The sequence below is a fragment of the Oncorhynchus mykiss genome, chromosome 9 (assembly GCF_057628025.1).
Source record: "Oncorhynchus mykiss isolate SJ-2025 chromosome 9, ASM5762802v1, whole genome shotgun sequence".
Taxonomy (NCBI): domain Eukaryota; kingdom Metazoa; phylum Chordata; class Actinopteri; order Salmoniformes; family Salmonidae; genus Oncorhynchus; species Oncorhynchus mykiss.
In genome coordinates this window covers 57,373,373-57,444,886 of record NC_143030.1, presented here as the reverse complement: position 1 = coordinate 57,444,886, position 71,514 = coordinate 57,373,373, and the positions used below count along the sequence as shown (strand labels likewise).

At 41.3% G+C, this 71,514-nt stretch overlaps 4 protein-coding genes across 14 annotated transcripts in view; all 4 read left to right on the top strand.

Annotated features, from left to right (window-relative positions):
- Window positions 1-14,111, top strand: part of dennd2c (DENN domain containing 2C) — a 34,322-nt gene extending 20,211 nt beyond the window's left edge. Inside the window, exons 12-19 of the mRNA XM_021616174.3 lie at window positions 1-39; window positions 246-394; window positions 675-852; window positions 1,233-1,274; window positions 10,253-10,355; window positions 10,555-10,791; window positions 10,928-11,014; window positions 11,103-14,111. The exon at window positions 1-39 is cut by the window's left edge and continues 102 nt beyond it. Of these exons, the coding sequence (XP_021471849.2) occupies window positions 1-39; window positions 246-394; window positions 675-852; window positions 1,233-1,274; window positions 10,253-10,355; window positions 10,555-10,791; window positions 10,928-11,014; window positions 11,103-11,128 (861 nt within the window). The 3' untranslated portion in view covers window positions 11,129-14,111. The remainder of the gene's footprint in view (window positions 40-245; window positions 395-674; window positions 853-1,232; window positions 1,275-10,252; window positions 10,356-10,554; window positions 10,792-10,927; window positions 11,015-11,102) is intronic.
- Window positions 14,112-14,368: 257 nt separating this feature from the next.
- On the top strand, window positions 14,369-21,541 carry LOC110532350 (BCAS2 pre-mRNA processing factor). The gene is made up of 7 exons (XM_021616173.3): window positions 14,369-14,601; window positions 18,422-18,514; window positions 18,687-18,757; window positions 18,912-19,073; window positions 19,342-19,392; window positions 19,594-19,674; window positions 19,763-21,541. The coding sequence occupies exons 1-7, from the start codon at window positions 14,509-14,511 to the stop codon at window positions 19,887-19,889; spliced, it is 678 nt and encodes a 225-aa protein (XP_021471848.1). The 5' UTR covers window positions 14,369-14,508; the 3' UTR covers window positions 19,890-21,541.
- Window positions 21,542-29,582: 8,041 nt separating this feature from the next.
- On the top strand, window positions 29,583-59,522 carry LOC110532346 (E3 ubiquitin-protein ligase TRIM33). 10 transcript variants are annotated; one of them, XM_021616165.3, is made up of 21 exons: window positions 30,432-31,148; window positions 35,486-35,604; window positions 35,727-35,874; window positions 36,295-36,427; window positions 36,657-36,773; window positions 38,189-38,303; window positions 38,904-39,050; window positions 39,251-39,368; window positions 39,859-40,175; window positions 40,507-40,692; window positions 40,958-41,014; window positions 41,205-41,414; window positions 45,392-45,533; window positions 46,574-46,637; window positions 46,870-47,032; window positions 54,709-55,121; window positions 55,325-55,448; window positions 55,882-55,956; window positions 56,335-56,487; window positions 58,165-58,215; window positions 58,780-59,522. In XM_021616165.3, exons 1-21 carry the CDS (start codon window positions 30,590-30,592, stop codon window positions 59,002-59,004), a joined length of 3,636 nt encoding a protein of 1,211 aa, XP_021471840.1. In that variant the 5' UTR covers window positions 30,432-30,589; the 3' UTR covers window positions 59,005-59,522. The 10 variants fall into 10 exon arrangements, with proteins under 10 accessions (XP_021471845.1, XP_021471840.1, XP_090040749.1 ...); XM_090184622.1 differs by having other exon boundaries at window positions 30,505-31,148; window positions 39,859-40,163; XM_090184627.1 differs by having other exon boundaries at window positions 30,576-31,557.
- A 6,203-nt stretch (window positions 59,523-65,725) lies between these two features.
- slc66a1 (solute carrier family 66 member 1) lies at window positions 65,726-70,532 on the top strand. 2 transcript variants are annotated; one of them, XM_021616172.3, is made up of 9 exons: window positions 65,726-65,876; window positions 66,564-66,620; window positions 66,905-67,111; window positions 67,204-67,333; window positions 67,558-67,645; window positions 68,354-68,505; window positions 68,624-68,716; window positions 68,866-69,051; window positions 69,357-70,532. In XM_021616172.3, exons 3-9 carry the CDS (start codon window positions 66,906-66,908, stop codon window positions 69,444-69,446), a joined length of 945 nt encoding a protein of 314 aa, XP_021471847.1. In that variant the 5' UTR covers window positions 65,726-65,876; window positions 66,564-66,620; window position 66,905; the 3' UTR covers window positions 69,447-70,532. The 2 variants fall into 2 exon arrangements, 1 of the variants encoding a protein (XP_021471847.1); XR_016483332.1 differs by having other exon boundaries at window positions 65,743-65,876; window positions 68,848-69,051.
- The last annotated feature ends 982 nt before the right edge of the window (window positions 70,533-71,514 follow it).

Below are 71,514 nucleotides of genomic sequence, written 5' to 3'. Positions count from 1 at the left end.
ATCACAGTCAAGAGCTTCCTCCCAGGCTCAGGAAATGAGGTAACAATCACAACTAAGAGGAAGTCACCCTATGACTATACGAAAATAGTTACTACAGGATGTTAAGAGAAGTAACAGTTCCTACCTAGCTCTTTATTACGGACACTTTGTCAACAACACCTGCAATCATGTGCAATGTCTCTGCCCAGCAACCAACTGTTGTAAGAGCAATAGCCAACCGTGTGTGTGTGTGTGTGTGTGGTCAGGTGCTGACTCTGTGCCGGCCGGTGGACTCGAGGCTGGAGCACGTGGACTTTGAGAGCCTGCTGCAGTGCCTGAGCGTTGGGAGACTCTTGCAGGTGTTTGCCTCTCTGCTACTGGAGAGGAGGGTCATCTTTATCGCTAACAAACTCAGGTGATGCGTTTCCTCTAGTACACACAGCTTCACTGGCATCTCCAGCTTGGCTTGGGAGACAGTGGGAGGGCAGGTACTGCAGAGTACTGGTTCAGGGTGGAATGTATTGTGTGCTTTGCTCTTCTGTTGGTCGGTGTGAAAGTGCTGTGTGTAAGTTGTCATAAGTACATAGTGTAGTCCGAGTTAATTGTATTGAATAGACTGTATGGACTCCATATCTTTGACGTGCCTCTTCTCTGGAATTTCACATCTTTTCATCCCTTTCTCCTCCTCTCTTCAGTGTGCTGTCTCGTTGTGGCCATGCTGCGCTGGCGCTGCTCTACCCGTTCACATGGCAGCATACCTTTGTGCCTGTGCTACCCGCCAGCATGCTGGACATCAGCTGCTCTCCCACTCCCTTTCTCATGGGGGCGCTGGTGCCCTGCTTGCCCGAGCTGCTGGAGCTGCCCATAGAGGAGGTAAGTGACAAAGCTCACCATCTGATTCCCAGTGGCTAGTCACTAGATGGCCATGCTACAAAGGACAGCATTTTCGATTTCATCAGAATTGATGAGGAAGTACATGAGTGATTATTTCCTTGATAAAGGGTTAATGTTAGGGTTATTTAGTGTTCTGTCGCACACAAGGGTTTATCAGACTTAAAAGTATTTGTGCCACCTAGTGGTAATTTTATAAACGTCATTGCAGTAAGACTAACAAATAACTGGAGTATCAAACTTCAAATAGTTACTAACAGTTAATGGTAGACAGTCCCTGATGTCTAATTTGAAGCCAAATACTTTGACCTGCTTTCCTGTTGTCACTGATCTTTTCTATGTTCTCTCCGTTTGCATTCTAGGTACTTATTGTAGATTTATGCGCAGACAAGTTTGTCAAACAGGTGTGTACATTTTACATTTTAGTCATTTAGCAGATGCTCTAATCCAGAGCGAGTTACATTATTGAGTGGATACATTCTTTTTTACTTTTTCCTGTACTGGTCCCCTGCGGGAATCGAACCCACAACTCTGAGCAAGTGCCATGCTCTACCAACTGAATTGTATTTAATTGCGACTCAATGATGGGTGTGGTTCCAAAACATGACAAGTGACTAGGACATGAGGAAGACTTTATCTGTGCATGTCTGCTCTCCGTCCTTGTCCTGGGATTGTCTTTTAAAGTGGCATTGTTAAATTTGTATTTTATTTAACGAGGTAAGTTAGTTAAGAACAAATTAGTATTTACAATGACGGCCTAACCAGGACTACGCTGGGCCAATTATGCGCCGCCCTATGGGACTCCAAATCACGGCTGGTTGTGATACAGCCTGGAATCGAACCAGGGTCTGTAGTGATGCCTCTAGCACTGAGATGCAGTGCCTTAGACCGCTGCGCCACTCGGGAGTTTAATTTCATACTACACTATGCCAGAGCTTGAATTTCTCTTGGATGTAGTCCAAGTTCATATAGTGAGAATATTAAAGGGATTATCCATCCCCAGAAATAAAAATCATGAAACTCCTGTCAATTTGATGAACGCCTATGTTCTATCAGTGAAAAAAATAAAAAATGTCCCCCTGATATAACTTCTAAGTGGTCCATCTGTGAAGTCTGGAAATTGTATAGGAATGTGTTATGCAGTGCTTTCTGAAAGTATTCAGACCCCTTGACGTTTTTTACGTTACAGCCTTATTCTAAAATGGATTACATTTACAATCTACACACAATACCCCATAATTCAGACCCTTTGCTATGAGACTTGAAATTGAGCTCAAGTGCATCCTGTTTCTATTGATCATCCTTGTGATGTTTCTACAACTTTATTGCAGTCCACCTGTGGTAAATTCAATTGATTGGACATGATTTGGAAAGGCACACACCTGTCTATATAAGGTCCCACAGTTGACAGTGCATGTCAGAGCACAAACCAAGTCAAAGGAATTGTTCGTTGAGCGCCGAGACAGGATTTTGTGGAGGCACAGATCTGGGGAAGGGTACCAAAACATTTCGTAAGCATTGAAGGTCTGCAAGAACCCTGTGGCCTCTATCATTCATAAATGGAAGTTTGGAACCACCACGACTCTTCCTAGCGCTGGCAGCACGGCCAAACTGAGTAATCGGGGGAGAAGAGCCTTGGTAAGGGAGGTGCCAAGAACCCGATGGAACTCTGATTTAGTTCATCTGTGGAAATGGGAGAACCTTCCAGATGGACAACCATCTCTACAGCACTCCACCAATCAGGCCTTTTATGGTAGAGTGGCCAGATGGAAGCCACTCCTCAGTAAAAGGCACATGACAGCCCGCTTGGAGTTTGCCAAAATGCACCTAAAGGACTCTGACCGTGAGAGAATATTCTCTGGTCTGATGAAACCAAGGTTGAACTATTTGGCCTGAATGCCAAGCGTCACATCTGGAGGAAACCTGGCACCATCCCTGGGATGAAGCATGGTGGTGGCAGCATCATGCGGTGGGGATGTTTTTCAGTGGCAGGGACTGGGAGACTAGTCAGGATCGAGGGAAAAAATACAGAGAGATCCTTGATGAAAACCTGCTCCAGAGCGCTCAGGACCTCAGACTGGGGTGACGGTTCACCTTCCAACAGGACAACAACCCTAAGCACACAACCAAGACAATGCAGGAGTGGCTTCGGAACAAGTCTCTGAATGTCCTTCCTTGAGTTGCTCAGCCAGAGCCCGGACTTGAACCCGGTCTAACATCTCTGGAGAGACCTGAAAATAGGTGTGCAGCAACGCTCTCCATCCATCCTGACAGCGCTTGAGAGGATCTGCAGAGAAGAATGGGAGAAACTCCTCAAATACAGGTGTGCCAAGCTTGTAGCTTCATACCCAAGAAGACTTGAGCCTGTAATCACTGCCAAAAGTACTGAGTAAAGGGTCTGAATACTTATGCAAATAGAATCTCAGTTTATAAAAAAATAAAAACCTGTTTTTGCTTTGTCATTTATGAGGTATTGTGTGTTGATGGATGAGGGGTAAAAAAAAACAATTTAATCCATTTTAGAATAAGGCTGTAACTAAACAAAATGTGGAAAAAGTCAAGGGGTCTGAGTACTTAATGAATGCACTGTAAGTAATAGTTGCTATGGCATTTCGCTTCCGTTTCTCAATGAGATCCTATTGGGCCGCTGATATTGAATGCTAGTTTCTATGACGACACCATTCTGTATACTTCTGGCCCTTCTTTGGACACTGTGTTAACTAACCTCCAGATGAGCTTCAATGCCATACAACTCTCCTTCCGTGGCCTCCAACTGCTCTTAAATGCAAGTAAAAATAAATGCATGCTCTTCAACCGATCGCTGCCTGTCCAGCATCACTACTCTGGACAGTTCTGACTTAGAATATGTGGACAACTACAAATACCTGGGTGTCTGGCTAGACTGTAAACTCTCCTTCCAGACTCACATTAAGCATCTCCAATCCAAAATTAAATCTAGAATCAACTTCGTATTTCATAGCAAAGCATCCTCTACTCATGCTGCCAAACATACCCTCGTAAAACTGACCATCCTACCGATCCTTGACTTCGGCGTTGTCATCTACAAAATAGCCTCCAACACTCTACTCAACAAATTGGATGCAGTCCATCACAGTGCCATCCGTTTTGTCACCGAAGCCCCATATACTACCCACCACTGCAAATGTACCCTCTCGTTGGCTGGCCCTCGCTTCCATACTCGTCGCCAAACCCACTGGCTCCAGGTCATCTACAAGTCTTTGCTAGGTAAAGCCCCGCCTTAACTCAGCTCACTGGTCACCATAGCAGCACCCACCCGTAGAACGCGCTCCAGCAGGTATATCTCACTGGTCACCCCCAAAGCCAATTCCTACTTTGGCTGCCTTTCCTTCCAGTTCTCTGCTGCCAATGACTGGAACGAACTGCAAACATAACTGGAACTAACTCAAACATAACTAAATCAATGGGGGCCACATGCCATGACATTTTGGGAAATTTAGATTGTCCCTCACTGTCTCGTTGTTATTTTGGTGATTGTTAGTTGTCAAAGATTCTTATTTAAAAATGTATAGCTCCATTATCTCTACATACCTTATCTCTTTTTGGTCTTAAGTTTACAACATTGAAAACATTTTACCATCCCGAAAATTATTTTCTACAAAATATATTTTTGGGAGTGGTGGCAACGTTTTATGAATATAGGGAAAACATTGATGCAAGTGATCAGTGAAGTTTTAGATTCTACAGAGAGTATTACAGCAATTGTGAAGATTTCTACAGACCTGAGATGACCTACACTACTGGTCAAAAGTTTTACAACACCTATTCATTCAAGATTTTGTTTCTTCATTTTACTAGTTTCTACATTGTAGAATAATAGTGAAGACATCACAACTATGAAAGAACATATGGAATCATGTAATAACCAAAAATGTTTAACAAATCAAAATATATTTTATATTTGAGATTCTTCAAATAGCCACCCTTTGCCTTGTTGACAGCTTCGCACACTCTTGGCATTCTCTCAACCAGCTTCATGAGGTAGTCACCAGGAGTGCTAAGATGAAACTGGCTCTCATGAGAACCGCCACAGGAATGGAAGACCCAGAGTTACCTCTGCAGAGGATAAGTTCATTAGAGTTACCAGCGTCAGAAATTGCAGCCCAAATAAATGCTTCAGAGGTCAAGTAACACACGTCAACATCAACTGTTAAGAGAAGACTGTATGAATCAGGCCTTCATGGTCAAATTGCTGCAAAGAAACCACTACTAAAGGACACCAATAATAATAAGAAGAGACTTGCTTGGGCCAAGAAACACGACTAGTGGAAATTTATCCTTTGGTCTGGAGTCCAAATTGGCTATTTTTGGTTCCAACTGCCGTGTCTTTGTGAAACAGTGTGTGTGAACAGATAATCTCTGCATGTGTGTTTCCCACCGTGAAGCATGGAGGAGGTGTTATGGTGTGGGAGTGCTTTGCTGGTGACACTGTCAGTTATTTATTTAGAATTCAAGGCACACTAAACATGCATGGCTACCACAGCATTCTGCAGCGATATGCCATCCCATCTGGTTTGGGCTTAGTCCCACTATCATTTGTTTTTCGACAGGACAATGACCTCCAGGCTGTGTAAGGGCTATTTGACTAAGAATGAGAGGGATGGAGTGCTGCATCAGATGACCTGGCCTCCACAATCCCCCGACCTCAACCCAATTGAGATGGTTTGGGATGAGTCGGACCGCAGAGTGAAGGAAAATCAGCCAAGAAGTGCTCAGCATATGTGGGAACTCCTTCAAGGCTGTTGGAAAAGCATTCCAGGTGAAGCCGGTTGAAATAATGCCAAGAGTGTGCAAAGTTGTCAAAGGCAAAGGGTGGCTATTTGAAGACTCTCACATTTTCATTTGTTTAACACTTTTTTGGTTACTACATGATTCCATATGTGTTATGTAATAGTTTATGTCTTCACTATTATTCTACAATGAAAATAGAAAATACTAAAAATAAAGAAAAATCCTTGAATGAGTAGGTGTTCTAAAACTTATGACCGGTAGTGTATGCATGCTATCTTGAACATGTGATTACATGAAAATAATTGTATAGTTACAGTAACCTCAATGTGGCTATGGATTTAATCTCATTCTTTTACTTTTTATTTTTGGTTGAGTTGGAGATTTGAATCCAACAATTTATTTTTGACTTGACAAGTTTGTAGGCTATTTATTTTAAATGTGATTTTGAATTGTTTGGTTGTCAATGCAACCAAATGTCAACATTTTGGAGATGTATCTTCTGCTTTGATAGTTCCATCTGTGACACTGACTAGTTTTAACTCCAGTTTGTCTAAAAGTTAATACATGTAAAAGTTAAAGAATAAGACTAAATCAAATCAAACTTTAAATGCACTTCAATAAATGTTCATTTGATTTAGCCCTGTTCTTTAACTTAGATTTTTGGTTGAGATGGAAATGTGAATCAACATAAATGATTAATTTGTAGACCAACTGGAATTAAAGCCAAACTAAGTCAGTGGCACAGATCAAAACAGAAGATATATCTCCTTGAAAGTTTGATATTTGGTTGCGTTGACAACCAAACACAATTCAATATCACTAAATATCATTACATTTTATTATCAACCAGAGTTTGAAACCCTAGGCCTATTCTATGATCTATTTTTAGTTGAATTATGGGTTGAATTGAAACAATGGCTGTTGTTGACTTTGCAAATGCTATACAAGCTTAAATAGCGTAATTGATATGAGTGAAAGTATGGTCACATTTCATTTGCTCTCTTAAACCTACCCTTTGGAATGACTTCGATAGCAACAGTGAATCTACAGTACACTGAACAAAAATATAAACGCAACATGTAAAGTATTGGTTTCATGAGCTGAAATAAAAGATCCCAGAAATGTTCCATATGCACACAGCTTATTTTGCTCAAATTTTGTGCACAAATGTATTTACATCCCTGTTAGTGAGCATTTCTCCATTGCCAAGATAATCCATCCACCTGACAGGTGTGGCATATCAAGAAGCTGATTAAACAGCAAGTTTGTGAAGCAGGTGCCCCTTGTGTTGGGGACAATAAAAGGCCACTCTAAAATGTACAGTTGTCACACAACACAATGCCACATATGTCTCAAGTTTTGTGGGGGTGTTCCAATTGGCATGCTGACTGCAGGAATGTCCATCAGAGCTGTTGCCAGATAATTCAATCTTAATTTCTCTACTATAAGCCGTCTCCGTTGTTTTTAGAGAATTTGACAGCACATCCAACTTGCCTCACAACTGCACACCACGCGTATCCATGCCAGCCCTGGACCTCCATCATGCTTCTTCACCTGTGACAGCTGATGAAACTGGGTTTGCACAATCAAAGAATTGCTTCACAAACCGTCTCAGGGAAGCTCATCTGCATGGTCATCGTCCTCACCAGGGTCTTGATCTGACTGCAGTTCGGTATCGTAACCAACTTCAGTGGGCAAATGCTCAACTTTGATGGCCATTGGCACACTGGAGAAGTGTGCTCATCATGGATGAATCCCGGTTTCAACTATACCAGGCAGATTGCAGACACTGAATGGAGTCGTGTGGGTGAACGGGTTTGCTGATGTCAACTTTGAACAGAGTTGCCAAATGGTGAGGTTATGGTATGGGCAGGCATAAGCTACGGACAATTAACACAATTGCATTTTATCGTGAAGAGATCATGAGGCCCATTGTCGTGCCATTCATCTGCCGCCATCACCTCATGTTTCAGCATGATAATGCACGGCCACATGTTGCAAGGATCTGTACACTATTCAAATGTCCCAGTTCTTCCATGGCCTGCATACTCACCAGACATGAACACCCATTGAACACCTGCCAATATCCAGCAACTTCGCACAGCCATTGAAGAAGAGTGGGACAACATTCCACAGGCCACAATCAACAGCCTTATCAACTCTGTGAAGGAGATCTCGTGCTGCATGAGGCAAATGGTCACACCAGATACTGACTGGTTTTCTGATCCATGCCCCTACCTGCGACCAACAGATGCATATCTGTATTCCCAGTCATGTGAAATCCATAGATTATGGCCTAATGAATTTATTTAAATTGACTGATTTCCTTAAATTAACTCAGTAAAATGTTTGAAATTGTTGCTTTTTACATATTTTGTTGAGTGGGGGATCTCAATAATTTTAACGATAATATAATGGTAATTGTCAGTGACACAGCTATGGCCTAGGGTTTCAAGTCTAGGTCCAAGAGGATCCTATAAATAGCTTCTACCCCAAGCCATAAAACTAATGAACGGCTAATCAAATGCCCCCCTCCGGAACACTGCTGCTACTCTCTTATTATCTATGCATAGTCACTTTAATAACTACCTACATGTACATATTACCTCAATTACCTCGACACTGGTGCCCCCACACATTGACATTGACTCTGTACTGATACTCCCTGTATATAGCCCCGCTATTGTCATTTATTGCTGCTTTTTAATGATTTGTTATTCTTATCTCTTTATTTTTTAGGTATTTTCTTAACTTGTTATGGCTGCAATCCCACTAACGGGATAAGTGTCATCAACAATCGCTGAATAGCATAGCGCTACATTCAATAAATATTACTATAAATATTTATATTCATGAAATCACAAGTGCAATATAGGAAAACACAGTTTAGCCTTTTGTTAATCCACCTGTCGTGTCAGATTTTGAAATTATGCTTTACAGTGAAAGCAATCCAAGCGTTTGTGTAAATTTATCGATCGCACGATAAAACATTAAGTACACTTAGCATCAGGTAGCTTGGTCACGAAAATCAGAAAAGCAATCAAATTAATCGTTTACCTTTGATCTTCGGATGTTTTCACTCACGAGACTCCCAGTTACACAACAAATGTTCCTTTCGTTCCATAAAGATTATTTTTATATCCAAAATACCTCCGTTTTTTGCCGCGTTATGTTCAGAAATCCACAGGAAAGAGCGGTCACGACAACGCAGGCGAAAAGTTTCCATAATGTCCACAGAAACATGTCAAACGTTTTTTATAATCAATCCTCAGGTTGTTTTTAAAATATATAATCGATAATATATCAACCGCAAATGTCTTTCACAGTAGGAGAGGGAAAAGCAATACGTATCCAATGTCTGTTGCGCGAGCAAAACTCATGTGACCACTTGACGCAATGTTATCGTTCTGGCTCATTTTTCAAAATAAAAGCCTGAAACTGTCTGAAGACTGACACCTTGAGGAAGCGATAGGAAAAGGAATCTGGTTCATATCCCTTTAAATCCAGCAAAGGGAGGCTATGGAACATGGAGTTGTCAAAATAGAAGCCACTTCCTGTTTTGATTTTCCTCAGGGTTTTGCCTGCAATATCAGTTCTGTTATACTCACAGACAATATTTGACAGTTTTGGAAACTTTAGAGTGTTTTCTATCCAATACTAATAATAATAATAATATGCATATATTAGCAACTGAGACTGAGGAGCTGCCCATTTACAATGGGCACCTTTTCATCCAAGCTACTCAATACTGCCCCTGCAGCCATAAAAAGTTAACTGCATTGTTGGTTAAGGGCTTGTAAGTAAGCATTTCACTAAGGTCTACACCCGTTTTGAATTCGGCGCATGTGACAAATAACATTTGATTTAAGCTGGGAAAGATTAAAACCCTGGATGGGGGACTAAAGGGTAGCTGTAGATAGGTCAATTGTTCAGTAGGAGGTGCTGTCCAGCATATTATATTTTTTTCAGGTAGTGGATATAATGTTAAAGATCTGACATTGTTTTAAAGAAACAAATTCAACCTATATTGAAATGTTGGTTACTATGATGACACAATCCTGTGGTTAAAATTTCAGAAAAGTTTCAAATTCAATTCCCCATAATGTGGAATTATGTTTTTTGAATTTTTTACAACTTGACGAAAAGCTGAAAGTGTCTAAGTATTTAACCCCTTTGTTACGGCAAGCCTATTAAGTTCAAATAAAATTGTATTTGTGACATGCGCCGAATACAACAGGTGTAAACCTTAGTGAAATGCTTACTTACAAGCATATCTTACAAGCATATCAAATTGTATTGGTCACGTACACAAGCCCTTAACCAACAATGCAGTAACCAACAACATTGATTACTTTTTTTAAAATCCAATGTATTTGTCACATGCACCAAATACAACAGGTGTAAACCTTACCGTGAAATGCTTACTTACAAGCCCTTAACCAAAAATGCAGTAACCAACAACGTTGATTACTTTTTTTCAAATCCAATGTAGATTTCACAGCCACATTGACAAATTACGTTGAAACATTGCTTCAACCAGTTTGTGTCCAGTGGGAGGTTCTCTTGCATGATGTGAGTTGCCCTGACCTCTTAACTATTCCTTGTTTCTCAGCTTGGTGATGAGGACTGTATCTTGCCCAGTAAGCTTCAGGCTGCACTGCAGCAGATCCTGGAGGAGAGAGGGCAGATACTACGGCAAGACGGAGACTGCACAGGTTTGCACAGCCAACTATTACCTTAAAAACGGCCTTGTAGCCAAAACATTGATGAAACAATGTCTTCTTGTTTCCCTGTCCAGGTTGGATAAAGTGTAATTGTATAGAAAGACATTTCTTAGTGTTTATTCGCCTCTCCATTTTGACACCATCTACTTTTATAAGTGACTATCCCCCTCCCTACCATCTGTCCATGCAGGCCAGCAGTGTGAGCTGAGCTCCCTGGTGTCGGAGGCCTTTGTGCATTTCTTCGTGGAGCTAGTGGGCCACTACTCCCTCCACATGGGTGCCAGCGGGGCCCGGGAGCTGCAGAGGGAGAGCTTCTGTAAGTCCCACCCCTCCCGTGGGGCCCGCCAGTTCCTGCAGCTCTTCATGGACACGCAGATGTTCTCCGGCTTCATCCACGACAAAGAGTTGCGCAAGGGAGGGGGCAAAGGTCAGGGAGTCGCCTATCAGTGGCCCTGTTGTTGGAATACTTTGAGAATGCATTCTTCCTTCCTCTAAGTAATCACCTCTTACCAAAATGTATTTTCTTGTGGACCATGTACTAAGCTTTTCTCCCCCTCCCACAGGGCTTTTTGAAGTTAGAGCTGCAGAATATTTGGCTTCAAACCCGGAGTCTGAATCTAGCGGGTTCCTCAAGGGACTCAAGGGAATTGGTTAGTATTGCTCCATTCATAACATCCAATTAAACAAATATGGCATTTACTGTCAGAGTTTTAAAAAAATTTAAAATTTTATTTTCAGGGATGAAATTCCTACAGAAGAAGTGACAGACTGTCAGCAGTCTGGTTGAAAATGCTTCTGTAAGAGAGGATGAGAGCCATCTGCCGGATTGGCTGAGACACATGTGCTATGATGTTACAGCTATATAGATATGTACATGACTCGACCAGGACATAACGGTGTTGGGCACAGAGGTCCACAGTCCTAGGTAGAGGGCTCTCTGCTTCAGACATGACCAGTCTCTTCGTATTGCCCTGAATGCATTCCAAGCCTGAGTGAAGTGCAATTGTAATTGGAGGAAAACTGGAAATGTGCATTTATGGCCAAACAAACTTCGATGAAGACTTTTGAGATGTCAGAGGAAAGGCAGGAGCAAACACTATGTACTTGTGAAATCTACACAAAACATTTCAGCTACAGGACTCGGTATTAACTTAACAGATGTTGTGCCATGATAAACTAACCCACGCATTTTTGTTTTTGTTAGTCATTTTTTTATGTTTGTTTTAGTCAAGTCTTAAGTGTTTGGTCTACATATTATGGATATAATGTTATTTTTAAGTTTAGTTTTGAACTCGTGTCTAGTTGGAAATTAATAAGTAAGGCTACTCGATACCCTTCTGCACTCTGCTACAGAACAATGTAAGAATAATGATTTTTATTATGTGCATGATTGTTACTTTTAAATATGACATATATTTTTTTTTTCCAATTGAGGTATGTTGTCCCTGACATTTTGATGGCCTTGACAAATCTTCCAAGTAATGTTTGGATCATTAGGATAATACATTACAATTTACATTTCTCACCGAGTTTGAATTTTGTATAGCTTATTCTGTAACTGAATATTTTGTTTACAATATTTTAGCTACTTTTCATGCATATTTTTGCATTTTGAACTTATATTGAGATTGTATGAGCCTGTTTGGATACCATTTCCTCAGTCATTTGATAGGACAGGTGAAAGCACATATTGAACTAAACCACCTTGACTAAGGATGTGATTTTAAAGGATCAGAACTGAGTCTTAATCTCATGTATCCAACATTCCAATGCACAAAGTTTGCTAAAAACGTTTTTGATGTTCTCATGTGGGTTTTAAAAAGTCACAACTAGAGACCAGAAACTAACTAGTCACACCTTCCTATTGACTGGAGTTGCATACTTAGTGCCTAAAGAAAGTATTCACACCCCTTGACATTTTTCACGTTTTGTGTTACAGCCTGAATTTTAAATGAATTAAACTGCGAATTATTATTATTATTAGTTTTATTTGGTCACTGGTCTACATACAATACCCCATAATGTGGAATTATATTTGTATAATTTTTTACAACTTGATGAAAAGCTGAAAATGTCAAGTATTCAACCCCTTTGTTATTAAGTTCAAATAAAAGTGTATTTGTCACATGTGCCGAATACAACCGGTGTAAACCTTACCGTGAAATGCTTACTTACAAGCCCTTAACCAACAATGCAGATTTTTAAGTAACAAAATATTTGTTACTTTAAATATGGCATGATATATAAAATTCTAAAAAGTAACAAAATAACAAGAACGAGGCTATATACAGGGGTACCGAGTCAATGTGCGGGGATACAGGTTAGTCGAGGTAATATGTTCAGGAGTAAAAGTTTGCTTGTCAAGTCACACGATAAGTTGCATGGACTTACTCTGTGTGCAATAAGTGCTTAATATGATTTTTGTATGACTACCTCATCTCTGTACCCCACACATACAATAAATTATCTTTGAGGTCCCTCAGTCAAGCAGTGAATTTCAAACAGATTCAACCACAAGACCAGGGCGGTTTTCCAATGCCTCGCAAAGGACACCTATTGGTAGATGAGGTTAAAAAAAAGCAGACAATGAATATCCCTTTGAGCATGGTGAAGTTATTAATTTCACTTTGTATGGTGTATCAATACACCCAGTCTATACAAAGGAAGAACGCCTGTATCTAACTTAGTTGCCAGAGAGGGAAGAAACCGCTCAGTGATTTCAACATGAGGCCAATGGGGACTTTAAAACAGAGTTTAATGGCTGTGATAGGATGAATCAACGTCCTCATTAATTCACAATACTATCCAATTTAAAGAGTGAAAAAAAAGATGCCTGTTCAGAATAAAACATTTCAAAACATGCATCCTATTTGCAACAAGGCACTAAAGTATTACTGCAAAAAATGTGGCAAAGCAATTCACTTTTTGTCCTGAATACAAAGTGTTATGTTTGTGGCAAATACAATACATTACTGAGTACCACTCTCCATATTTTCAAGCATAGTGGTGGCTGCATCATGTTGAGTATGCATGTAAGGACTATGCATGTTAAGGACTAGGGCGTTTTTCAGGATAATAAAGAAATGGAATAGAGCTAAGCACAGGCTAAATCCTAGAGGAAAACCTGGTTGTCTGCTTTCCACCAGACACTGGGAGACAAATTCACATTGAAGTAGCACAATAACCTGAAGGCCAAATCCACACTGGAGTTGCTTACTAAGATCGTGAATGTTCCTGAGTAGTTCAGTTATAGTTTTGACTTAAATCTACTTGAAAATCTATGGCAGACCTGAAAATGGTTGTCTAGCTATGATCAAGAACCAATTTAACAGATCTTGAAGAATTTTGAAAACAATAATGGTCAAATGTTGCACAATCCAGCTGTGGAAAGCTCTTAGACACTTACCCAGAAAGACTCACAGCTGTAATCACTGCCAAAGGTGCTTCTACAAAGTATTGACTCAGGTGTGAATACTTACTTTAATTAGCAAAAATTTCAAAAAAACGTTTTCATTTTGTCATTCTGAGGTATTGTGTGTAGATGGCTGAGTTGTTTTATTGAATCCATTCAGGATGTAACAACAAAATGTGTCATAAGTCAAGGGGTATGAATACTTTCTGAAGGCATTGTAAAATGTGTATCTCAACAGGTACAATTTTGAACTATTGTACATTTTTTGTTATATTTTTATAAACGTGAAATGTCCACCATACATGTCAAAATAAATGTGAAATGTTAGTTTGGAATTAATTCATGACTCCACTACTTCAACACGTTGGTCTCCCTGTGTCAGGTCAGGTGAGTTATGTATTTTCATTCCTAATGTTGTGCCATTTTTGTGGTAATTAGTCCTAGGAACCTAATATATTACCTGATAAACACCAAATTCAGGATGCAAATGGCATGTGTTGAAAAATGTATTATTAGCTATGTTACATAATAATTAAATAGTAATTTTAGATTAAGAATCACTCCAATGCGTAAGGGGCGCTATAAAATCAATGGCCATAAGACACCAACGAAAAATACGTTCAGCCTCCCGGAAGACGGCAGGAGCAACCAGCTGCGTTGTTTTGCTGCTGAGACAACTAGCTAGCCATCCATCCATCCAGCGGTGCTAGCAAACAAACAACTAAACAGAATATGGCTGGAACGTCATCAGTAGCTGGTGAAGTATTTGTCGATGCCCTACCGTATTTTGACCAGGGTTATGATGCAGCGGGCGTTAGAGAGGCGGTAAGTATCTGCTCCATACATAGCTAGCTACCTGTTGCAAACTAGCTAGCATCAGACATGAGCTAGCTGAGAAACGTGCAGCTTCGTTCTCTTAAAGCGATTCAAAATATACAATATAGAAAAAGAGTAAACAACGGAGTATACAAACAGTCAAGGTACTAGACAAATGTATATAAAGACTATTATATCAAGTTGATTGCTTTTTGTTATAAGAAATTATGTATATATTGTTCAAATTCATTCTCACAGTTTTCTGACTCCTGTACATCTATGAATATTAAATTTAGCTCATAACTGCGGTTGATTAAGAAGAAAGGCTTCGTATAGTTTTTGCTGTACTTTGTAAAACCAAAAATCATTTTCAGTATCGCGTGTGTTTTGGTGGGGAAACGGAGTCGGATTCACAGACAATAGCAACAAATGATTCCAAGTTAACGGTTTGAAGCACACTTATTCAATCTTCCGTAATCAAAATGTATACCAAATCGTTTTTCATTTTCGTGCCATATCAAAAATGACTTTCAGTAGCCTAATGGGGTGCTGTTTAGCAAATGTTAAATTGTTAACGCAAGATGTGCTTACAGTCATGACCTAAACACCATACACATAAGTGAGCTAGATGTTTTTCTTCGTATTTCATTAAAGAAAAAGTATACATTTTAAAGTGTTTGACCAAGAAAATGTAGTTATCCCCACATTCTTTAATTTTTACTGTTAACTTTGACCCCTATACGTTTTATGTGCCACTAGTAGATCATTAGTAGGTTGATGACCATTGCATACCATAAGATCCCCATATTATGCCATCTTAAAATATGCATGCTTCGGAGGTAGTGGCAGGTAGCCTACACAAACAGGCAAAGATTTTCAGCTGGCAGACAGTGGAATAAGTTTGAATGACACACATGAAACTGTTGATTGTCAAAAACCCAGCAGCGTTGCAATTCTTGACATACTCTAACCGGTGAGCCTGGCACCTAATACCATACATACCCTCTTCAAAGGCAAGTAAAATTGTCTTGCCCATTCAAATTAAATTTTATTGGTCACATACGTGTTTAGCAGATGTTATGGGTGTAGCGAAAGGGTTGTTTCTAGCTTCGACAGTGCAGTAATATCTAACAAGTAATATTTCACAACATATACACACAAATCTAAGTAAAGGAAATATGGGCATGTTACCCTCTGAATGGCACACATACACAATCCATGTCTCAATGCTTAAAAATCCTTCTTTAACCTGTCTCCACCCCTTCATCAATACTGATTGAAGTGGATTTAATAGGTGACATCAATAAGGGATCATAGCTTTCACCTGGTCAGTCTGTCATGGAAAGAGGTGTTCCAATTTTTTTTTTGTACACTCAGTGTATATTGGTGAACTTTGAAGGTGCCCATATTATACCAGCTTAAATATTTTTTGTGAGGTGTGCCACTAGTAGATCAATAATCCATTGTCATTAACATTGCAAAGCATAACATGACTGTATTTTGCCAGCTACAATATTGGAAAAATACTTGTTTGCTGTATATTACATTTGACATTTTAGGTAACCTAGTTCAATTTTAACCAGGGATTAGAACCGGTTCAGGGATAGAAACAGGGGAATTTTTTTTGTTGGTTAATAACTGGTTAATAATGTTATTTTACGTTCAGGCATTTTTTTTCTTTCGAGTACCACAAAAAACGCAGCTAAGCACATATGCAAAGACCTCAGTCACTCAAACCTATTCCAGTGTCTGCCTGCCAGCATTTCACTACACCTGCAAACACATGTATGTGACAATTTTTTTTTAAAGTATTGGATTTGAAATCTTTACCTGTGTGTAGGCTACCTACCTCCGAAGCATGCATAGTCTACTGTAGCTACTGATGTTACAGGCACGATTCTGACATTTTTAGAGAAGGGTGGATTAAATTGTTCATTGCTAGTTAAGGGATATTATAGTTACCATGTTTCACACTGGAGTTATTAACTGCAAAAAGGTCATTCTTGTTTTAATTTTGGTCACGCTTTGCACACAAGATTGTTCGCTAGCTCGCAAACTCTAGGCGACACTGTTTGTAATGTAATTGAACTGAGTCAGGATCAATGGCTAGCTCTGGTCCAACGTTTATCCAACTCTGAAGTTAAGACTTTCAAAGTTCCTTCATAGAAGCCGTGCCTCTGTAGGTATAATTCAGATAATGCATGTAATAACAACAAGATGCCCAGCGCTCTCCTCACCTGCTAAATTTGTCGCACCCTACGCTACACTTGTCTGCCCAATGCATAGCTTGCCTGCTCCATAGCAGTCTGCTCTATCCATTGGTGAAACAATTTAATGTCGAGCTGAATGTAAAAAAAAAAGAGAGATTTAGATAGGAACAATATAAACCGTTAACTTTTTGGTTGATTTCGAATCGGTTCAGAATTTTATTTTGCTGGTCAGAACTATGGAACGGAAAGGAAAAAAATATGGTTCTGTTTTAAAACGAAACGATTGGAAGATTTAATTTCCAACCCCTGATTTTAACATAGTAAATATGGATGGTCAACATTTTGTTACGTGCCACTAATAGATCAATAACCAATTATCATTAATATTACAAAGCATAACGTGCCCATATTACGCCCGTTACATTGGAAAATATTTGTTTTATTATTATTTTTTTTACAGTGAACTGAGGTTAACTTTACTTGTATGCCTAGGCTACTAGGCCCACAAAGATCATATATGAAATGAATAGGGTTTCTAAATGTAATTCTATTATTACACCTAGGCTATAAAATAAGTAGGTGTGTAATGTAATTTACTTTCAACAATGGTCAGGGTAGGGGTGTCCTAAGAATCCCGGATAGCACTGGCCGTTTCGATTGGTTCATTCGTGCTGAGTTTAGGAAAAAGTTGGTTGTATTCGAAACAAGTTATTGTAGGTGCAGTTGTGCAGGAAAGCGTTTTAAGAATTCACATTTTCCGAGAATCAACTGATTAGTGACCCAATGTTGATAGCAAATCCCACGAACAGTTATCAAAACTCGGATCCGCCTCGATATAAGAGAACGGAGTTGAGCGTTGCTCAGCTAGCCTGCCAGCTGAAAATCTTTGCCAGTGTGCATGTGTAGGCAACCTGCCGCTCTGAAGCTTAGGCTGCTGTAGCCTACTGACGTTACAAACGTGATTCAGAAAATAGATTTTTAGAGAAGAATGGATTAATTTTGGATTAACTTTTTCAATGCTAGTTAGGGATACTATAGTTATCACGGTGAAACGTGTTTTTAATCCTGGTGCCTCTGCACACCTAAATTCCTTAGCTAGCTATCCCTGGCAACGTTAAGCCAGGTCTCGGAAATTAAAAGATTTTCAAAGTTCCTCCAAAGAAGCCGCTCCTCCATAGGTATAATTCTGTGGGCCTAATTCAGATAAAACATGTCATAAAATGCCCAGTGCTTCAAGCCAAACTTCCTCCTCCATCCTCTCTTGCGCTCTTCCCATCTGCAAAATTTTAGTCACATCTCGGCCCTATACTTCTCTGTCCATCACGCATGTAAACAACTATAGCTTGCCCGCACCATAACAAGCTACTCTATCTACACTGATTGGTGAAGTAGTTTAGAAAGGAAAAATATAAACGGGTACTTTTTGGGGTTCATACCATTCAGAACTTTATTTTGCAGTTCGGAAAAGTAGAACAACAAAAAAGATGATGGTTCTGTTCAGAACAAAACTATTGAAAAATGTAGGTTCCAACCCCTGCTTTTAGGTCACCCCCCAGTCACAAGTCTAACTAGTCTACTGTACTAGTATGCTGTCAATCTGTATTAATTTCCATACACAGGCTGCAGCCTTGGTAGAGGAGGAGACTCGCCGATACAGACCCACCAAGAACTACCTCAGTTATATGCCAACACCTGATTTCACTACATTTGAAGTAAGTACCACGTACACAGTTCATGCTATAAAAACAAAAAGGCATACATTAATATGTAAACTAATGCCATGAGGCTGGCTTTTGACTGACTCGTCACTGTCAACTGTGAAATCTACACTGCTCGACAATGACATTATGTGAAGCAAATACTAATGCTTATATCACCCATCAGACTGAAATCATGAGGAACGAGTTTGAGAGACTAGCAGCCCGGCAGCCCCTGGAACTTCTCAGCATGAAGAGGTAAACCCAGTCTACTCTTTTGCTCAGAGCACGAACAATCATGTTTAAAAAAAGCTTGCGAACTGTCAATCCCACATTCAGTTCTAACTTGACACATTTAAACCCTCATCATCCTCTGAGTGTACACTCAACTGTTTCTGTTTCACCTGTGCAGATATGAGCTTCCAGCTCCATCATCAGGGCAGAAGAATGACATCACTGCATGGCAGGAGAGTGTGAACAACTCCATGGCTCAGCTGGAGCATCAAGCAGTGCGCATTGAGAACCTGGAACTTATGGCACACTATGGTACCAATGCATGGAAGGTCTACAATGAGTGAGTCGGTGGCTGCTGCTTGTGCCCCCAGTAGAGCTCTTCATTTATTTTAGTTTCCAAGAAAGAGTCAGGCGGGACAACCAAACTGATTTTGAATTAAGCTAACAAATGGGGTTTGATTAGTCATTTAATTTGAGAGTGGAGGAGATCAGTCTTTTTACTTGTCAGTTTAGTCCTTTTTACACATGCTTGTCCTGAAGGGTAAAGTATAGATTCACAGGGATTTTTTGACTTTGCCTTAATCTTTGTCATTATTTCCACTCCACAGTAACCTGGCCTTTATGATTGAATTGGCTCAAAAAGAACTACAGAAATGTAGGTAGGTAAATGGTGTGAAAATGTTGCTTTACAATTTCCAGGTTGTGCAATACATTCCTCATGGTTAGCTCGTTTGGTAATAGTTTTGGACTCAGTCTGACACCAACTGTGTCGACAAGCTTCTTCACATCAATAACGAGCTTCTGCATATACAGTATATCTTTTTCACAACCTTTTCTGTGTGTGTGTGTCATTTATACAGAAAGCAGATTCAGGACTTGAACTGGCAACGGAAGAATGATCAGCTTGCAGGCGGGGCCAAGCTGAGAGAGCTGGAGTCAAAGTCAGTTCTGTGAATGTTGTATTTTTCATTACTGTTCTCTCAACCGTGGTATGATTTCTAAATCCATGCCATCTCTCTTTTGTAACAGTTGGGTGTCCCTCGTAAGTAAGAACTATGAGATTGAACGTGCCATCGTCCAGTTGGAGAATGAAGTTGGACAGCTCAAACAGCAGCATGGTGACGAGAACAAGGAAAACATTCGACAGGACTTCTAGAAACAGAACCTTGCAGAAGAGACATTTTACAAGAAAGGAAATGTTGAGCTTGCAGCTGAGAACAACGAAAACCAATGTGAAAAGAACAGGACTGTCCCTCCAAACATTAAGAACCTAGTTGCCTTGGCTGCACAGCTTCTTATGACAGTCTTTACATTAGTCTCAGACGGTGACCGTTGAAAAACTATTGGTCCTGTGTAGAGCATATTTGGTGTACCTCGATCACTTCAGAGGTGAAGTCTGATTTTGTGTTTTTTTGTGTTTTTTTTTACTTTTATCAATGCTTGTCAATTTGATGAGTAATTCTAAAATGAGGTAGTTAATAACTAATGATGCAGTCTACAAAAGTCACTTGATTTCTTAACATATCGACATGAGTACAGTTGAAGTCGGAAGTTTACATACACCTTAGCCAAATACATTTAAACTCAGTTTTTCACAATTTCTGACATTTAATCTCTGTAAAAAAATCCCTGTTTTAGGTCAGTTAGGATCACCACTTTATTTTAAATATGTGAAATGTCAGAATAATATTAGAGAATAATGATTTCTTTCATCACATTCCCAGTGGGTCAGAAGTTTACATACACTTAATTAGTGTTTGGTAGCATTGCCTTTAAATAGTTAAACTTGGGTCAAACGTTTTGGGTAGCCTTCCACAATAACTTGGGTGAATTTTGGCCCATTTCTCCTGACAGAGTTGGTGTTACTGAGTAGGCCTCCTTGCTTTCACACACTTTTTCAGTTCTGCCCACACATTTTCTATGGGATTGAGGTCAGGGCTTTGTCATTATGGCCAAACAGTTCTATTTTTGTTTCATCAGACCAGAGGACATTTCTCCCAAAAGTATTATCTTTGTCCCCATGTGCAGTTACAAACCGTAGTCTTGCTTTTTTATGGATGTTTTGGAGCAGTGGCTTCAGGTTATGTCGATATAGGACTCGTTTTACTGTGGATAAATACTTTTGTACCGGTTTCCTCCAGCATCTTCACAAGGTCCTTTGCTACTGTTCTGGGATTGATTTGCACTTTTCGCACCAAAGTACGTTCATCTCATGGAGACAGAACGCGTCTCCTTCCTGAGCGGTATGACGGCTGCGTGGTCCCATGGTGTTTATACTTGCGTACTATTGTTTGTACAGGTGAACGTGGTACCTTGGAAATTGCTCCCAAGGATGAACCAGACTTGTGGAGGTCTACACTTGTTTTTCTGGGGTCTTGGCTGATTTCTTTTGATTTTACCATGATGTCAAGCAAAGAGGCACTGCGTTTGAAGGTAGGCCTTGAAATACATCCACAGGTACAACTCCAATTGACTCGAATGATGTCAATTAGCCTAACAGAAGCTTCTAAAGCCTTGACATTTTCTGTAATTTTCCAAGCTGTTTAAAGGCACAGTCAATTTACTGCATGTAAACTTCTGACCCACTGGAATTGTGATAGTGAAATAATTTCTGTAAACAATTGTTGGAAAATTACTTGTCATGCACAAAGTAGATGTCCTAACCGACTTGCCAAACCTATAGTTTGTTAACAAGAAATTTGTGGAGTGGTTGAAAAATGAGTTAATGACTCCAACCTAAATGTATGGAAACGTTCGACTTCAACTGTACCTGTGCACAAAAATAAATAAAAAATGTGTTTAAGTGGATGTTATAATGACAAATCATTTCTGAACTGATGAACTTCCACATAGCAAAGTTTTAATTTTTACTACTTTGTGATACAAAAGTTTGCGTAGCAACATTTTTTACTTTATTTTTTTTACTTAAAATAAATTCCAAAATGTGTCGACATTGTTTATAGATGGTTATGCGTCTACTGCCTCAACTAACAGATACGGCCTTGTTCTTGCATGTAAATAGATCTCTGTCCGTGAAATGTTAAAGTTAAAAAAACAGGCTATTGCTGCTGTCAATGAGTCTTGCCTAATACTTTTTAAATGATGGAAATGCTAAATATCTTGAGGGTGAGATTTATTTTTAATCTCAAATTATTTGGAAATGTAAAGCATTACTTCTATCATTTTTGGGTCCTAATTATTTGGGAATGTTTATACTCAGTTATTGACAAACATGGACAAAGATCATACTGACTTTAAAAAATATATTTAGCCTTTATTTAACCAGCTAGGCCAGTTGAGAACATGTTCTCATTTACCACTGCGACCTGGCCAAGATAACGCAAAGCACTGACAAAAACCACAACACAGTTACACATAAACAAACGTACAGTGCCTTGCGAAAGTATTCGGCCCCCTTGAACTTTGCGACCTTTTGCCACATTTCAGGCTTCAAACAAAGATATAAAACTGTATTTTTTTGTGAATAATCAACAAGTGGGACACAAGCATGAAGTGGAACGACATTTATTGGATATTTCTAACTTTTTTAACAAATCAAAAACTGAAAAATTGGGCGTGCAAAATTATTCAGCCCCCTTAAGTTAATACTTTGTAGCGCCACCTTTTGCTGCGATTACAGCTGTAAGTCGCTTGGGGTATGTCTCTATCAGTTTTGCACATCGAGAGACTGACATTTTTTCCCATTCCTCCTTGCAAAACAGCTCGAGCGCAGTGAGGTTGGATGGAGAGCATTTGTGAACAGCAGTTTTCAGTTTTTTCCACAGATTCCCGATTGGATTCAGGTCTGGACTTTGACTTGGCCATTCTAACACCTGGATATGTTTATTTTTGAACCATTCCATTGTAGATTTTGCTTTATGTTTTGGATCATTGTCTTGTTGGAAGACAAATCTCCGTCCCAGTCTCAGGTCTTTTGCAGACTCCATCAGGTTTTCTTCCAGAATGGTCCTGTATTTGGCTCCATCCATCTTCCCATCAATTTTAACCATCTTCCCTGTCCCTGCTGAAGAAAAGCAGGCCCAAACCATGATGCTGCCACCACCATGTTTGACAGTGGGGATGGTGTGTTCAGCTGTGTTGCTTTTACGCCAAACATAACGTTTTGCATTGTTGCCAAAAAGTTCAATTTTGGTTTCATCTGACCAGAGCACCTTCTTCCACATGTTTGGTGTGTCTCCCAGGTGGCTTGTGGCAAACTTTAAACGACACTTTTTATGGATATCTTTAAGAAATGGCTTTCTTCTTGCCACTCTTCCATAAAGGCCAGATTTGTGCAATATACGACTGATTGTTGTCCTATGGACAGAGTCTCCCACCTCAGCTGTAGATCTCTGCAGTTCATCCAGAGTGATCATGGGCCTCTTGGCTGCATCTCTTCTCCTTGTATGAGCTGAAAGTTTAGAGGGACGGCCAGGTCTTGGTAGATTTGCAGTGGTCTGATACTCCTTCCATTTCAATATTATCGCTTGCACAGTGCTCCTTGGGATGTTTAAAGCTTGGGAAATCTTTTTGTATCCAAATCCGGCTTTAAACTTCTTCACAACAGTATCTCGGACCTGCCTGGTGTGTTCCTTGTTCTTCATGATGCTCTCTGCGCTTTTAACGGACCTCTGAGACTATCACAGTGCAGGTGCATTTATACGGAGACTTGATTACACACAGGTGGATTGTATTTATCATCATTAGTCATTTAGGTCAACATTGGATCATTCAGAGATCCTCACTGAACTTCTGGAGAGAGTTTACTGCACTGAAAGTAAAGGGGCTGAATAATTTTGCACGCCCAATTTTTCAGTTTTTGATTTGTTAAAAAAGTTTGAAATATCCAATAAATGTCGTTCCACTTCATGATTGTGTCCCACTTGTTGTTGATTCTTCACAAAAAAATACAGTTTTATATCTTTATGTTTGAAGCCTGAAATGTGGCAAAAGGTCGCAAAGTTCAAGGGGGCTGAATACTTTCGCAAGGCACTGTACAGACAATAACAATAGATTTTTATAGGTACAAATGTAGGGTGTTAGGCAATAAATAGGCCATAGAGGCAAAATAATTACAATTTAGCATTAATACTGGGGTGCAAGAGGGTAAGTAATATGGGGATGAGGAAGTTAGGTGTGCTATTTACAGATTGGCTGTGTACAGGTACAGTGATCGGTAAGCTGCTCTGACAGCTGATGCTTAAAGTTAGAGAAGGAGATATGACTCCAGCTTCACTGATTGTTGCAATTTGTTCCAGTCATTGGCAACAGAGAACTGGAATGAAAGGCAGCCAAAGGAGGAATTGGCTTTGGGGATGCCCAGTGCAATATACCTGCTGGAGCACGTTTGTGTTGCTATGGTGACCAGTGACCTGAGATAAGGCAGGGCTTTACCTAGCAAAGACATAGATGACCTGGAGCCAATGTGTTTGGCGACGGATATGTAGTGAGGGCCAGCCAACGAGAGCATACAGGTTGCAGTGGTGGGTAGTATATGGGGCTTTCGTGACAAAATGGATGGCACTGTGATAGACTACATCCAGTTTGCTGAGTAGAGTGTTGGAGGCTATTTTGTAAATGACATCGTCGAAGTCCAGGATCGATAGGATGGTCAGTTTCACGAGGGTATGTTTGGCAGTATGAGTGAAGGAGGCTTTGTTGCGAAATAGGAAACCAATTCTAGATTTAATTTTGGATTGGAGATGCTTAATGTGAGTCTGGAAAGAGAGTTTATAGTCTAGCCAGACACTGAGCTATTTGTAGTTGTCCACATATTCTAGGTCAGAACCGTCCAGAGTAGTGATGCTAGTCGGGCGGGAGGGTGCAGGCAGCAATCGGTTGAAGAGCATGCACTAGCATTTAATAGTTGGAGGCCACGGAAGGAGTGTTGTATGGCGTTGAAGCTTGTTTGGAGGTTTGTTAGCACAGTGTCCAAAGAAGGGCTAGATGTATGCAGAATGGTGCCATCTGCGTAGAGGTTGATCAGAGAATCACCAGCAGCAAGAGCGACATCATTGATATATACAAAGAAAAGAGTCGGCCTGAGACTTGAACCCTGTGGCACCCCCATAGAGACTGCCAGAGGTCCGGACAACAGGCCCTCCGATTAGACAAACTGAACTGTGAGAAGTAGTTGGTGAACCAGGCGAGGCAGTCTGCCGATAAGAATGCGGTGATTGACAGTCAAAAACCTTGGCCAGGTCGATGAATACTGCTGCACAGTACTGTCTTTTATCGATGGCAGTTAGATCATTTAGGACCTTGAGCGTGGCTGAGGTGCACCCATGACCAGCTCGGAAACCAGATTGCATAGTGGAGAAGGTACGGTGGGATTCGAAATGGTTGGTGACCTGTTTGTTAACTTGGATTTGGAAGATTTTAGAAAGACAGGGCAGAATGGATATAGGTCTATAACAGTTTGGGTCTAGAGTGTCTCCCCCTTTGAAGAGGTGGATGACCACTGCAGCTTTCCAATCTTTGGGGATCTCAGACGACACGAAGGAGAGGTTGAATAGGCTAGTAATAGGGGTTGCAACAATTTTGGCGGATCATTTTAGAAAGAGGGTCTAGATTATCGAGCCCAGCTGATTTGTAGGGATTGATTTTGCAGCTCTTTCAGAACATCAGCTGTCTGGATTTGGGTGAAGGAGAAGAGGGGGGGGGGGGGCTTGGGCAAGTTGCTGCGGGGGGTGCTGAGATGTTGGCCGGGGTAGGGGTAGCCAGATGGAAAGCATGGCCAGCCGTAGAAAAATGCTTATTGAAAATGTTGCTGCTAACCTTGTGCGACAGCAAAGCTTTTCCTTTTGGACAAAAATGATAAGAATATGGAGAGTTTTGAAAACTGGGTGTTTTGCAAATGTTGAACTTATAATATGGCTACTAATACTGGAAAAGTCCAAGTACACAGATTTGACGATATTCTTGCAGAAAAATGTAATGTGAATGTAAATGTCTCCTTCACGATTTGCCCAAATGTACCTGGGTGACTTAAATGTCTAAATGTCATGTAGTTACTTCAAGTTATCCGTCTGAAACTTTAAATGTACACTGCTGCTATCTTGTGGACACCATCGGAATTACAAGTGATGGCTAGATTTGGGACTTTTCTCTTGCATCTCAAAGATGGTGGTAGGAAAAAAAAGTATTTTTTTCCTTTGTATTTTCTTCTACCAGATCTATTGTGTGTTATTCTCCTACATTCAATTCACATTTCCACAATCTTCAAAGTTTTTCCTTCTAAATGGTACCAAGAATATGCATATCCTTGCTACAGGCAGTTAGATTTGGGTATGTAATTTCAGGTGAAAATTGAAAAAAAGGGGGCTATCCCTAAGAAGTTTTAAAAGGGCTATGTCATAAACCCTCAAAGTTCCCACATTGGTGAAAATGGCAGCCATGTTAATCAGGGAGAAATTCAAACCAGTCAAATAATTGGCAGTAGAGGAAAAATCACGATTTTACTAATGCAGGAAAATAAAATCGGATTGTTTTGATCACGTGGACTGGGAAATGTTCCGGTCAGCCTCAGAGAATAACTTCACTCTATAAGCTGATACGGTGAGCGAGTTTATTAGCAAGTGCATCGGTGATGTGGTACCCACGGTGAATATTAAAACCTTCCCCAACCAGAAACCGTGGACTGGTGGCAGCATTCGCGCAAAACTGAAAAAGCGAACTACTGCTTTTAATCATGTCAAGGCGACCGGAAACATAGCCGAATACAAAGTGTAGCTATTACCTCCGCAAGGCAATCCAACAAGCTAAGCGTCAGTATAGAGACAAAGTAGAGTCGCAATTCAACGGCTCAGACTCGAGACGTATGTGACAGGTTCTACAGTCAATCACAGACTACAAAAAGAAAACCAGCCCCGTCGCGGACACCAATGTCTTGCTCTCAGACCAAATAAACACCTTCTTTGCTCGCTTTGAGGACAATACAGTGCCACTGACACAGCCCGCTACCAAAACCTGCGGGCTCTCCTTCACCGCAGCCAACGTGAGTAAAACGTTTAAACGTGTTAACCCTCTCAAGGCTGCGGCCCAGACAGCATCCCTAGCCGTGTCCTCAGAGCATGCACAGACCAGCTGGCTGGTGTGTTTAGGGACAAATTCAATCAATCCCTATCTCAGTCTCCTGTTCCCACATGCTTCAAGAGGCCACCATTGTTCCTGTTCCCAAGAGAGCTAAGGTAGCTGAGCTAAACCACTATTGCCCTGTAGCACTCACTTCCATCATCATGAAGTGTTTTGAGAGACTAGTCAAGGATTATATCACCTCCACCCTACCTGACACCCTAGACCCACTCCAATTTGCTTACCGCCCCAATAGGTCCACAGACGATGCAATTGCAATTACACTGCCCTAACCCATCTGGACAAGAGGAATACCTATGTGAGAATGCTGTTCATCGACTACAGCTCAGCATTCAACACCATAGTACCCTCCAAACTCGTCATTGAGCTCGAGACCCTGGGTCTCGACCCCGCCCTGTGCAACTGGGTCCTGGACTTTGACGGGCCGCCCCCAGCTGGTCACCCCACTGATCCTCAACACTGGGGCCCCACAAGGGTGCGTTCTCAGCCTTCACCCATGACTGTGTGGCCATGCACGCCTCCAACTCAATCATCAAGTATGCAGACGACACTACAGTGGTAGACTTGATTACCAACAATGATGAGATGGCCTACAGGGAAGCGGTGAGGGCCCTTGGAGTGTGGTGTCAGGAAAATAACCTCACACTCAACGTCAACAAAATAAAGGAGATGATTGTGGACTTCAGGAAACAACAGAGGGAGCACCCCCCTATCCACATCAACAGGACAGTGGAGAAGGTGGAAAGTTAAGTTCCTCGGCATACACATCACGGACAAACTGAATTGGTCCACCCACACAGACAGCGTGGTGAAAAAGGCGCAACAGCGCCTCTTCAACCTCAGGAGGCTGAAGAAATTTGGCTTGTCACCAAAAACACACAAACTTTTACAGATGCACAATCGAGAGCATCCTGTCGGGCTGTATCACCGCCTGGTACGGCAACTGCTCCGCCCACAACCGTAAAGCTCTCCAGAGGGTAGTGAGGTCTGCCCAACGCATCACTGGGGGCAAACTACCTGCCCTCCAGGAAACGTACACCAACCGATGTCACAGGAAGGCCAAAAAGATCATCAAGGACAACAACCACCCGAGCCACTGCCTGTTCACCCCGATATCATCCAGAATGCGAGGTCAGTACAGGTGAATCAAAGCTGGGACCGAGAGACTGAAAAACAGCTTCTATCTCAAGGCCATCAGACTGTTAAACAGCCATCACTAACATTGAGTGGCTGCTGCCAACATACTGACTCAAATCTCTAGCCACTTTAATAATTTGATGTAAAAAATGTATCACTAGTCCTATAAACAATGCCACTTTATATACTGTTTACATACCCTACATTACTTATCTCATATGTATATACACAGTACTCTATACGATCTACTGCATCTTGCCTATGCCTTTCGGCCATCGCTCATCCATTTATGTATATGTACTGTAGCATACCATGGGGTTGGGTCAAAATGTTTACACAGATCAGACACGGACAGAGTAGGATTAGCTCAGTTTCAAAGGTGTTTATTAAAATAATAGTCCAAAAGAAGAAAAAAAAAGAGACCCTCTCTGGGATACAGACTTCTGGGCCCCGGGTCTTGCTGTATCCTGTGGGGATCAAAAACTGAACTCCCTCCTGTTACCGACCCCAACTATTGGGAGTCATTTTCTCCCAGAGTCTCTCCCTTCTGTGTTGCCCTTCTGGCAGCTTTATGGGAGTTGTACAGCTGGTGAGCAATCAGCCCTTGATTACCCACCAATCCCCAATCAGCCCCAATTAGTCCTGACCGGAGAGCCCATCAAGACCTGGCACGTCCAGCAGATGGAGCCATCGCTTCGTGATGTATACTCCGTCTGTCACCAGGCCTTGACAAGTCTCCCCCTGGTGGCTGACCTGCTGTATGCCACAGTACATATTCTTAATAATTCCTTTACACTTGTGTGCATAAGGTAGTTGTTGTGAAATTTTTAGATTACTTGTTAGATATTACTGCATGGTCGGAACTAGAAGCACAAGCATTTTGCTACACTCACATTAACATCTGCTAACCATGTGTAGCCGATGTGAAATGGCTAGCTAGTTAGCGGTGGTGCGCACTAGTGGCGTTTAGATCGGTGACGTCACTTACTCTTTCTTAGACCTTGAAGTAGTGGTTCCCCTTGCTCTGCAAGAGCCGCGGCTTTTGTGGAGCGATGGGTAACAATGCTTTGAGGATTTATTTTCATAAATATACAGTTTATACGGGTTTTATATAAATAGCCTCAAGTAAACAGACCATAAATGCCTACATTTTTGTTTTCTTGGAAAGCTGTGAGTGATATATGATGTCAGTACTTGTTGCATTTACAACTTGTCTATGTCCTATCAACTGATTTCAGTGAATAGATAGACATATTGAATGGAATGTTAGCAGTTAATTTGCCAAATGAATCTAATCATTCCTCAAACTGTGGCTAACAATATTTTAAACAATACAATCTTATTACAGCACTGGCAAACCATGATTGACCAACTCCCTGACCAAAATGGCTGACCTTTGGCCCATAAGAATGTTCATCGCCATTCTAGTATTCTAATTGCGTTGAGTGATTTCTGTAATTCAGGGCTCATCTGTAAACTAAACATTGGTCTCAGTATGACACCCTGATAAAATGATGGTTAAATACAAATTCCTAATTCTACGCATGAATCAATAGTCAAACGTAAGACTGTAAATCACGAAATGACTTTTTTTTTTTCCTCGGTACGTAAGACGTTCAGGGTTGCGGTTCAAAACGGAGAGGCTATACGAACACGCCTGGTGTCCAAATTGAGGACGTTTTTGCACAGAGAGAGTCGAATGGAGAAGAGCGCATTCGGTTCAGTCGTCCTGATGAGCCCTTCGACAGATAGCAAGCTAGTTTATGATTACGACTAGAAATATAAACAAGAATGTGAAATTTGTCTGCCGAGGTCGTGACTTGGGGGTGTTGAGAATCATTCCGTTTTAATCAGAGTAATTGTTCGTTTTTTCCCCCAATATATTTTCGGTGAAAATCACTACAAATTGTTTTTGCTTTAGCTGTCATCCTGGCCTGATAGTATCTACCCACTATCTAGCTAGTGGGCTCCCGAGTGGCGCAGCATCTCAGTGCTTGAGGCGTCACTACAGACACCCTGGTTCGAATCCAGCCGTATCACAACCACCCGTGATTGGGAGTCCCACACAATTGGCCCGTCGTCCGGTATTGGCCGTCATTGTAAATGGGAATTTGTTCTTATCTGACTCGCCTAGTTAAATAAAGGTTAAATATAAAAAATATGTAACATTTTAAAAAGCTAATTCTCTCCTGCGGAAAGCAGGAGCGAAGGACACGGTGTCCCGCGCAGCGTAAACTCTCCCGATTGAGCAGTGTATAATGTATCAGGGTCACATCCAGGTGGTTAATACCAATATTACAAGTTATGTATCGCTGCTATCATACTAGAAATAAAATCAAGTGGGATGGAACAAATTTAAGATGGTGACCAATACTACAAGTTATTAAATATTTTTTTTACTACAAGATATTTCTCCCTCGCCCATCGAAATAAACATCACTTCCTTTAACAAGTTGTAACTTGCGCCGTGCTGCTGTTGTTGCCAGCATAAACTAGCTGGTAAGGGCTTATCAGCACGACTGACTGAACCGAATCCATTCGTCTCCACACTCGACTCTCGGCTGCGTCATCAATTTGGGCACCAGGCGTGTGTCTGTAGCCTCTCCGGTTCAAAGAGGAAGGAAGATGGCGGACAACAAAGGCGAAGAGGATATGGAGAGCGCTTCCAAATTAAATTCAGAACCACGGGGAGAGGATAGCGAGGACCCCGAATTGAAAGATGTGAATTCGGTGATTGTCATAGAGCCCGATTCGAAAGAAGGAGATGATTTACTATCCCAAGAGAATGTTTCTCAGATGCCTACACCCGCTAACGTTGGTGGAGGAGGGGACGCAAGCAGCAACAGCGCGGGCGCAGGGGGGGCAGGCAGCACAAGCAGTAGCCCAGTTGGGAACACCAATGGGGGTACAACTGAGTCCTCGGGTGCTGGGGACATTGCTGGAACCTCACCAACATTCACAACCGAAATGTCCCCACCGCCGACGGTTCCACCAGCCAACCCCGTCACCCCAATAAACCTTATGGATACGTGCGCTGTGTGTAAACAAAGTCTCCAGACCCGTGACTGTGAACCCAAACTATTACCGTGTCTTCACTCATTTTGCTTGAAATGTATCCCCCAGCCAGAGCGACAAGTTACGGTACAGGTGCCCGGGCCGAACGGACAGCCAGACACCCACATAGGTGAGTGTAGCCCTTGATCATGACTCTCAGTTCCATCACATTAACAGTTAGTCATTGGACGAAGGCGTCTTCTGTAGGGGGGGGTTTGTTAAGAGCCGCCACGATCGGTCTGAACATTAACACACATCACTTGCAGTACGGGTTTGAAAGCACAAGGACTTCATCTTCCATATCGTCGATTAATAATAAAAAGTTACATTTATACACACCTTACACATTTTTACAAGGTTAGGGTTCCCACACGGCCATATTTCCTGTTACAGCGCTTGTTTACGGAAGACAGAGTGGACTGACTACCTGTGCTAATTAGCTAGCGTCTCCGAACACCTGTGTGTAAACGGAAGACGGATGCCACAAACGGGTTGTCACTGAAAAATACTGTCGGCTGCAACTGTTAAAACCGTGTACAGTAAGTGTGTATTTTGCATTTGTGAAAATATTTTTTTTATATATGAAAATAGAAAATGTTATGTTCCTAGAATCGTACTGAAATTTAGAGTCGATGCACGTTAATATTTAGTATTTGTCTGTTTTGGCTTCCAGAGAAAAATCGCCCTTTAAACAGAACATGCAAAGTCCTTGGACTAAGGAGTAACGTTAGGCTCATTTAGTCCAATATTGGGCTAAGGTGAGTGTAGCCTGTTTGATTGAAGTGGCTATAGATGTGTGCCGGCCATTGTGTATAAGCATTGAGTACCAGGCAGCAGCCAAATGGTCAGCAAGCATAATGATATGCAAATAAATCGACTTGATGGAAAGTTTCATGATAATATTGTTTTCCACTAATTACCAAACGTCATATGGCAATAGATCTATATTACTTACACTGTGACTCATTACAATAATGATTCACTTTGGGCCTAACATAGCTCGTTATGGTAATGCAACATAGAATACTGAATAATCAACAGCCCCTGGGCCTGATAGGTCTATGCCAGAAGAGTATTCATATTGAATGTCACATGTGCAACACAGTATACTTATTTTCAATTTGTCTTATCTGTAAAGAACCTTGGCCTAAGACCCAAAATTCAGTTTCTCCATCCTTCCTCAAGGTGGGAAATTTGTCCATCCACCGAGCATTATACTTGCATGACAATTACACCAGAACTACAATGCTCACATAAAGACAAGCCACATTCATATTTGGTAAGCCCCCAAAATTCTGTTATGGTGTGGCTTTATGACCGGGTGACATGATTGTCATAGGTGTGTGCATGTCTTCAGACAGAACACACATTTTGTTTTGTTTTTGTTAGCAAGGTTTCCAGGAGTAAACATTATGGAAAATTGGTGGACTTGGAAAAGAGCTTGTTTTCTCAGATGTTCAAGCCTGAGGGGCTCTGTGAGTCCACCACTATGGCAACCAAATAACCTAGCCGGCTACGGGTCTGTGTAGTTGATATTGGTGCATTGATCCTTGTGGACTAGGCCAAATAATGTTTGAGGACATCCACGTGCGATTGGACCTCAAAGATATAGGCCTATAACGCCATTGACAAATTAAATGACTGATGAAATATGGTACTCTTGGTTGTTTGCTGGGAAGAAATAATGTTTTCCAGCTATACTAATTCAAATCATTTAGCAGATTTTTTTCCAAATCAGATTGATTCATATAGCCAGTTATGTCCAAAGAAATCAACCAACCAACTTTTCCCAGCTTGATGTAATGATTAGGCCTAGGCCCATTTCTCATTTGGCAAAAATGTGGATTGCTATTTACTTTTACTCTATCAATGGTCAATTCTAGTAAACCTGTTCTTGATACATTAACCATAGGCTAACTATTGACATTCAGAACTCATTTACAGACAAGTTATTAAGGCCTAGGTTAAGATCATGGGCAACCAAGAACACATAATTCCAGCATTATTTCTGCCATTAAATCTAGGTAAAATGTTTCCCATTTTAATTGTGGCCTTCTAGTTTTCATCTTTTTATTGGTGGACATGTCGTACGGCCATGGGATGAACATGTCTGACTCCATCCATTACGCTACACTTGATAATGGCCCAGGAACACTACCCTTTCTGCTTGTCAGCCCCCATTGCATTCTGGAAGATGCCATTATGACACTTCTGCCTACACCTAGACTAGTCTGGTCCTCCTAGATCTGTTTGTGAGTATTGCAGCCAACCCCTATGGTCGTTGACATAGCAAACTTTTGGAATTGACAATTTCCATAGTGGTTGGCTATTCACAAAAACCGATATGGGACCAGACTATGCCTTGTCTATTCAATGCCGATGGCATTTTGGCCACTGGGGTCTGAACTACCCAAGTACTGTTCTTTTTTTATTTTTAAATTATTGTGACCCACTTTGTCTTATCAACATGGCTAAGATCAGATGATTTCAATGTAAAACATAAATACAGAAGCCTAAATAAGAGCAGTAGACTTGGGTCTAACTGTTTAATGCCATCTCAAATTTCCTTGTGTGCCAAGTCTACAAAAAGAACAAAATCGCCACTTGGTTTGGTATAGCCTATTTACAGCTGAGGGATTGCGTTGGGGGGAAACTCGAATTCAATGGTTGAACTATGGATGCAAGGAATTACAGTTCATGAAATCAATATCATGGTTTTAAACATGTTTTGAAGCTATATGTTGTTTATTTACAAATTTAAGTGTTAGGCCAATCATACAACATTGCATTATATTTGGGGTTATTTGCTTATGTGAATGTGGCATTAATAGTAAGACTCCCGAGTGGCGCAGCGGTCTAAGGCACTGCATCTCAGTGCTAGAGGCATCACTACAGACCCTGGTTTGATCCCAGGCTTTATCACAACCGGCCTTGATCAGGAGTCTCATAGGGCGGTGCACAATTGGCCCAGCGTCGTCCTGGTTAGGGAAGGGTTTGGCCCGGGGTAGGCTGTCATTGTAAAATAATAAAATTTGTTCTTAACTTACTTGCCTAGTTAAATAAAGGTTTGATCATTTGTAGTTTAAATTTCATGTAGATCAGTAGGCCTAACTGTTGCTGGAGGGCCTAACCATTGAATAAACAAACATGGACTAATGGTACACAATTGTCAGTGTCATACACATGTAGGCTGCTAAAAAGGTCTGATAGCTATGTTACAATTTCAGACATGCATGCATGAAATTCTGCTTCACCTGTTATTTAGGTCATATAAATGGTATAATGTAACAGTACCGACCATGAAATAGATTATGCATTTGGATACTGTTTGTGCGCATGCACCCTGACTTGCCTCAGTTGAAGGTGTCACAGCTGCAGTGGCAGATCAGATCAGCCTTGTTGGTGTGGTCTCACAAACCCTCCAGCTGCACTCAGCCAATCACTCAGAGCCCCCTGCAGCTGGGGATTACACAAACCGGCTGTGTGCAGCCTGAGCCGGTAAAGACTGGCTCAAACCGGTTTGTGCTGCATCCAATGATGTACAGGGGGATTTAATTGATGGGTTTAAGGGAGTTGAGGGGAGTTAAGTGTGGGGTAGTTAAGGATTATGTATTCAACATTTAGGGTTATGTAGTTTCATCATGCATATCATTGCTCTCTTATGATATAGCTCACTGATTTACATTTCCTGCATGAGCATAGCAACCTCATTATTCAGAAATGTTGAAAATAATAGGACATTTGGGGTGAATCAGAATAAATAATAATAATTTAATGGATTTATATTACTCTTTTCCCAACCCTCAATGGGAAACTGCCTCATCCACCACCAATGTGTAGCACCTAGGCCCTATAATGTATTCCGCTATTCATATGGTACTTACCAATTCAATTGTAACATCTTTATTATTACTAAGTTTAAGTACCAACCAATTGTAAATGGCAAAAAACTGACATGGCTGATATTTCTCAAAGAAGGCTACCCAGAAACCATTACAGTTCAGATTTTTAGATACAATCATCAAAAATGTTTGTGTTTGTGACAAGCTGAGAACATGTGTTCTCAGGGGCGGCAGGTAGCCTAGTGTTGGACTTGTAACAGAAAGGTTGCAAGATCGAATCCCAGAATCTGCCAAGGTAAAAATCTGTCGTTCTGCCCCAAACAAGGCAGTTAGTTAACCCACTGCTCCTAGGCCATCATTGAAATAATTTGTTCTTAACTGACTTGTAAAATAAAATAAAAATGTGGCGGGACAAATTATCATTAAAAAATGTTATGTTTGTGATGCCTAATGTGTTTGATGATTTGCATCCGTCTCTTTTGAATAGCCTCTGACCTCTGTATGAAAACAATTAGTGAGTAAATGCAGTTTTTTTTCTGGGTTGCTGATTTAAAATGTTTTCTTTGTAAATGTCTATAGGCCTAACCAGTGCTTCTCTCTTGTATCTTTCCTCTGTCTACTCTAGTGAATGTGATGCGGTGCATAGTTTGTTGTCAAGACTGCAAACAGAGCGACATCATTGACAACTACTTTGTCAAGGACACTACCGAGGCCTCCAACACTTCAGATGAAAAATCTGCACAGGTATACCACGCAATCCAGTTATATTCAAGTGGATGGTTGATAAATACAAGCTCCCATTTTATCAGGATGTAGCCTAGCCTAAGTATGTGTGTAAGTGGGGTCATGTGTTTTGTCTCATTCAGATGTGCACCAGTTGTGAGGACAACGCAGATACCATAGGCTTCTGTGCAGAATGTGGAGAGTGGTTGTGCAAGACCTGCATCGAGGCTCACCAGAGGGTCAAAATCACCAAGGACCACAAGATCCGCAAGAAAGAGGACGTCTCTGAGGGTAAACTGTCCTACAAACCTAAACACAATATGTAATGTGTACTCTGGATTATCAATTGAAAATTTGACATAGTTGGATGTGTAGGCCAGCGCTTTCTATTTGCAAGTAGAAGGCTCTGGTGTAGGCAATTGGTGTCTCATAGCACGGTGTAGTTTCACCAGGCCTCCTAACTTCATAGCTGATTTGCTGTTGCCGTGGCAACCATGCTGCAGAATCAGTCAGCGTGTTCCAATAGTAGATTGGCCCTGCTGGGTCTCAGTAAAGCTGGCATGCAGTACTATATATTGTGATTATATCAGACTTTTCTGAAGTATTAATTTATGTATCTCTCTTCTATTCTTTCTTTCTCATACTTTCACTTTTTTTCTACCCAATCAGAAAATGTCATTCTTTCATTCTTTCGTTTGTTTGTCTCTGTAGAGTCTGTAAGTGCGTCGGGTCAGAGACCTGTGTTCTGTCCCGTCCACAAACAGGAGCCCCTGAAACTCTTTTGTGAAACCTGTGACACACTCACCTGTCGGGACTGCCAACTTCTGGAGCACAAGGAGCACAGGTAGTACATGCAGTGCATAGACAGCACAGGATTGATCTTTAGAATAGGAAATCTAAATCTGTAGTGGATTCTAGTCGGTGGTGGTGGTGGTGGATGGTAATGCATCTGGTTTTGTGTTACATTCACATATCTCCAATGAGGATTGGGCACAATGAGAAAAGCAGCATCTATCTAGTCCAGTGATCTAAGCCCAAGTGTTCTGTGCTGAACAAAGTTTCTCCTCTCTCAGGTACCAATTTCTGGAGGAGGCCTTCCAGAACCAGAAAGGCTTCATTGAGACACACATGGCCAAATTGCAGGAGAAAAAGACCTATGTCCACTACTCTCACGCTCACGTGACAAGCAGGTACAGCATCATTCCCATCTCTTCTGTGAAAGTGTCTTGCTATGCTACTTCATAGCTGCAGGGTGAACTTTCCCCTAGGGAGAAATCTAGAACCAGCTTCCTGTCCCCCAATCCTAATCTTAACCAGAGTGGGGAAAAATGCTAGGGGCCACTTCACCCTACAGCGATTTCATACAGGTTTGTTAATGATTTGAGGAAAATTTCCCCTCCCAATGTTCCCTTTAAGCTGTGCGCGGGCGCGTAGTAGCCCCAAGACTGCCGCGCAGTTCCCTCGGGACTGCCAGCCCACGGAGAAAAGCATGAGATTGAACTTCACTTAACTTTCTAGAGTTTTCCCTGTTAGTTTCCCTTTACTGTGGATGTGTGAATGTGAATGAATCAATGCAATACTTTACAGGGGATGTGTGAATGTGATTGAATCAATGCAATACTATCCACTTTCAATGCAACATACCTAAACTAACTATGAAAGAGATTTTGTTGTAGGCAGAACGCATCTGAGTAGTATTCTATTGCAGTAACATGCACGGCTCAGCCCGTACTCTACACAGACCAGTGTGGAATAACCAATCAGAGCTGCAGTAGGCCTATATGCAAATAGACTATTACCATATATGGATATGTGTCATTTTACGTTGCACTGAACTGTGTTTACAGCATGAGCGGTCATGAGTAGATGCGCTTCTTTTGAGATTAAAGCGAGAGCTGCATGTAGCCACGTGTGCACATTTTGTTCATATCCTTTGCTAGTTAGTGAGTTATTAGCCCAGATAGAGAATTTGTGGTCAGCAATAGGGGAGTTTTTGCTTCCTACAAGAGCACGAAACGTGTGCTTTGAAAAGCGAGTCATTTTTCTTTTTTTTTCTTCTTAAAGGGGCAGTGTTGTATTTTGAGGCAGGCAGTAGCCAATAGGCAGACGGTAGTAAAAATTGGTCTAATCCTTTGTATTAATGGTATGGCAATAATAATTGATTTTACTTTGTATAGTGGTTTCTTGCGTCAAACACAACAAGATTTTCTGTCACCTTGTCTGAAAGACAAGCGGATAAACAGGGTAATGTCAAGCCTTGCATGTTTTTTTTTTTAAAGTCTCATGGAATGTAGGCCTACATTGAACTCCACACATTGGTTGCTACTGTAGGCTGAATGATAGAACAGCTATTTCCTTGTTCAAATGTTATAGGAAGCATTTTTCTCCATTGTTGTTGATGGTAGGCCACTCTGGTAGGCCTACATTATGATCAAATAGCCACAGTAGCCTAATTGGCCACTGTTAAAACTGTAATTTAAAGTGGGTACAGCTACAGTGTTCACAGTAAACGCATGCTGATAGTTGCACAGCATTTACTAAAAGTGCTATTTTAGTGTTTATTAGTGTGTTTCCAGTTTGAGTGTCTGTGTCTGTTTCCATCCAGGCTAAAGGAAGTTACTGAGACCCATAGGAAGGTGGAGCATGAGATCAAGATAGCTGTGTTTACTCTTATCAATGAAATCAACAAGAAGGGCAAGTGTTTACTGCAGCAACTTGAGGTAAGGCGATAATGGAACCTATGCAAGGAATGCATTTAAACTTATCTTCAGACCCTTAGAATTGAAAAAAATTACATTCTGTGTATAACTATTTATGCTCTCAGGCCCATTTTCCTAGAGCCAGATTATGCAGATTATGCCTAGTCCAGGACTAGGCATAATCTACATAATCTGGCTCTAGGAAAATGGGCCTGAGAGCATTATACACAGAATGTCATTAATCTGGAGATGTTTAATCCAGGGCTAGGTCTCGGGAAATGCTCCATCAGTGTTTTCATCACTATATAATACTAATGAACTGTATCTAAGCCTATATATTGAGAAACATGAATACTAATGAACTATGGATACTGTTTTAACTGAATAACAAAGGGGTTATGGTTTACCCTAATTACGTAGTAATCACATAGGCCTGTTTGTAATGGCAGGTAGCCCAGTGGGCTGCAGGTAGCCTAGCAGTTTTGAGTTTTAGGCCAGTAACCGGAATGTCGCTGGTTCGAATCCCTGAAAATTGCTCCTGTAAGTTGCTCTGGATAAAAGCGTCTGCTAAATGACTAAAATGTAACGTTTCTCCCTACCGTTTGTCCCTTGGTCCTCCAGAGTGTGACTAAGGAGAGGAGCATGAAGCTGTTTTCCCAGCAGACAGACATCGCCAACCTGGCCAGGCAGATCCTCCACGTGCTCAACTTTACCCACTCTGCCATTAACAGCGGCAGCAGCACCGCCCTGCTTTACAGCAAGAGGCTGGTACGGAGTACAGATAAACACACACACACTCAGGGAAAAGCTCACGCCATGACATATTCTCCATGACGAAAGGCTAATGGGTGCACTATAATATGCGGAAGCTATGACAGTTGCCCTATCCGAAATCGATCCTCTGTATATAGTATATTGTCTATATAGTATCTGCAAACAAATGACATCCCAATATCTTCATTCTTCAGATCATCTACCAGCTGCGCAAGGTTCTGAAGGCTGGACTGGAACCAGTGCCTCAAGCTAATGGTTCTGTTCGCTTCTTCTGTGACCCCACATTCTGGGCTAAGAATGTGGTCAACCTAGGTGAGAGGACCCCCCTTTGACTGTGATGGGGTTTTGGGGGTTTACTACTATACATGCAAGGACATCTGTTTCTGGTCAGTGATGGTACAGTGTAAAACATTTAATAGAAAGGTAGATGTGGGAGGGGGGCAACCTCGATCTACTTTATGAAAATTACTAAAACCAAATGGAATCTGTGTAGTAATGATAATGGACGTACATTCATAGTTTCCTGACTGTGTCCAGCTCCCTAATAATCACCCAAATGAAAGCTAGACTGCATCGAATTAAAAAATATATATATATTATTATTTATTTATTTTTAACTATGGATAGAATACTTTTTCCCCTCAAATGTTGATAGTGAGAAAATATAACACATTTTTTGTTTGGCCCTCCGGACCTAATGTGGCCCCCAGGGTTAAATAAATTTGACAGCCCTGGTCTAGGGGTATCTTCATACACTCAGTCACTTACTCTTAGCCTCCCCTCTCTCCCCCTCCTACTGTAGGGAACCTGGTGATTGAGAAGATGCCCCAGGCTCAGCACCCTCCCAACATTATGGTGGGGCCCATCTCCCCGGGCCATGGCCACCCAGGCCACGGAAAACACCCAGGGCAGATCAACCTGGCTCAGCTCCGGCTGCAGCACATGCAGCAGCAAGCCTTCGCCCAGCAGAAACAACAGCAACAGCAGCAGCAGCAGCACCAACAACCACACCAGCAACAACAGCAGCACCAACAGAGGATCCAGGAGCAGATGCGTATTGCTTCCCAAATGTCCCAGCAGCACCCTAGGCAGGGTGGACCTCCGATGGTACAGCAACAGGTAGACTGTTGGGGGGTACCGTTGTTCCCATTGATAGCAGTGGTGTAGTGAAGGGTAAATGTATGTAAACACTGTTTACCCACCTATTGTGGATATAGGGTGTATTCATTTACTCACCGCAAATTGTGATCAGTGTTTATTTTGTTATCATTACGTCACTGATCGATAGAGTACATTTGTCAAGCCAGGTTAAATATTTTTTATTTACAGAAAAGATTTATACAGGCATAACATAGTAGAACTATAGTAGTACTGAGTATTATCTGTTGCTCTAATGATTTAGTTCATTATAATGTAATTTTTATGTAAAAGTTTAACTGTCACTCCCCAGCCCCCGCGCCTCATCAGCATGCAGGCCCAGCAGAGGGGCCCCATGAACGGCGGTCCCCTCATGTACCCCCCCCACCACATGCGCCTGGCCCCGGGACAGGGCCGCATGCCCAGCCCCAGCGCCCAGCCACGCATGCCCAATGGCCAGCAGTACCCCCCCATGATGCAGCCCCAGCTGCAGAGACAGGTCAGACTACACCACTCACATTATATCCCTGAGGGGATAAAAAAAGTTGTGATGAATTGAGTTGCGGTGTATATATACTTTATTACAACCCCAAAAGGGAAATTGATCAGAAAGACAACATCCTTATAATAATAAGAACAGTAACATATACAGTAAACAATATATGTTTTATGCAGAAACCGGTATGACTGATTGGCGATACTGTTGACATTTTGTAGTAGAATTTTCACTGAGTGTGTATGTATGGGTACCTTTTTGTGTTTAGCTGACTATAGATTCTGAGATGAGCCACCACAGGTTTCGTTTGTTACATCTAACAGGGGTTTGGCACTTTTTCTACTTGTACTTAAATAGTAGTTGTGTTTTGTGTTGCATGGGCATGATTAGTGATTATGCTTCCCAAAATGACCTTTCAGCACGTCGTAGACCTGGTAGAATTGAACAATAATGAATAGTTAAGGCTGTTGTAAATCTGTAGTTTTTGACCTCCCTCCATCTCGCTTTCCCTGTAGCATTCTAACCCAGGTCATGCTGGACCCTTCCCAGTGGCCTCTCTCCACAACGTGAGCGCTGCCAACCCCACCAGTCCCACCAGTGCCAGCATGGCTAGTGCCCATGCCCACCGTGGCCCCGCCAGCCCCATAGTGGGCGCCATTGAGCTCATACCCTCTGTCACCAACCCAGAGAACCTGCCCTGCCTACCAGACATCCCTCCCATTCAGGTACACAGCGCTCAGGGAGCAGGCACATGTCACGTACCTCCATATATAACCATACCTGCTTCCATTCTCATCCCACTCATTTTCTACTGGCCCCCACCTCTTTGCTTTTTTGTAGATCTGGGGTTCATTGGATAGGCATGATTAATACAGTGCATTTGGAAAGTATTCAGGCCCCTTGACTTTTTCCACATTTTGTTACGTTACAGCCTTATTCTAAAATTGATTAAATAGTTTTTTTCCGTAATCAATCCACACATAATAACCCATAACACCAAAGCAAAAACAGGTTTTTATAAATGTTTGCAAATTTATCAAAATAAAATGAAAACGGAAATATTACATTTACATAAGTATTCAGGCCCTTTACTCAGTGCTTTGTGGAAGCACCTTTGGCAGCAATTACAGCCTCGTCTTCTTGGGTATGACGCTACAAGCTTGGCACACCTGAATTTGGGGAGTTTTTCACATTATTCTCTGCAGATCCTCTCAAGCTCTGTCAAGTTGAATGGAGAGCATTGCTGCACAACTATTTTCAGATCTCTCCAGAGATGTTCGATCAGGTTCAAGTCAGGGCCATTCAAAGACATTCAGAGATTTGTCCTGAAGCCTCTCCTGCATTGTCTTGGCTATGTGCTTACGGTCGTTGTCCGGTTGGAAGGTGAACCTTCGCCCCCAGTCTGAGGTCCTGGGCGCTCTGGAGCAGGTTTTCATCAAGGATCTCTCTGTACTTTGCTCTGTTCATCTTACCCTCGATCCTGACTAGTCGCCCAGTCCCTGCCTCTGAAAAACATCCCCACAGTATGATGCTGCCACCACTAAGCTTCACCATAGGGATGGTGCCAGGTTTCCTCCAGACATGACTCTTGTCATCCAGGCCGAAGAGTTACATTTTGGTTTAATCAGAGAGTCTTGTTTTTCATGGTCTGAGAGTTCTTTAGGTGCCTTTTGGCCAACTCCCAAGCGAGCTGTCGTGCCTTTTACTGAGGAGTGGCGTCTGTCTGGCCATTCGACCATAAATGGCTGATTGGTGGAGTGCTGCAGAGATGGTTGTCCTTCTGGAAGGTTCTCCCATCCAGGAACTCTGGAGCTCTGTCAGTGACCAATGGGTTCTTGGTCACCTCCCTGACCAAGGCCCTTCTCCCCGGATTGCTCTAGGAAGAGCTCTAGGAAGTTCCAAACTTCTTCCATTTAAGAATTATGGAGGTCCCTGTGTTCTTGGGGACCTTCAATGCTGCAGACATTTTTTGATACCCTTCCCCAGATCTGTGCCTCGACTCAATCCTGTCTCAGAGCTCTACAGACAATTCCTTCGACCTCATGGCTTGGTTTTTGCTCTGACATGCACTGTCAACAGTGGGACCTTATATAGACAGGTGTGCCTTTCCAAATCATGTCCAATCAATTGAATTTACCACAGGTGGACTCCAATCAAGTTGTAGAAACATCTCAAGGGTGATTAATGGGAACAGGATGCACCTGAGCTCAATTTTGCGTCTCATAGCAAAGGGGCTGAATACTTATGTAAATAAGGTATTTATGTTTTTAAAATCTGTTTTCGCTTTGTCATTATGGGTATTGTGTGTAGATTGAAAACCATTTTAGAATAAGGCTGTAAGGTAACAATGTGGAAAAGGGCCTGAATACTTTCCGTATGATTAATATTCAATGTAACTTCTGCCATATTGCTTTATACCTATCTGGTCATTTCCTGTTGTTGCTCAGTGAAGGAGCTAGGGGAAGGGGGTAGGGAGCGGAATTCGAACATGGCTCAACTCCGGTGAACTGTAATGTGGTGCCTAGTGAAAGTCTACACACCCTTTGCACTGTTGTCACATTTTGCTCCTGTAAATGAAAATCAAAACCTTTTTTGAATTGGGATTTCACCCCCCCAATGATCTACACAACCAAAGTAAAATAACATTATTTTTTTTGGGGGGGGGGGGGGATATCTTGATTGCATAGGTATACACACTCCTCTGTTGCACATCTAAATCATTTCAGGAGCAAGTTTTTTTTTTCAGTAAGAAAATCACACAATTACTTTAATTGGGTCCGTCTGTGTGCAAAAGTATATGGTTTTCATAATTTTTTAATAACTTATTCTGTCTTTAACAATCCTCAGATGTATAGTAAATGTAAAAAACGTCAAAGCCACCAAAGTGCTTTAAAAACTTGTCAGAGATTAATTTGTAGACAGGTACAGATCAAGGGAAGGTTACGAAATCATTCCAATACACTGAATACCCTTTTGAGTATAGTAATTAAGCTATTGGTGGTGTATCATGTCACCTGGTTGCTGAGAGGATCTGACCTTCCTTCATAACTGCGGTAAAGGAGAGAATGGGAACTATTAAGTTAACATTTAGAATTTTTTTAAGATGGTCATACCAAGGGTCATTTAGCTATTTGATTTTGAGTTTTAGGATCCCTTAAGTTATTATTTATTTGATGTAACATTGAATTTGGCGTTACTGCTATTAGCCCATAGAAGCTGTTATTCAATGTGTTCTATCTCCATATATACTTCCATTCATAAAAAAAAAAACTGGTACCCAGCTTTCTTCAGATTAGTCTTGTGAGGCTTGTGGGCGTCCTAGAGTAAAACAACCAACATGTACCTGAGAGACTGACCTTTCCATAGAGGGGTCATATTAGTGTGTAGCCTGAACGGTTCAGACGCTACAGACAGAAGTTGGCAGATCGGATGTACCGACTTCAGACGAGTCCCGTGACGCTTGTGGGGGTCGTAGAGCAAAATGGAGAGTAACACAGTGTTTGTCAGAGTCTTATCTTTCCATAGAGAGGTCAAACCATTTGGATGCTACCGATGTCTTTGCGAGAAGACAATTTTCGGAATGTGTCATGGTCTGACTGACACCGATCTAGCTCTGCCACTTTTCACCGCAGATGTGGATGGGCAACATCTGCGTGTGCAGTGGATTGAGTTGCAGCCAATGCAAAAAAAAGCATATCTCTAGCTTAAGCTAATTAGATTCCCACGTAGGGGTGTACATCGACTCTAAGGGTTTAAAACAGCCACAGACTTCATTGTCTGAGCTGAGGGAAATCTGTGGATGGATCAACATTGCATTCATAAAAAATATTTTCCAAATCATCCTTCTGGTTTGCAAAAAGGACATTAAGGAATACTGTAAGAGAATATGGCAAACAAATTTACTTTTTAAAATAAATGCATAACTTTATGTTTGCGGCAAATCTGAAATCAGAGTGAACCTTTCATATATTTCATGAATTGTGGTGGCATCATCATGTTAATATGGGCATGCTTGTCACCGGCAGGGACTGGGGAGTTTTGTTAAAGGGGCAAAGCCCAGGTAAAAACATTGTGGAAAACATGCCTTAGTCTTCTGAAGACCTTACACTGTGATAGAGATGTATTTTTCATGGTGCAAATTAGGTCATTGGTCAAATGTGCACCATAATGGCTTTCCACAAGGTGTTCAGTGTTTCTGAGTGGTGTAATCTTAGCCCGGACTTAAATCTGCATGAAAATCAGTCAATACCTGAATATTGCTGTCCACCAGTGATCCTCAACTAACTTGACTGAGCTTGAGCAATTTTGAGCAATGTATAGATGTTGCCCCAAGAGTTGTGGAAAGTTGGTGGAACTGTATTCAAAATGATTTACAGCAGTAATTGCTGGCAAAATTATTGACTCGGGTGTGGAGACCTAATGCTATCAATAAGTCTTTGTTTTTATTTCCAAGAATGTATATCATTTTTAATTTTGAAGTGTGGACTAGTTTGTGTAGATCCGTTGGGGAAAATCCAGATTTTTAAATCCATTGTTAAATTTTAATTTAAGCGAGCCAAATGTGACAACTGTGCAAAGGGTGTTTAGGCTTTCACTAGGCATTGTACATGGGGATCTTCATCAGCAATGTTCCCAAGGTGAGCTGAAAATGACCACTAATTCGGTGTTATTTTCCTGTGGTTGGATGTTTTGGCGCCATCAGCTGGAAGACGCAGGCTCCAGCAGTCTGGACGCCCTCCTGAGTCGCTGGATCTCAGCCAGCACATACCCTCAGCTGGGCTTGTGGCCCCCCGTGGACATGAACCCCTCCCCGGGACTCTCCACACACTCACCTGGCTCCTCAGGTACTGGAGGACTACAACACACGCACACAGCTTCAATCCCATCTATGATTTAAAATCATTTGTCAAAAACAAATGCTCATATCACTGTCACCTTTTACGAAGATAATCGTTTGTATCTCATGACTTCTATATTACTGCTAGAGTTGAGTAGCGGTGTCCCTGGACTTCCTGACCCATACCCCTTTCCGTTTCCCAAGAAATATATTGAACGGTCCTGTGGACTAATAATATAAACATTTTTATGCCGCACTAAAGCAAAAATACAAAATATGCATGTGCGAATAGCTGCATGAACCGGACATATCAACTCTCTGGCTTCATTCATACATTAGACTAGTCATCACAACGCTAGCAGCCTACCATATTAAGCCTACTTGATGTAAAGTCTCCAATAGAAAACATCACTTGAGCAACTATCATCTGTAGGCTTCATGCGATGTCTCAACGCAGTTACTGAAGGCAATCTCCACATTCACAAATCTCTGCTACTATGGTTCTGCTGAATCTCCACTACTAGGCCTATTTGCTTATGTTTGTTTAGCTGGAATTGGATAAGGTTCCCTGTGACAGTCTCCACAATAAGCGGGTTATCATTAAGTTAAAACAGCCGCAACCTTCTGAAATTCCCCTGATAGCCAGGTGCAAGGGGAGAGAAAAGTGCCAACAAGCTGGCTGACATCTTTCAGTCAAAGGTAAGCTAAAATGAATGTAATTTTCACCAGGCTGTTGGCTAATAACCTCATAATATTGTAGGCCTAAATCAACAAAATAGCATGGTGACTTTGACAGAACTTTGAGTTGATTAAATTGTGGCAAATACAACAAGAAACCGTTAGATCCATATTTCTCCATTTACAGTGTTATAATCATGTCCAATTTTTTTTATCTGCTGGTATTATTTGCTTTAATTAGCATTTCCAGTTTGAACAGGAATACCGGTATGGTTGCAATTTTCTCAGGAAGGATTTTCAGGAAAATATTCAATCCTAATTACTGCTTCTTCCTTTCTTCCTTGCTCTCTGTCTATCTCCCACCCACAGGCTTATCAAACTCCCACACGCCCGTGCGGCCATCCAGTACTTCCAGCACAGGAAGCAGGGGCAGGTAATGATGATACACAAGTTTAATACTAGAACTCTGCTCAAAAAGTTGAAATGACACTATTGCATAAAGCTGTGGAACATCCATAGGATGGACAGAAAGTAGCAATGCAGATATTGTACCATAGTCACTCCTAAACAATGAGTCCTCATCTCACTGGTATACATGTAAAAGTATATGGATGACTGTAATGGAGGTCTTGACTGTGTGTGTGTATGTACATTTGTGTCCTCAGCTGTGGCTCTGCGGGGAGGCCAGTGCCAGCGAGCGCCCCAATGGAACAGCAGGTCAAAGTCAAGCAGGAGCCCGGAATTGAGAAGGACTGTGGCTTTTCAGGAACCACCACCTCCAACATCAAAACGGAACGAGTGAAGGATGGAGGGAGGAGCGCGTGCATGGTAACACATCTCTAACTGCCCAGCTTTTTCACCTCCTAGCCTGTCAGTACCTTGATCTTAATCTAGCAGGTATCTATGTACCTGAGGCTATGTATGCTCTCCTCTATTTATTTGGACAATGAAGCTAAATGTGGCTCTATACTCCAGCATTTTGGATTTGAGATCAAATGTTTCATATGAGGTGACAGTAAGGAATGTCACCTGGCTATTTTCTTACATATCTGTTTTACTGTTTAGAAATGAAAGCACTTTATGTATCTAGTGCCCCCATTTGAAGAAGTCACAAGTATTTGGCCAAATTCACTTACTGGACTGGTTTCACAGACGAGGCTTAAACCTAGTCCCAGACTAAAATGATTGTTTGAGCTGTCTTAAGTCTGTGCAAGTCGCTTTGCGTTATCTTAAAATAGTCATAGATTTAGCTTGTTCTGGATTAAACAAAGCCGATTGCAAGAGGGAGGATTAGAGGTACTCTAGGACTAAATTGTAGCTTAAATTAATCCTTCAAAGAGGCAGGTTTAACTTCTGCTTAGTACTGTTTGTGAGGGAGGATGGACTATTTGGAATATCTAAATCAGGGGTGTCAAAGTCAAATGGACGGAGGGCCAAATAAAAAAATCAGCTACAAGACGAGGGCCGGACTGTTCGAATGTTCATTGAAAAATTTTTAAATGACGCATATAGTCTAGTGAACCTAATTGAACCTACTGAAAACCTAACAAATATATTACAATATGATCAGATAAATAAAGCAATATTTTCTTATGGCTCTGTCAGTAATCTTTAATTTTCAACAGACACAAAAGACAAATTTCCTTTATATAAATATCCCCATAACATGAACATTAAATGAAAGAAACCGGTATTCAAGGCACCATCAGTAGACTATATTTTCTATTTTAGCAAAAGTGGGCTAAATTTACTTCAAAGAAAAAACAATAATAGCAATTTTCTATCATCCACTCAACTGAAATATTTTTAAAATATAATTGGATTGAAATACAAAAAAATAAAGTGCAAAAATCTATTAATCAAAAACAACACTTTGTTTAAGGAGAAGTAACATGCAGTGAAAACAAATATTAAATTTTAACTTTTAAACTTGAACTGAGTAAAAACTCTAAATATGTGATTGCACAGTAATGTTCACTTGTTTGAGGTTGAGGGTGATACTTGGTGGTGTCCCATCTTTTCCACAAGTTCATCAATGTTCGGGGTAAGGCTCTGAGCTGAAGAAATCCTCAGAATTGAGTGGAGGTGTTCAGCAGTAAGTCGACTTCTGTGTGATGTTTTGTTCAGGTTCATCAAAGAAAACAGTTGTTCACACAGGTATGTGCTGCCAAACATAGACAACGTTTGAGCAGCCTGGATGCGCAGCTGGGGCATTGTGCCGGGGAGGAAACGGGCGAACTCCGCAGCACCCACTGCCGCATATTTTGCCCTCAGTGCATCATTGCATTGGAGGTCAATCAACTCCATTTGGAGGTTTGGTGGTGAGCTTTCCACGTCAACAGCAAATGGGTTACCGAGCAGTTCCAACCTGCTTTTTTGTGCTTCAAAGTCAGCAAATCGGCGTCGAAAGTCAGCGGCAAGCATACCTATTTTATCAGCCAACTGTGTGCTCGGGAACGCACTGGTAGAGAGCTTCTCTTTCATGGTCTGGCAGCTGGGAAAGTGGCTCAAATTTTCTTTCCGCATCTGCGTCTCCCACAGAGTCAGTTTGGTTTTAAATGCCTTCACTGTACTGTACATATCAGAGATGACACGATCCCGACCCTGCAGCTGCAAGTTTATTGCATTCAGATGACTCGTAATGTCACACAGAAAAGCCATTTCACACAGAAACATTTCGTCTCGGAGTTGTGTTGTGTCTTTCCCTTTGCTGTCCAAGAACAGACAAATCTCCTCACGAAGCTCGAAACATCTTTGAAGCACCTTTCCCTGGCTTAGCCATCGCACCTCTGTGTGATAAGGCAAATCACCATGCTCCGTTTCTAACTCCGTCAGAAATGCCTTGAACTGGCGGTGATTCAAACCTTTGGCTCTGATAAAGTTAACTGTGCGCGTGATGATGCTCATTACATGCTCCATTTTCAAGGCTTTACCGCACAACGCTTCCTGGTGTATGATACAATGATAAGCTGTCAGCTCACCTGTCGCGTTTTCCTCTTGCATCTTTTCCCGTATCTTCGCCACCAGTCCGCTCCTGTGTCCACACATCGCAGGTGCTCCGTCGGTTGTCAAACCCACGAGTTTTTCCCAAGGCAGCTCCATCTCATTTACACATCTTGACACCTCTTCATACAAATCATGCCCCGTAGTTGTGCCATGCATAGGACGTAAAGCCAAAAACTCCTCTGTCACGCTTAGGTTGGAGTCCACTCCGCGGATGAAAATTGACAACTGGGCAATGTCAGAAATGTCGGTGCTCTCATCCACAGCCAAGGAATATGCAATAAAATCTTTTCCCTTTTTCACAAGCTGCTCTTTTAGATTGATGGACAACTGGTCTACTCTCTCGGCAATGGTGTTTCTGCTCAGACTCACATTTAAAAAGAGTTGCCTTTTTTCTGGGCAAACTTCGTCACAAACTTTAATCATGCAGTTTTTGATGAAATCCCCCTCCGTAAATGGCCGGGCTGATTTAGCGATCTCTTCTGCCAAAATAAAACTGGCCTTGACAGTTGCGTCCGCGTGTGTGTCCGCGTGTTTCGTTTCATAATGTCGTCTCAGATTATACTCTTTCAGTACCGCCACACTTTCTCCACACAGAAGACACACAGGTTTTCCAGCTACCTTCGTGAACATATACTCCGACTCCCACCTTGTTTGAAACCCCCGGTTCTCAGTATCCACCTTCCGTTTTGCCATTTTTGATGGGTATCTGAAAGTTAATTTTACTGTGATGCTGACGACTGCTGTGCCAATAAATATTGAAATGAAGCAGCCTACTGCTCGGTGCGTCACCTTTGCATTGTGGGAAATGTAGTATTGGTGCGTGTAAAAGATCTGCGGGCTGCCGGCTTGCTGCGGGCCGGTTCTAATAATAAATCAAGATCATCCCAGGGGCCGTAAAAAACCTTCTTGCGGGCCGGATGTGGCCCGCGGGCCTTGACTCTGACATATGTGATCTAAATGAAGACCAACATGCACTCCAGAGGCCAGCCAGATGAGTATAGTGTGGATAGGAGTAATCCATTAAATGACTTTGATGAAATAGCTTTTCGAGACCGCTTTCATATGTACAAAAAAAATGCATTGGAGATTCATCTTTGCTTGAGCCTAGACTTTCCTCTCTGTCTCAAAGAGGAAGGTCTTTACCCAATTCTCTCCAAGTTATGATAACTTTGAGGTTTTTGTAATCTTTCATCGTGAAACTGGTGATTTGTGTGGTGCCAGTGATGCAACTGTGTGTAAAATAGTTCACAAAGTATGCAGGGCCATTTGTGAACTGAGGAGTCTTTACATCAAGTTTCCTGATGCCGCTGGCCAAGCCCAACGATAAAGTGCAATTCTATGAATATGGGCACTTTCCAGGAGTGATTGGCTGTATAGATGGATGTCATGTTCCCATCAAGTGTCCATCATTTCCTGATGCTGAGGAGTCTACAGGAACCGTAGGAACTGGTTTTCCATCAATGTTCAAGGTGTAGGCACTCTTAATTTAGATTTTCCAAACATTGTTACCCGTTGGAAGGGTGCAACTCACGATTCAAGGATTTTTTTCAACTCTTCATTATGTGCTCAGTTTCAGAGAGGACAACATAGTGGACTACTACTTGTGACAGTGGATAGGTCAGAGTAACTTTTTATTCACTCCATACATAAATCCCACAACAGCTGAGCAGCAAAGATACAACAGAGCTCATATCCGCACGAGAGGGATGGTCGAGCGTATGTTTGGAGAATGGAAAAATTGATTCCAGTAAGGATGCACGATATATTGGTGAACACATTGGAATCGGATGAAATTCGCTACAAATGCCAATGTCTAGTTTAACGCCAATGTGCAAAACCGATGTCAAAGCTGACGTGCATACCTATATAACGTAGGTACATGACGTAATGACGGCATGTCAAATTTTGCGCTATACGTGCAACACAGCATTCCTAAATTAGCCCACAATGTCTGCTGTGTGGATCGAGCAGTCAACAAGTCAAGCAGTCATTTGAAAGAGTAACACAATTTCAGCGAGACAACTCAGTTGAAATCCATTAAAGCCAAGATAATGGAATTCATTGCCCTTGACAATCAACCGTTCTCTGTTGTGGGTGATGTTGGCTTTCGCCGACTGGTTGAGCACCGATACACATTACTAAGTGCGCTATTTTTCAGATGTTGCCCTACCGGAGTTACACAGTAATAGCATCACTGCTATTAGCTTCACGACAAACATACTATGGAACGCCGTTTGGGTCTTTGCGTGTCAAAGCTGTACAAAAAAGTCTGCAAACACCGGCCACGAACGATGTGTTTGCAATACCGCGTTGGTAATAAAGCATAATTTGTTTGACCGCAACTTCTGGGGTAGCTAGCACCAATACAACAAGCCTGAAAACAATAACCTGTAGAAACTGCAGTAATTTTCATTATTCTTAGCAATGATTTGGGAATCCGTGTGAGTAAGTATTAGGTAGGTATCCACTTGTTGTTTGCCTATTGAAATTGAACTTCAGTTCATCAAAATAAATAGCTAGACAGCTGCTTATCCCTGTTGCCCAAAACTAACGTTATAAGCAGCCAGCTGGCTTCATCTGGCTAGTGAGGTCTTTACCGAACTGGGTTATGGATTAAGCACAATAGTGGAATTTGCGGTTTGTCTTCAAAATAAATAAAAGTATGTCATTGACAGTGATGCAAATGAATACAAATGGTAGAATAATGCCATACTTTCATTTTGAATGCTAACCGCAAAGTCCACTATTGTGGCTATCTTCACATAGATGGGTCCAACCACTATTAATCAAGTAAGAACTGTCTTCTAAATTAGGGTTATTTTAGATGATGACACCTATAGCAAAACGCCAATCTGTTTCAGGAGCTATGTTTTTGGGGAAGAACATTGGTTGCATCCACAAGCTAGCTAGCTTTTCTTTTTAGGACCAGCACTGTAGGTGCGCGAGACAACTTTACCAGCGTCATAGCATACGTATCGATGAATCATTGTGACATGAAATACGAGTGATAGTGTAATCTATGTGTAATAACTACGTAAAAAATGATGAGCGTTTTAAAATTTTAATGTGACGTGCAGTCATATTCAGGTCCTGATTGGTCAACAAGCGTATTTGACACATCAAATAGTGTTAAATAGTGTATTTTTTGACACAGGGAGGCCCAAATGGCATTCTATAGAAATCCTGGTTGAGAATGAAATGACTGAACAAATGAACAACGAAAAAGCACAGCAAGTGAAAGAAATAGGTTTTGATTATATTTTATTGGTAATGGGGACATACGTAAATGCCAACAAAATAACTTTTTGGTGTGTGTGTGTGTGTGTGTGTAACCTTTATTTAACTAGGCAAAGCAGTTAAGAACAAATTCTTATTTACAGTGACGTCCTACCCTGTCCAAACCCAGACGACGCTGGGCCGATTGTGCACCCCCCTATGTGCCTTTAACCGCCATGTGTGTTTGTTAACTATTTAACTGTACTAAAATGCTTGAAAGGCCGCTAAAATTGTAAATATTGGTTATCGGTATCAGGTTTTTTTTTTGCAAGAAAAATATTGGATATCGGTGCATCACTAGATTCCAGTCTTTACGCAGTACACTCTGTTTCCAGCCAAGAAGATGCTGCAAGCTTTCACATTGCAGCACTTCAACTATATAATATGCATTTAAATATGCAATGTATTCATTTTGACTTACTTTTGCTTTGGTAATGTTTTCTTTGTACAAAATTAAAATGGTGCAATGCAGCATAATTAAATGAGTGACTAAACCAAGGCCAGTTTTAAATGTAGTTTGTGGTGATTAAATACTCACACTTATGAATATCCAAATGACAAAACATGTATTTTTTACATACCATATTGTGTTCACCATGACTGATAATCACAATTGTCTCATTACCGTATATTTTTTGGGCTCATACCTCTATCTTCCAACTTCATATCCAATTCAACCTGTAGAATTCTCAATTTCACTTCATGTTCTTCCTTCAGGTATTTAATTTTATGCTCATGAAATTCTCTGGCTAACTTTTCATGCATGGTCATCTTTTTTAATCTCTGCTGAAAGATGGTGGCAGCATCTTCTCTACAGCAGATGCTATAGCAGATGTGGAGGGTACACACTCACTGTGCACTAGCTCTTCTAACATGTTCACATTCCTTTCCTCTGGAAAAAGAACACCGTTAGAAGCACAAATAAACTCATATGGTCCTTAGAATGAAAGAAGAGTAAAGATTGACACAGACAATGGAATATATTTACCAAAGGAAGTAACCAATTTACTTTCTTTGGTATATGTACCATTTGAGCTCAGTTCTTCATCTGAACTGTCCAAATGGTAATCGTCTGGTATACCATCGAGTTTGCTGGTGCTCTACAGGTCCACCACCAGTAGTATATTGCTCTCTTCTGATCTCTGCATTCTCTCTTTTTAAAGCCAGTGTAAGGTTCTATAAAGGCAGATATCATTCAATATAAGTGATGTCACAAAAATATGAATATGAGAAATGTGGAATACTGATAATAATGAAGATATCTCACCTGAAGTTGTTGTACTCTTCTTTTGGTTACATTTTCATTTGCATTGAATTCACTGCAAATTGCAGCCCAACCACTCTTTATTTTGCTTAGTAGCAGTAGTATGGTTTTTACTTTCAATAACTGCATGGTTTGACAAAATTTGTTTTAGTAGTGTTTTTTCATACTCGCTAAAGTTTTTTTGAACAAATAGTTTTTGCCCTTGTCATTGTTTTTGTCTCAAGATTAACACCAGTAATGGTGTTTTCTATTCCATTCCGGGTTTTTATGAGCACCATTAGACCAACAGCATGTACTCTTACTGAACCTAGTCAAGCTTAACCCAGGTGTTCTCATTTAGGCTTACTTACCTTACTCCATCAAGAACTCCGTAGTCTCCGACTAACTAAGCCAAATTTAAGCCATGTTCACGAAAGCTACTTAAATGTCCTAGTTTAACTAGTACACATTAAGGCCTACTCTTGGCTTAATCTAAGCCCTGTCTGTGAAACCGGCCCACTGTGTATTAAAGTAGTCAAAAGTTTAGTATTTGGTCCCATATTCCTTGCACACCATGACTATGTCAAGCTTATGACAAACGTGTTGGATGCATTTGCAGTTTGTTTTGGTTGTTTCAGATTATGCTTTACCCAGTAGGAACTGAATGGTGAATAATGTATTGTCATTTTGGAGTCACATGTATTGTAGATAAGAATAGATGTTTCCGAACACGTCTACATTTAATGTGGAGGCTACCATGATTACAGATAATCATGAATAAGGATGAGTGAGTTAAAGGCACAAAGACCATACCCCTCCCAAAAAAAGTATATCCTCTCCTGTTATTGGTAGTGGTGAGAGGTTAACATTTTTAAGGAAGTTTCGGCCTCACTTCTTGGTGCTACACCAGAATTATCAATGTACTTAACCCACTTGAAAGCATTCAGCTTTTTTTAATGTGTGTGTATATGTCCCACAGATGAGTAGTCCAGAGATCAGCCGGACTCCCCCTCTCCCCGTGCTGGGCTCCGTGGCTTCCGCCTCCTCTGTCCAGGACGCCCTCAAGAAGTTAGGGGAGCACGTCAAAACTGAGCCCCAGGACCAGGAGGCCTGCAGCGGGGCCAACGGGCCTAGCAAAGCCCCTAGCACCAGCCCATCCACTAAGGCCTCAGACGCCCCGCTGACCAACAGCAAGGGAGCCGGGCCTGCTACCCTGCGAACTCCACGCACTGCAATGGGGACCAACCAGAGCGGGGCGGGAGGGAAGGATGATGACCCCAACGAGGACTGGTGCGCCGTGTGCAACAACGGGGGAGAGCTGCTTTGCTGTGACCGCTGCCCCAAAGTCTTCCACATCACCTGTCACATCCCCACCTTGAAGTGCTCCCCGAGGTGAGCCACTGATCTAACACTACATGTGTACACACAGGCTGGCTTTAACTAAGTGTCAGAATAAGAATGATTTTCATGAATATTTCAAAAGATAGGCCCTTTAACATTGAATGCTGATAGCTTGCCACACATCGGCTATCTGTATATGTATATGCCTATATATCTGGGTTGTTGTGTCATATTTTCTCTGTTTCCCCCCTCAGTGGAGAGTGGATGTGCACGTTCTGCCGGAGCCTGGCCAGCCCGGAGATGGAGTACGAGCCTGACGACGAGCCTCGTGGCGAGAAAGACACCAGTGAGCAGGGCCTGAGTCCTGAGGACCAGAGGGTCAGTGGAACCATCCATCTGTAATACCTAGATTATGGCTTTCCCTGCTTACAGTTGAAAGGACTTTCCCATAGCATTAGTAGTTTCTCCTGCCACTGCATTTCCCTACTACTTTTCAGTGAATTTCAGTTGACTTTAGATGCCCTCACATTTGAGGAGTAAATCAGTATGAATTAATTTAGTACACGTCTCTTAGTAAGGAGTCTGTGAATTACGGAGAACTTGTATTTATTAATCTTGATGCGCTACTCATTTCATCTTAATTTGCTGTGTTCAGCCAGAGGGACACATTCCTCATCTCTGTCTCTCTTTCTTTCTCTCTCTCTCTCCTAGCTGAGGAATGTTAAGCAGTTGTGTAATGTTCTCCTGCATAACTGCCCCTCTACCCTCTCTCTTGCTCTATTTCTTTGTCTGTCTCCCTCTCTCTCTGCAGAGGTGTGAGCGTCTCCTGCTGAACGTTTTCTGCCATGAGCTCAGCGAGGGGTTCCAGGAGCCTGTCCCTCCCTCTGTAAGTATCACAAGCTTGTGAAAGGCAATGCCACCTGTATTCTATCTGACCTGGATGGCCACATGTACTCTAGAGTACATCCTATCTAGGTTTCTTCTTTCTTGGGACTTTTTCCTGGGCACTGTGCTCTTGATTCTGCCATTGCTTTCTTTGGGGTCTTGGCCAGATCTCTGTAAAAGCATGTAGTATCAACTGCTGATTATTATTTATTTTTTAATATATTGTATTTATAAATACATTTGATTGGTTGGTTTATGGATACTTCCCTATACCCACAGCACCACTTTACTTCAGCATTGTGGCTATAACCATAATGTTCTGTATAATAAATTAATGATCTAATATGGCTCTCTAACCATGGTGTTCCCTTCTCACCAGATCCCTAATTACTACAAAATCATCAAGAAGCCCATGGACTTGACCCTGGTGAAACAGAAGCTACAATTGAAGCACGTCCAGCACTACCAGAGCCCCATAGAGTTTGTCTCGGACGTGCGCCTGGTCTTCAGCAACTGTGCCAAATACAACGAGGTGAGTGGGCATGACTTCCATGCATGATGAGATGGGGCTGAGTGATAGTTGAATGGATGCAGGAGAACACATGCACATTATTACTGTATGCGGGCAGTGGAAATGCACTATGCAGAAGGTTGATATCCTTATCACACCATTTTGCATGAGCTTGGGCACCCGCAGGGATTAATGTTGGATGACCGGATGCAGTTATTGGGTACTCACACTGGGCTGTTTGTTGTGACTGTGGTGTTGCAAAAATAATTTGCCTATGTGCCGATTATCCAACCGGAATATTTTCATGGCCTCTAATTTAATGTCTTCCTGGTCAGTTATTTTGTAAGCAGTTAGAGAGCCTGCTATAAGACTCCTTGATTTTTTTTTACTTATGAGTTGACAAAACAAGTGAATCTATAAAGCATTGAACTATTATTGTTACAATATATTAGACATTTTTGTCATTCTAAATAACTTGCCGCTTTCTTGCAGAGATTACCTTTAAAATGCTAATACATTCCGTTTTGTCTGTATTCATTATAGCTAACCGTTTCTATCAATGATTGATTGTTTGTCTTTGACTTGATTGTTTTTGGGTGGAGTTTTCCTTTAATATCTTGTGCAAGCTATCTCTTAGTATTTGTTTCATTAGTCCATTGTTGATGTAGTTAGTCACAATGTTTTGCATGTCAGCAATCACATTTTCAAGATGTATAACTGTAAAAATACAGAAATACATGTCAGCAATCACGTTTTCAAGATGTATAACTGAAAAAATACAGAAATACAGCCTGTATGGTGTATTTTGTGTCATATGATGCTGCGTTTTGCAGAAGATCATTTGAGGGTGGAATTTTCCTTTTAACGTGTATATTTTCAGTAGATACTAACACAAATACTTTGACTTTTCGAATGCAAAATTTGTCCCGTGTGTGGGCTCTTCATTGCATTGGACCTTTTTGATATGGTGTCAATGTTTACTTTCTTAATTTAATCTCTCTGGACATGTTTTCAAGTGATATGTGTAGGGCAAAAAAAGATTTAAGGAATTTTGTGATTTCGATTTTCAATAGTGATTTGAAATGGAAAAGAGGGGACCTATATACTGCCTTGTATTGAGAGAATCAATGAGGGACTGAGTTGTGGAGGTAACGTTAAAAGGTTTTCTATTGGTTGCAGTTGACTTAGTCAACGGTCCAGCACAATGGGTCATATATGCAAACTTAAGATTTGAAGAGACACTTACTAGGTATCAGTGATGGGACTGTCAGTGTCAAGTTACTAGCCAATTTAGCAGAAATTGAAAGACGTCTTTCCCAGGAATACGCCAGGACCCACAGCAAGGCCATGGCTGCTGTTCAGAATTCAACAGGCAGAAGCAGCCAGGTAAAGACTAGACAGACCATAGGTAAAGACACTAGACTTGTTGGGAAATTGAATGCCAAGATTTAAGCAAGGTCTGCAACGGCATCCTCCATAAGTTAGACAGTAAGTGAAACAAAAGTTTATGGAGGAATGACGATGAGAGACACCACATTTGGACACCAGTTCAATAAGGGGTGTATTTTACTTAGGCCCAAAAGACCAAGGGTAGTGACAGTACACATGGTTGTTACCTATAACCTGTCTGCTGTGAAATCCCCCCCCCCCCCCTTCTGCTTTTTGTCTTTATTGTACTGTTATCACCCCTTTTTTTAGATGTCTCGAATAATCCAGGTATATGATGAGGAGAAACAGAGTAATGTGCAGGTAAGCTGTTTCTAATACACATGGAGGGGAAAGGTTAGGCTGCCCACCCTGCCACTGTTAAAAATGTGTGTTTTCTGTGTTTTATTTGCATTTCCACACTGAGGTTAGAATAATATTGTGAAAATGATGATAATGCCTTTTTGAAGTATAAGAGCTGTTTGAAAAGATTGCCTAAAATTTCAGCCTGTTTTGATGGGATGGAGTTTAAGTAAATTTGTTTAGACCAATAAGAGTTCCAAACCTCTGCCAATAACAGCTAGTTTTCCAAACTCAGACCACTCCTACAGAGTCCAAGCTAAATTCTTGCTTGAGAAATTGCTCTTTGCTAGGAAGCTAATTGTTTATTTTTTACCATTTTAATTGGAGAAAAATCACACCAAGGTACTTAATTGTTACACAGAAATGATTTAATATTGAGAAAAAAAACAGCTGTGTTGGACCTTTAACCCACTCTAGTGTGCTCCATCTCCTCCCCTCCCATTCCTTACCCATTCATCCCTCCTGTTAAATGGTGCCCTCACACCCCACCTTCCTCATACTCTCCCCCTCCTTCCCACCTGGCAGGCGGACTCAGAGGTGGCGCAGGCAGGGAAAGCCGTGAGTTTGTACTTTGAAGAGAGGCTGCTGGAGCTATACCCAGACGAAAGTTTCCCTGAGGCACCAGAGGAGCCTGAGGCCCCAGTTGGAGAGGGAGAGGAGGCAGATCTCACAGAAGACTCAGAGGATGAGTTTGTGCAGCCTAAACGCAAGCGGTTAAAAACAGATGAAAAGATGCTTCACATCAAGTGAGAATCAGTGTTAAAAAAGGAAAAGAAAAGGTCAAGAGAAGTGAAAGGATTTTGTCTTCCTCATCTGAAATGCAAGACCTATTGTACACATTTACAAGTTTTTCATTTTTGCCTCTTTTACTTATTGTAAAATAGAAATTAAATTAGTCTGTATCTGGCAAACTGGACTTTTTAAAGACATATTGGAAGTTCCACGCCTTCATTTCTTTTGTGGGAATTTATGGATGTTCAAGAAAATGCTTGTACAGATTTGAAAGTATGTTTTGTTTGCAGTAGTTTTTTTTTCTATTATCATTTATGATAATAATTGTGAAACATGCTTTATAAAATATCCCAAACTCCCATTTCCACTATTAATCTTAATGTACTATAACGTTTGACATGAATTACCTAACAAGTATTTGTATTGTGTTTGAAATATTTTACCGGCTGTAAATAAGAAAAACCAAATGAGGAAAAACCAGTGGATTGTTTGGTCTTTCACCAATAAATAAAATATGTTCAAATATTTACTGTCAATGTTGCAAGACAACTTAATTTCAGGCTCTGAGAAAAAACAGATTGAACATGTTTCTGTGATCTTTTTTCATTATATAATCAGGTCTCTTTTGAGAGAGATTTGTAATCTCAATATAGGATAAAAGGTTTTAAATTAATACCATTGTTGGCAATGGGTTTTACAATCAAGGACTCAGACTTGAGTCACAATGGTTAATGAATTTGAAAAATGTGCAAGTCGAGATAATATGGTGCAGGTTTTCAAATGAAGTTAGTTACCCAAATGGACTTCTCTTTTTACATCAGTCAAAATTGTGCAGCATTGAAGGACAAGCCTGTGAGTCATCACGATCCCTCCATCTCTCACATACACAAGTAAATAGGCTACCCCACCCTGAGAGACCATCAGCACTAAAGGTATGTTAATTCGTTCTGTAAGTACATCACTCTTAGACAAAGTAGATAGGAAATGGCATTCATAGATATCAACTAAAAGTACTGTATTGTCAAAGGTGTGAACATTTTAATGGAACAGTTATTTTCTTACATCTCATCTGCTGTGGCATTACATTTCAAATCGGAGTCAGGGGCCTCCCGAGGGCTGCAGCGGTCAGACCCGGCTTCATTCCCGGGCTGTGCCATAGGACTGCACGCAATTGATCCAGCATCGTCCGGGTTAGGGGAGGGTTTGGCTCATCGCGCCCTAGCGAGTCCTTGTTTGCGGTCAGGGTGCCTGCAGGCTGTCCCCGGTCGCCAATAGGCTCTATGCATTATACCGCCTCCAACATTCTAATTTACTTCCTACCGGGTTGATAACTTCCGGAGCGATTTCTGCTGTTGTTTTTATCATTAGCTTACTAGCGATAACTGTAGTTGATGCATTTCTGACTGAAATAGTTCGCAATGACTACGTTTAAATTACAGCCCGGCGAAGGAGGTGCTAATGAACATTGTCCAGTGCCTCTGTGTTCAGTTTCCTCCAAATGTAATGGTATTGTGAGCTTCCATAGTTTCCCGGTCGATGTAACTTAAAGCTCAGAAAAAGGGGGTTGGTGGCAGTATGTCGTGACAACTTTACTGTCACCAAACACACAAAAGTGTGTACTACACATTTCGTCAAGTGACGTTGGTGAGGGAAAAAATGGGGGGCGACAATACCTAAAAAGAGGTGGTGTTCCTACTCTTCGCGTGGAACTAGCACATTCAAAAGAGACCCGGTGTTTGGGAAAGAAGACTGAAACCTCCTGCTCCAACCGAGGAGGACGAAGAACAAGGTGCGCTGCTTATGGACTGTGCCGTCTCTGATCCGGTCCAGACACATGATTACTATGCAGTCCCTGAACGTGACCCTAATGGCAAAACATGAGCACGTAAGAGAAATTAAAGAGCTTCGAGCCAAGCTGGAGAACTGACCGCCCAACACGGCTTTGGTCTACAGCGATTTGCTGGTTCTGACGACGGTATACGTTTTTACACAAGGTAATAATTTATTATCCAGTATTAATAGTGTTTATTATTTACTATTAATTATTATTATCCCAAATTCCAGCTTACCTTTAAGAACATGTTTGTCACACGAACTGCCCACAAGGGCCTGGCAAATCGTCAGTATGGACTCATTCAGTCACAGATGTCATGTGGACTGTTCCCCGGACTCCATGTGTAGGGATTTGTACAATGCACAAACACGGTTATTGAACCTGACATTGGTGTCTGTCTTTATTCCTTTATCCAACATATCATACTGAAACAATGTTCATTGTTATTTAAATCTAGGCTAGCATATCTTAGCATAAGAAGACATATTGAATGTATTTTGTCTTTACATTCGTTTTCAGTTAACCCCCAAAAATGCTCCCAAGTCGTTGCTGCAAATAAGATTTGGTTCCACTTCCCAGGTTAAATAACGGAACATTTCAAACATTCGCTGCTGTGAATTACAGTACGAATTGCAGTAACAAGAAAACAGGCTACAATAGCAGCTAGGTCATGTCTGGTGCTACTTAAGGCTTAGAGAAGATGGACAATAATAGTAATTTGGGTCCGTCTTTAGATTTGAAAGCTACACCCACCTGATGGCCTTCTGGCACTTGATTGAGCGGGCAGCAGAGACCAAGTTTGTAAGAGTCACAAGTACCAATCCATTTGAAACAAATGTTACTCAAAGAAAACCGGAAAGTGACAACTACATTAAACACTTAAGAGAATATTATTTGATTTTACTGCAATTGTTAAACATTATTAACTTTTTGTTATGGACCGAATATAAGGACTATATTGTACTAAAACGAGTTTATTTACGTTCAGACACTGCCATCAATCGACGAGTAGTGTCTTGTTTATGACTCGTCTGTCGCTGGGTCTGGCCCATCGGTTCAGCATCTACCAATCGACAGTGAGACGGATTATCATCTCTTGGGCCAACTTCCTCTACTGTCTTCTTGGGTCAGCACGGGTATGGATCCACAAGGAAACCAATCAAAGCCCACCTACCACCTGAGTTCAAGGACTATCCAGACACCCAGGTAGTGATTGACTGCACTGAACTCCGCTGCTATACACCATCTTCACTACTACTGCAGAGTGAGATGTTTCTTCCTGCAAGACAGGCTGTACCTTTAAGGGCATGTTGGGAATGTCACCACATGGAGCTGTCAACTTTTGTGTCATCATTGTATGCTGGATCTGTGAATGACAAGGAGATCTTCAAGCAGTCTGGAATTATTTCCTTACTCACCCCTGACATGGCCATTATGGTGGATAAGGCCTTTCTCGTAGATTACATTGTTCTGTGCAAGGTCTACCAGCCAGCCTTTCTGTCAAGACGCACACAGATGCCAGCGCATGAGGTTAGGGAGGCCCAATCCATTGCCAGGCTGAGAGTGCATGTTGAAAGAATGAGCTGCAGAGTAAAGGAGCACAAGCTTTTTGACACAGTCATCCCCCTGACCATCTCAGGCAGCATCAACCAATTATTTCCAGTGATGTGCCTGTTGGTCAACTATCAAAATTGACCTTTGGTCAGAGCATGTGCCAAACCAGTGTAAATGTACATGTGTTTATTTGCTAGCAGCAAAATAATACGTTGTTTATCTACAACATGTAGCAATCATTTGTGTTGTAGTGAATATCAGTTTGTGTGGAGCTTGTATTGTCTTTTAATTAGGCAATGAGTTTAGGGGTGGGGGAAAGAAATCAAGTAAACACAGAATAGCCAGAATGCAAGATTTAATACAACGTTGGAGATGTGTAATTGATTAACTGAACTGTTGAACATTTGCTGAAATACATTTTTTTAAACAAATCTATTCTACTATAGTTTTCTTCACAAGAACATCAATACTTATTTTTTGTGAAACCACTAAACTTGGCACCCATGCATGGGATCCATTCAGGTGCGAGAGACACTTCTGCAAGTAGTGGTAAATATAAGTGGTCAACCTTCTCTCTTATAGTTTTTGAAACCTGTAGATCTTTATATATCCTTTCAACTAGGTTGTCATCCTGTGCACAGATGACAAAGTCTCACCAGCTACAACCTGTGAGAAGGATTTGACCTTGCACCTAGTAGTAAGCATGAGATCTCTTCAACTTCAGCTCTCCATTCTGTATCTTCAGGTAAGGGCACTCAACATAACTTGGTACATTTGGGCACTTGACCTCTAAGAGTCCAAAGTGTGGTCTCACACTGGGATCAAATATGATGCCATCTGGAGAGGATCCTAACCACGGAGCATCTGGGTGCACTATGAAGCCACACGGAAATAAGTTAACATTCTTCAGTGTGCAGTACTCCTGTACAGCCACTGGCTCCATGGCTAGCCCCCTCTTCATCTCCACGGTCTGCATACCAGATCCCTTGAACATTCGCTCAGCGAGGTGGTCAGCCGAGGTCTCTCCCCGGACATGGCAAACCTCTCGAAAACGAGAGGATGTTATTCTAATTTTCCTGAGCTGATGCCATTCCGGGCTGCAACCTCAACTCTCTGTGACATCTCGTAGGTTGTCTCTAATGCCTTGACGTGGAACTGCTCCCGATGGCTAAGGACGTAAGCACACTGGGAAGACTGAAGCCTGTAGCCATCTAATGGAAGTATTGGTGGAGAAGGGGCATCGGTAATCTTCACAATTCCATGGTCTTTGGCTGTGGAAGCTGATAGGACAGCACACTACCAGCTTGCACTGGCCCAAAGGCGGATTCAACCAGGGGCACGTCAGCTGACATTTCCATTGTTGTCACAAGAGGGGAAGTAAGTAGAGAAAAGTTGGCATACGTTTCTGAGACGCGGAGAAGGTCCATGTCAGGCATGTATCCATTGAGTGCTATGTAGAGAGAACTTCTGCAAAACATTTTAAAACCTTAACACCAGGTTGGCGAGATTACTATGACTAAGACTCATGTAACTTTTCCAGAAACAGCACAAGTCCGAAAGTTCAAATAAAATTAATTAAAATACAGATTTATAGATTATATATTTCCCCCCAGTCTTTGTCCCAAAATGTGTCATTACATCGTAAAGACGCCACTGTTTAAGCTCATCATCTGGATACAAAAACAATCACAAGAAAATGTTTTCTAAAATGTTTCCATTCTAGGAACCTCCAACTTATCTTATTCCATCAGCACACGAGTTTGTAGGTTTACGGAACTATCCCATCAACCGGAACTGTCTTCACACCCTAATTAACAAGGATTTACTGTTACATAGGCTGAATACTTTTCAGGTGTATTTTTTTATGGATATTGATAGACTCACAAGTGTTCTTGGCTTGTGCCAACACTATTCTGTGTCTGTGCAGCTGTGAACTGGTGGTGCAGCAGGAATGTTTAGTTGAGTCTGGTAAAGAAGGGCCACCAGATGATTGCACATAGCACTTCCTGCAACACAGGAGCAGTGGCTCTGGACCACTATCACTGGTACGGCGTGCTTTAACACCATCTGTGAAGACAAGTGTGATGAAAGACTGAAGTGAGAAACAAGAATGATGCGGCCCATGAATAATAATAAACATAGTAGTGTCTTGTCTTCTTAACTAGGGGCTCTTAACTATACAGGAATACATTGTCTCAGTAACACAATTACCAAACACTGCAGCAACAGATCTTTACCAAATAACCTGTTAAGTGGGCAATTCTAAATTGGGATTGGGACCCATCATTAATATCTATCTATTGACAAGATTAAACGTTGACACTGTCTCCAACACATTTTGACCATGATGACAGTGTCTCACAGGAGATGTTTAACAAGGTCCCTAGTAGCTATCTAAAACCTTTCCCTACTCTCATGCTGTGCGGCTTTTTACTCTTCCTCATGGACCTGTGACAGGCAGCCCTCACGGTGATCTCTCCTACCAATGTATCTTTGTTACATACTCTGTAAAATACATGAATAACAATTATTTTTAGCTAGCAAGCATAACTTAGCCAAGCTACCGAAAATACACACATTCTCAGGTAGATTCTGTCAACGTGACATAATTTTACGAAGCTAGCTACAGTTAGTTAAATTAGCTAGCTAATGAATGTAGCTTGCTAAGTTATATCTGTCACTGACTTGGTACTCACCTTCATAGTTATCTATGTAACGTTAGCTTCCTATAAAGGTATACATCTTGAACCCCTTTTCATTCTTGTTAGCTGGAGTCTCGGAGGCTGACTTAACAATTTGATGTACATCATTCATATTAATTTAAGGCAAGTCCTGAAGACACCTAGTAAAAAAACTGCGACATAGTGGTAGTAACGTTATATCGTCGGTAACAACTTCTTTTTTTGCCGGTAAGAAGTGTGTTTAGAACGTTCGATCATGGAATGTGCATAAGGGAACGTGTTTCATCCGACACATTGGTGCGGCTGGTTTCCGGGTTAAGGTGGCGTGTGTTAAGGAGCGCGGTTAGGTGGGTCATGTTTCGGGCATGATTCCACTTTCGCCTCGCGTTGGGGAGTTCCAGCGATGAGAAAATATCGAAAAAAAGGAGGGGGGGAGGTAAAATTAAAAATAATATATTAAAAAAAATCAGTGTCAGGTGCATTTTTGTGACATAGTTGAACCCAGACCAAAATAGTCCATAGGGAAGGTATTTGGTAGAATAAACTGACATGACATCAGAGCAGAGAGGAAGCAAGAGGGTTTGCTCCGGTCAAAATATGTCCCCGATAAGCAGACCTCCCACCTTTGGAACAACAACTCCCATTTTGGGGGAGGAGACTAGACCATCTCGTCATTATATACAGTTTCTCTGGATAAGCATAGTTCTGTGCTGAGTCATCAGTCAGGTGAGCAGGGTCAGCTGACAACACTATTTAGATCGAAGTTAGATCGAAGACTCCCGCGAGCTAAGGCCAAGCAGTGTTTTGAGAGCGTGTGTGAGGTAAGCCATGCTGTTCAAAATACACTGAATTTGTCACAATTTCATGGGAGTAATTGGCTACCTGTCGAGTCGTTTGCGTGCGGTCGTTAGAATAGCTGGGAAATTTGCATGTTTCAGGCAAAAATATGCGGCCGCAGCGAACATCAGATGTACATGATAAGTCTTAATTTTCACAGCTTTATGAAAAAATGTAAAGCCTGTAGATCTTCGGAGACCGTGGGGAGGTAGGCTTGCTCCACACTAATGACAGAATTGCAACGCAGATCGATGAGGCCAACTAACGAGGACTGTTGATATCTGATGCGAACATGTGACATGTGGACACAGGTTCTGTAACTTCAAGTTACAGGAACTTGAGGACAATAGTCATCGTGTCTGTCTATTTCAAGGTGCATCCTAAATTCCAGAAACGTCCCCCACAAACGCAGTTAACTAGTTCGAGATTATTATTTTGTGCAATGATTTGGACATTTCAAATTTAGTTGTTTTTGACCGGCGTTATATTACAAACACAATTTCTACATTGAACTGTTACACATAAAATGAAGACTGAGTACGTAATTTAATCGGATCTCTATGGTGTAGCTACATCTGGCGTCCTAACTCCGCCTTTTCTCTGACGTTGGAGCTCATATTCCAATCAGTTCAGTTGAGCTAAATTGTTTTCTCCCTAACCTTTGCGAACAGACGTCTGAAAAGGGCATTGGGCCTCCCTGGACACTTCAATAACCACCCAATAAACAGGTAAGATACTTTTTTGTTGTTGTTGTTAATATTTGACCACAACCTTTGTCCTTAGAAGACGTTTGAAGAAAAGCCAGCTGTAAAAACTCAGCGTGCAAGATGTTTGTCCCCAGCTGAAAAGTCTATCAGTACAAACCGACTTAACTCTGAATTCCATAGCAGATAGTACATTTTGAGACTTAGCTGTAAACAAGTTTTGTCAATAGAAATAATAAGCGACAGCTTGTTTATTTAGGTAGCTATATTGTCTAGCTTGTTCGTTTAACCCTTTCCCCTCTGCTTAGCATGAGCCTGAATATGGGGTCAGCTGATGGTGTCCTCAAGTGGGGGTCTTTTGGATGGAACACTGATGGAAACTTCAGCTCTGTATGCCCCAATGGATCGGTATGGGTTTGGGAAGGGCTGGGGGAATGTGCCCAGGACGCCAGGGACATGGCCAGTGTCATCCTGGGTCTGCTGTCTATAGTGTGCTTCATGGTTTCTTCTCTGCCGTAAGTCTTGATTGGGAATACATTATTTCAGCCCATTTCCAATGTATGACAACACCTTTACTCTTCTTATTTTGTTGTGTTCATGAACACAGGCAATACTACAGCTCTTGTAAGAGTGGGAATATGGACAGTGCCTTGTCCATTTGGTTTCTGTTGCTGTGGCTGGGGGGTGACTCCTGCAATCTTGTAGGCTCATTCTTAGCTGACCAACTGCCTCTACAGGTAAGTGACAGCTATTTGGGTCAGTCAATATTACTGAAATGGTTTCAATAACAATATAAATGTTTGTCAAGCATGAAAATAGAGGGATCAACTGTAATTGTCGACTCCAAGACACCAATGAAAATAATGTTTTAATGTTCCGAAAAAGTGTAATAATAGGCATTTAAACTAGTATATCCCTTTGTCCACCGCACTGACATGTCTCTCTCCCCCTTCTCATACAGACATACACAGCAGTGTATTATGTCCTGGCTGACTTATTGATGCTGGGATTGTACTTTTACTACGTATCTAAGCACAGGATGAATAACAGTGAGTTTTTGTCTGTTAATGTATTTGATCTCTATGAAATTAGCTGCTGTGAGTTTTGTCTTGTCAATAATAAATCAAGGCCATTGGTCAGTGTACATTCCACGCTTTGACTATTAACTGAGGCCTCTGTTACACTGGAACCACAGTTTGTAATATACAGTATACCCTGATGAAGACAGCTTGGCTGTCGAAATGTTGCATATTACATGTTTTTTTTCTGAGCTCTTATTTTCACGTTTTCCACTCCGCTAGCCAGCACGTCTTCTATATAGGTGTGCGTTTCTTTTTCTTCTCAATTGTAATATACAGTATAACACAAATGCATGACAGAACAAGGTATGGCTTGTCTACATTGTTCTGTTCTGCCCATAACGCAAATGTTCATTCCAGGACGCTGCAACGTATTTTTATACATACAGTAGTTATTTAACAGTTCAGTGAACCTGACGGGTGTCAGGTTAGACCGCTGTAGCCTATACACAGAGGGTCCCCAGGATTAGTGTTGAGAAACAGACCTTCATTACACAGGAGGAAGTATCATACAAAACTAGTGTCATGTCAGCAATACTTTGCATCACCACCATATTTTGTTATTTAGTTTCCTAATTGTTGTCGCAACCGTTGACACCGTGACCTTTTGTTGATGACTTTGCTGAGGCGGTGTCTACCAATATTAACAACTGATAGCTTTATTTTTCCTTTACCCAGACAGGTCGGTTCTAAATGTAGTTGGTGTAGTCTATATACTGGGCTTCTTTGCCAGCCTCATTGCCTTACCTGGGTCAGGGTCCCAACAGGATGTGGTCCTCTCTGGGTTTAAGGGGCGGGCCTTGCTGTCAACCACTGTGGACAGTGTTAAGGTAAAATATGAGCTTTGTGTAGTCAATAGATGTTAATGTAATTGATTTGATTTTATTCCAGCCCCTGGCCAACCTTTTATCTGTCTGTAACATGCAGATGCTTTGTCTTTGTGTCCAGGCTTTCAGCACCAAGGAGATTATTGGGTTTACCATTGGCTCCATATCCTCAGTGCTCTACCTCTGTTCCAGACTGCCACAGATGCACACTAATGTGAGTCTTAAAAGTGGGAGGGGTTGGTAAGGAAGTGAACGAGTACTGGATGGACAGATACTTTTTTACAGTGGAGGCAAACCTACCTGTAAAAGTTTTGCATGGATCTTTTTCTTTCTCATTATATTTAGAATGTTTCTGTCTCGTAGTACACAAGGAAGTCGACGGAGGGTGTGTCCTACTTCCTGTTTGCCCTGGTCATCCTGGGTAACACTACGTACGGCCTGAGTGTGCTGCTAAAGAACCCTGAGCAAGGCCAGGGAGAGGGAAGCTACGTCATCCACCACCTGCCCTGGCTCATAGGAAGCCTGGGCACCCTCTCTCTAGACATCCTGGTATCCTTCTCATTAAAATGTCTACTTGGCCTCTGGCCTTTCCACCAAAATTTGTAATATCCAACGATATTTTGTGTGCTTTGACATAACACTTAACTTTAGCTTTTGACTTTGTTTTGTATTGTATTACAATTACCCTAATTAACTTATCCAAATGCAACAGGTTCAGGTTGATTTGTCTAGTTATCTAAGTACATTATCCTATATGCCAGCATGCAGTTGTTGGAATGCGTTTCCTTTCTAGTATCTAAAAGTTTGACCGTGTTCATTTTCTTTTTCTGAATTCCCTTGACTCGCTGCTTCAGATCTCCGTACAGTTCCTGATATACCGCAATAATGCACCTCTGGAGTTGGAATCGCAGCATGATGAGAGAGCTCCTCTGCTGGACAAATGAAACTGCTCCCTTTGTGCTGGATCTAGCAGTTCAGACAAATATCCCCACCCAATAGACTCACTCACATTCCTAAACACTAAATCCATAACTTTTTGACAAACACAGGAAATCCCTTTTCACTGTATTGTTATATTTATTTTTATTTATGTGATTTGTGTTATGAGAAAGATGCCATTGGGATTCAGCTATAGTTTACTTTAACTGTTCTTAATTGCTCTTAATCTTTTAGAGAAGGACCTTCCAACCATTTGTCTAAATACTTCTAGTATTTAAAAACCTCTCCTGACAATCATGACACTACTACTGGTCACTACATGGAACCCTCTCGTCGGATTAGAATAGTCTTGTTATTGTATTTCAGAAGTGATTGACAAAAAATATTTTTTTGCAGATCACTTCATGTCTTGAGTATACAGAGACATGAATCTTAGTGTCTTGACATGTTCATGTGGATTTATTGTAACTTCATTAAAGTGTAAATATCTGAAGTACTGTACTTCATTTATTTGATCGTTTACATCAGTTGCCTTTAAGCATTTTGAATTGTAGATTTATGTATTTGTTGTTGACTACTTTTTTGGGGTTATGGTATCCAGTCTGGAGAATTGACCTCATGTTTGTTCAGTGTAAGCACAGAGTAACGATGCTCACTGAAGGTTACTGTTGATGGAAGGGTCCTGTTTCTTTCTTATTCTGTTCCCTAACAAATGGTGTTGCATCAGTACTGAAATGCACAGGAAGGATTTAAAATTGTATCACGTTGATAATGTCTCATTCCCCACTTACTACTACACTTAGGCAGGAAAAAGACAATGTTCTAAAGAAATTAGTTGTGGGATTGTCTTTCATTTTGATAAATGTTTTATGCTTCACTAACACGCTCAATAGGACACATAAATCATGCTTTTAAACAACTGAATTTGTATGGAACCCTGCTGTCATTTGGCCAGTGTACCTGATCTTTAGTGTGTTAAATATGCTGGGAACATGATGTAATTTTCCACCTTACTTCCATATCCAGCCCATACTGTTTTTGACTGGACTTCAAGATTGTATAATAAATTAAAAGTAATTTCACATATTTAATGGGAATATTAATGTTTGTTCTATTAATGTACTGTTCTATAAACCAGTTTCTGTGTTCATGCAAGTGGCTAACTACAAATCACCTATCAGTAGCTGCAATTTGGCAGTACGCCCAGATTATGTTTTGAGAGAGAATTAACGTGTTTTGAGAACACCAAAGATATCTCAGTTTTAAGGTCTCAGCTTGGCGAGAAAGAAGCCTTGTGTGGTGTTGGTTTATCACGTTATGAAACTGTATTGGTCGGTCACATGAATAAAACAAAATGGTAATGATTGATTATGCTAAATCATGCAATATAACTTCTGTATATATATATATGACAACTGCTGGGTCTGCCCAGGGAGAGGTCCTGATTGACATGTACTATGGTGCATTGAGTTGGTTGGAACCTCCAGCCAGCTGATAAAAAATGATTCAAGATTGAATCATTTTTTATCAGCTGGCTGGAGGTTCCAACCAACTCAATGCACCATAGTACATGTCAATCAGGACCTCTCCCTGGGCAGACCCAGCAGTTGTCATATATATATATATATATACAGAAGTTATATTGCATGATTTAGCATAATGTCCCTGTGTAAGAATTTTTCCACAACACAGTGCATTTGGGAGGTATTCAGACCCCTCAGGCCCACCCATGTGAAATCCATAGATTAGGGTTTAATGAATTTATTTCAATTTACTTGTTTCCTTATATGAACAGTAACTCAGAACCGGCAATTGTTGGGTTAAATTTTCAGTATAGTTCCCATTCATCCTTTTTGTAATGTTAAATCAACACATTTTACAAATGAACTCATTAATTTGTTTTTAGGCTATTATTAGCACAACTAAACATAATTATATACTAGGCATTAAGAATATTTTTGTTTCAGAACACTAGATCACTTTTGTTCCTGGTTCTGTTTCCGTTCCTCAAATGTTAGTCTTTTTCGGTTCCCTGAACCAGTTCCAACCCCTGATTTCAATAGTACCATGCAG

Coding starts and splice junctions, on each gene's coding strand:
- LOC110532350 (XM_021616173.3), top strand. CDS start 14,509: ATGGCTGGAACGTCATCAGTAGCTGGTGAAGTATTTGTCGATGCCCTA. Junction 18,758..18,911: donor GAACTTCTCAGCATGAAGAG/GTAAACCCAGTC, acceptor TCACCTGTGCAG/ATATGAGCTTCCAGCTCCAT. Junction 19,393..19,593: donor AAAGAACTACAGAAATGTAG/GTAGGTAAATGG, acceptor TCATTTATACAG/AAAGCAGATTCAGGACTTGA.
- LOC110532346 (XM_021616165.3), top strand. CDS start 30,590: ATGGCGGACAACAAAGGCGAAGAGGATATGGAGAGCGCTTCCAAATTA. Junction 35,605..35,726: donor CAGATGAAAAATCTGCACAG/GTATACCACGCA, acceptor TGTCTCATTCAG/ATGTGCACCAGTTGTGAGGA. Junction 45,534..46,573: donor ACACTCACCTGGCTCCTCAG/GTACTGGAGGAC, acceptor TCCCACCCACAG/GCTTATCAAACTCCCACACG.
- slc66a1 (XM_021616172.3), top strand. CDS start 66,906: ATGAGCCTGAATATGGGGTCAGCTGATGGTGTCCTCAAGTGGGGGTCT. Junction 67,646..68,353: donor TAAGCACAGGATGAATAACA/GTGAGTTTTTGT, acceptor TCCTTTACCCAG/ACAGGTCGGTTCTAAATGTA. Junction 68,506..68,623: donor CCACTGTGGACAGTGTTAAG/GTAAAATATGAG, acceptor CTTTGTGTCCAG/GCTTTCAGCACCAAGGAGAT.